Consider the following 71240-nt stretch of genomic DNA (forward strand, 5'->3'; position numbering starts at 1 on the left):
GTACTCCAAGGCCAAACTCGCCTGTTACTCCAGGTATCTCTTCACTTCCTATTTTTGCATTCCTATGCAAAAAAAGGACATCTTTTTAGGTGTTTGTTCTAGAAGGTCTGGTAGGTCTTCATAAAACTGTTCAACTTCAGCATTAGTGGTTGGGGCATAGACTTGGATTACTATGCTACATATTACTACATATGTACATAATACTACATATGACTATGACATTGAATGGTTTCCCTTGGAAATGAATCAAGGTCATTCTGTCGTTTTTGAGATTGCACTGCATTTCAGACTCTTTTGTTGACTATGAGGGCTATTCCATTTCTTCTAAGGGATTCTTGCCCACAGTAGTAGATATAATGGTCATCTGAGTTAAATTTGCCCATTCCGGTCCATTTTAGTTCACTGATTCCTAAAATGTTGATGTTCACTCTTGCCATCTGTTTGACTGCTTCCAATTAACCTTGATTCATGGACCTTAATTCCAGGTTCCTATGTAGTATTGTTCTTTACGGCATCAGACTTAACTTTCACCACAAGACACGTCTACAACTGGGCATCATTTCCACTTTGGCTCAGCCTCTTCATTCCTTCTGGAGCTTTCTCTGCTCTTCTCCAGTAGCATATTGGACACCTACCAACCTAGGGGGTTGGGTTCATCTTTCAGTGTCCTATCTTTTTGCCTCTTCATACTGTTCATGGGGTTCTCAAGGCAAGAATGCTGAAGTGGTTTGCCATTCCCTTCTCCAGTGGACCATGCTTTGTCAGAACTCTCCACCATGATCCATCTGTCTTGGATGGCCCCACATGGCATGGCTTATAGTTTCATTGAGTTACAGAAATCTGTGATCCATGTGATCATTTTGGTTAGTTTTCTGTGATTGTGGTTTTCATTCTGTCTGCTCTCTGATGAAGGGTAAACTTATAAGAGGCTTGTGGAAGCTTCCTGACGGGAGGGACTGGCTGTGAGGAAAACTGGGTCTTGCTCTGGTGGGCAGGGCTGTGCTCATTAAATTTTTAGTCCAATTTTCTACTGATGGGGGGGTGTGGGTGGTGGAGGGGGTGGCCTGAGGCCAAACTGTGGTAGGGGTATGGTGGTAATTTTGACCTTGAACAAAAGGACTTATGCCAGCATGCTGCACCCCCAGGACTGCTGCCATCAGTGCCCTGACCCTGTGGCAGGCCACTTTTGACTCATGCCTCCACCAGACTCCAAAACACTCACAGGCAAGTCTGGCTCCGTCTCTTGCAGGGTCACTGCTCCTTTCTCCTGGGCCCTGATGTGTACAAGGCTTTATTGTGCCCCAGAAGAGTCTCTTTGTCCCCAGTCTTGTGGAAGTTCTGTAATCAAATCCTGCTAACTTTCAAAGTCAGATTCCCTTGGGATTTTTAGTCCCTTCACCAGATTCCCAGGTTAAACCAGAAGTCTGTTGTGGGGCCTAGAAGTTTTGCAACAGTGGGAGAACTTCTTTGGTATAATCGTTCCCCAGTTTGTAGATCACCCACCTGGTAGCTCTAGAGTGGGGCTAATGCAGTCCCCTTTAAGAGGGCTTGCACCACACACCGTGCTCCCAGGCTGCTGCTGCCCCGTCCCCATCGCAGGCCACTGCTGGCGCACGCCTCCCCAGGACATCATCAAACACTCACAGGCGGGTCTGGCTCAGTCTCCTATGGGGTCACTGCTCCTTTCACTGGGTCCTGGTGCCCGCAAGGTTTTACTTGTGCCCTCCAAAAATCTCTGGTAGGTATGAGGTTTGATTTTAAATGTGGTTGTGCCCCTCCTATGGTCTTGTTGCAGCTTCTCCTTTGTTCCTGGACATGGGTTTTTTTTTTTGGAACTTATCACAAAATTCAGACTTAAAAAAGTAGGGAAAAGCCACTAGGCCATTCAGGTATGACCTACATAAAATCCCTTATGATTATACAGTGGAAGTGACAAATAGATTCAAGGAATTAGGCCTGGTAGACAGAGCACTTGAAGAACAATGGCCAGAAGTTCGTAAAATGGTGCAGGAGGTGGTGATCAAAACTATCCCCAAGAAGTAGAAATGCAAAAAGTCAAAATGGTTGTCTGAGAAGGCCTTACAAATAGCTGAGAAAAGAAGTGCAAAGCAAATGAGAAAAGGAAAGATATATTCATCTGAATGCAGAGTTCCAAAGAATAGCAAGGAAAGATAAGAAAGCCTTAAGTAAACAATGCAAATAAACAGAGAAAAACATTAGAATGGGAAAGACTAGAGATCACTTCAAGAAAATTAGAGATACCAAGGGAACATTTAATGCAAAGATGGGCACAACAAAAGAAAGAAATGGTATGGACCTAATAGAAACAGAAGGGATTAAGAAGAGGTGGCAAGACTATACAGAAGAACTATACACAAAAGGTCTTAATGACCAGGACAACCACAATGGTTTAGGCACTCACCTAGAGCCAGACATCCTGAGTGTGAAGTCAGGTGGGCCTTAGGAAGCATTACTACAAACAAAGCTAGTGGAGGTGATGGAATCCCAGCTGAGCTATTTCAAATCCTAAAATTTGATTCTATTAAAGTGCTGCACTCAATATACCAGCAAATATGGAAAACTCAGCAGTAGTCACAGGACTGGAAAAGGTCAGTTTTTATTCCAATCCCAAAGAATGGCAGTGACAAAGAATGTTCAACTTACTGCACAATTGCATTCATTTTACATGCTAACAAGGTAATGTTCAAAATCCTTCAAGTTAGACTTCAACAGTACGTGAGCCGATAAATTCCAGATGTACAAGTTTGATTTAGAAAAGGCAGAGGAGCCAGAGATCAGATTAGCAACATCTGTTGGATCATAGAAAAAGCAAGGGAATTTCAGAAAAACATCTACTTCTGCTTCATTGATGATGCTAAAGCCTTTGACTGTCTGGATGACAACAAACTGTGGAAAATTCTTACAGAGATGGGAATACCAGACCACCTTACCTGCCTCCTGAGAAACCTGTATGCAGGTCAAGAAGCAACAGTTAGAACTGGACATGGAACAACAAACTGGTTTCAAATTGGGAAAGGAGTACATCAAGACTGTATATTGTCACACTGCTTATTTAACTTCTATGCAGAGTACATCATGCAAAATGCCAGGCTGAATGAAGCACAAGCTGGAATCAAAATAGCCAGGAGAAATATCAATAACCTCAAACATACAGATGACACCAACTTAATGGCAGAAAGCAAAGAGGAACTAAAGAGCCTCTTGAAAATGAAAGAGGAGAGTGAAAAAACTAACTTAAAATTCAACATTCAGAAAACTAAGGTCATGGTATCTGGTCCTACCACTTCAGGGCAAATAGGTGGGGAAAAATGGAAATAATGACAGATTTTACTTTCTTGGGCTCCAAAATCACTGTGAATGGTGATTGCAGCCACAAAATTAAAATACACTTACTCTTTGGAAGAAAAGCTATGACTAACCTAGACAGCATACTAAAAAGCAGAATCATCACTTTGCCAATAAAATCTGTCTAGTCCAATCTATGGTTTTTCCAGTAGTCTTGTATGGAGGTAATAGTTGGACCATAAAGAAGGCTGAGCACTTTAGAATTGATGTTTTCTAACTGTTGTGCTAAAGACTCTTGAGAGTCCCTTGGACAGCAAGGAGATCAAACCAGTCAATCGTAAAGGAAATCAACACTGAATATTCATTGGAAAGACTGATGCTGAAGCTGAAGCTTCAATCCTTTGGCCAGCTGATACAAAGAGCTGACTCACTGGAAAAGACCCAGATGCTGGGAAAGATTGAGGGCAGGAGGAGAAGGGGAAGATAGAGGATGAGATGGTCGGATGCATCATCGACTCAATGGACATGAGTTTGAGATAGTGAAAGATAGGGAAGCCTGGCGTGCTGCAGTCCATGGGGTGGCAAAAAAGAGTTGGACATTACTGAACAACAACAACATACGGAAGTGGGTTGCCATTTCCTCTTCCAGAGAATCTTCCTGACCCAGGGTTCAAACCTGCGTCTCCTGCATTGGGAGGCAGATTCTTTATCTACTGAGCCATGGGGGATGCCATTCTTACACTAACAATGAAAGACCAGAAGGAAAAATTAAGGAAAAAAATTCCAATTACCATTGCAACCAAATGAATCAAATGCCTGGGAATAAACCTACCTAAAGAGGCAAAAGGCCTGTACTCAGAAAACTATAAAATACTGATGAAATACATCAGAGATGACACAAACACATGGAGATACGTTCCATGTTCTTGGAATGAAAGAATCAATGTTGTGAAAATGACTATACTGCCCAAGGCAATCTACACATTCAGTGCAATCTCTATCAAACTATCAGTGGCATTTTCCAGATAATTAGAACAACAACAACAACAAATCTGTACAACTTATATGGAAACAGAAAAGACCCTGAATAGGAAAAGCGATTTTGAGAAAGAAAAACTGAGCTAGAGGAAATCAGGCTCCCGGACTTCAGACTATAAAACAAAGCTACAGTAATCAAGACAGTAGGACATGGGCACAAAAATAGAAATATAAATCAATGGAACGGGATAGAAAGCCTGGAGATAAATCCAGACACCTGTGTCACCTGGTCTGTGCATCTATGCACTGTTATCACCTAGGCTATGATCATTAGATGAGAATATACAATGGAGAGAAGACAGCCTCTTCAATAAGTGGTGCTGGGAAAACTAGACAGCTACATGTAAATGAAATTAGAACACTTCCTTCTACCATACATGAAAATAAACTCAAAATGGATTAAAGACATAAATATAAGGCCAGACACTCTAAAACTTTTAAAGGAAAACATAGAACATTCTTTGACATAAATTACAGCAATATCTTTTTTGACCCACTTCCTAGAGTAATGAAAATAAGCAATTGTGATATAATTAAACATAAGCTTTTACATAGCAAAGGAAACCATGAAGAAGATGAAAACACAACTCTCAAATGGGAGAAAAAATTGCAGATGAAGCAACTGACAAAGCATTAATCTCCAAAACATACAAGCAGCTCATGCATTTCAGTATCGGGGGGAAAAAAAAAAGAATTTAAAAATGAGGAGGAAGAACTAAACAAACATTTCTCCAAAGAAGGCATAGATGGATAACAGACACAGGAAAAGATGTTCAACATCTCTCATTATTAGAGAAATGCAAATTAAAACTCCATGAGGGGCTTCCTTGGTGGCTTTAGTGGCAAAGAATCTGCCTGCCAATGCATGAGGCATGAGTTCAATCCCTGTTCCGGGAGGATCCCACATGCAGCTAAGCCTCTGCACCACACTACTGAGCCTGTGCTCTACATCCTGGGAGCTGCAACAACTGAAGCCCACATGCCCTTAAGCCTGTGCTCTGCCGCAAGAGAAAAGTGAAATGAGAAGCAACTAGAGAGTACCCCCCTCTGGCCACAAATTCGAGAAAAGCCTGTGCAGCCATGAAGAACCAATGCAGCCAAAATAAATAAATTTATTAAAAAATTGCTTGAGGTATCGATACCGAAATCAGGCTGATTATATTCTTTGCAGCCAGTGATGGAGAAGCTCTATGCAGTTAGCAAAAACAAGGCCTGGACATTACTGTGGCTCACACCATGAGCTCCTTATTGCAAAGATGAGGCTTAAATTGAAGAAAGCAGGGGAACTACTAGGCCATTCAGGTATGACCTGAATAAAATCCCTTACAATTATGCAGTGCAAGTGACAAATAGATTCATAGGATTATGCCTGGTAGACAGAGTGCCTGAAGATATATGGATGGAGGTTCGTAACACTGTGCAGTAGGCATTGACCAAAACCTTCCCAAAGAAAAAGAACTGCAAGAACGCAAAACGCTTGTCTCAGGAGGCTTTACAGATAACTGAGAAAAGAAGTGAAAGGCAAAGGAGAAAGGGAAGGATACACCCCACTGAATACAGAATTCCAGAGAACAGCAAGGAAAGATAAGAAAGCCTTCTTAAGTAAACAATGCAAAGAAATAGAGAAAAACAATAGAATGGGAAGACTAGAAATCTCTTCAAGAAAATTGGAGATATCAAGGGGATATTTCAAGCAAGGATGAACACAATAAAGGACAGAAATTTTAAGTACCTAACAGAAGCAGAAAATATTAAGAGGTGGTGAGAATACACAGATCTATATATAAAAATTCTTAATAACCATGATGGTGGGGTCACTCACATAGAGCCAGACATTCTAGACTGTGAAGTCAAGTGGGCCTTAGGAAGAATTACTATGAACAAAGCTAGTGAAGGTGATGGAATTCCAGCTCAGCTATTTAAAATCCTAAAAGATAGATGCTTTTAAACTGCTACAAACCATATGTCAGCAAATTTGGAAAACTCAGCAGTTGCCACAGGACTGGAAAAGGTTAGTTTTCATTCCAATCCCAAAGATGGGCAATGCCAAAGAATGTTCAAACTACCATGAAATTGTGCTCATTTCACATGCTAGCAAGGTTATGCTCAAAATCCTTCAAGCTAAGGTTCAGCAGTACTTGAACCAAGAAGTTCCAGATGTACAAGCTGGGTTTTGAAGAGGGAGAGGAATCAGAGATAAAACTGCCAATATTTATTGGATCATACAGAAAGCAATGGAGTTCCAGAAAATCATCTACTTCTCCTTCATTGACTATGCTAAATCCTCTCACTGTGTAGATCACACACACACACACACACACACACAGGAAAATTCTTAATGAGATGGGAATACCAGACCATCTTACTTGTCTCCTGAGAAGCCTGTATGTAGGCAAAGAAGTAACAGTTAGAACTGGACATGGAACAACTAACTGGTTCAAAATTGGGAAAAGAGTATAATAAGGCTGTATATTGTCACCCTGCTTATTTAACTTATATGCAGAGTACATTATGCTGTCCTAGATGAATCACAAGCTGGAATCAGAATTGCTGGGAGAAATATCAACAACCTCAGATATGCAAATGAAACCACTCTGATGGCAGAAAGTGAAGAGGAACTAAAGAGCCTCTTGATGAAAGTGAAAGAAGAGAGTGAAAAGCCAAACCTCAGCATTCAAAAACAAAGATCATAGCATCTTGTCCCATCACTTTGTGGAAAATAGAAGGGGAAAAATTGCAAACAGTGACAGACTTTCCTTTCTTGGGCTCCAAAATCACCACAAATGGTGACTGTAGCCATGAAATTAAAAAAACCCTTGCTCCTTGGAAGGAAAGCCATGACAAACCTAGGCAGTGTATCAGAAAGCAGAGACATCACTTTGCCAACAAAGGTCTGTATAGTCAAAGCTATGGTTTTTCTAGTAGTCATGTACAGATTTGAGAGTTGGACCACAAGGCAGGCTAAGGGCTGAAGAATTGATGCTTTCGAATTATGGTCCTGGAGAAGACTCTTGAGAGTCCCTTAGACAGCAAGAAAATGAAACTAGTCAATCCTAAAGGAAATCAATCCTGAATATTCATTGGAAGGCCTGATGCTGAAGCTCCAATACTTTGGCCACCTGACTGAAGAGTTGACTCATTAGAAAAGACCCCGATGCTGTGAAAGATTGAAGGCAAAAGGAGAAGAGGGTGGCAGAGGATGAGATGGTTGGATAGCATCACTGATTCAATTGACATGAATTTAAGTAAACGCCAGGAGATAGTGAAGGACAGGGAAGACTGGCATGCTGCCATCCATACCCTTATAAAGGGACAGATACAACTTAGTGATTGAATAACAACACATGTCAGAATCGCATAATAAAAACAAATCTATAAACAATAAATGCTGGAGAGAGTGTAGAGAGAAGGGAACCCTCTTACACTGTTGGGATACAGCTACTATGGAGAATAATCTGGAGGTTCCTTTAAAAACTAAAATAAAACTACCACATTTATGCAGAGAAAATCAGAATTCAAAAAAATGCATGCAATTCGAATGTTCATTGCAGCACTATTTACAGTAGCCAGCACATGGCAGTAACATAAATATCCATCAAAAAAGGGATGGATAAAGAAGATGTAATACGTACATACAGTGCAATAGTACTCAGCTATACGCCAACAGGTTCAGGTGTGCCTGTAGTCAGAGTGGACTCTTAGCACCATCACTGTCCTCTTTTTTAATGAGGTCCTCTAGGCAATGGCCACCAAGGCTTGCTGTACTAAAGCAAAGATGCAATTACGTCCTTTATTTTCTCTTCAGTTCAGTTCCATCTCTCAGTCATGTCCGACTCTTTGTGACCCCATGGACTGCAGCACGCCAGGCTTTCCTGTTCATCACCAACTCCCGGAGCTTGCTCAAACTCATGTGCATCAAATCGGTGATGCCATACAACTATCTCATCTTCTGTCAACCCTTTCTCCTCTCGCCTTCAATCTTTTCCAGCATCAGGGTCTTCTCTAATGAGTCAGTTCGTTGCATCAGGTAGCCAAAGTATTTGAGTTTCAGCTTCAGCATCAGTCCTTTCAATGAATATTCAGGACTGATTTCCTTTAGGATGGACTGGTTGGATCTCCTTGCAGCCCAAGGGACTCAAGAGTCTTCTCCAGCCCCACAGTTCAAAAGCATCAATTCTTCAGTGCTCAGCTTTCTTTATGGTACAACTCTCACATCCATACATGACTACTGGAAAAACCATAGCTTTGACTAGATGGACCTTTGTTGGCAAAATAATGTCTCTGCTTTTTAATATGCTGTTTAGGTTGGTCATAGCTTTCTTTCCAAGAAGGAAGCATCTTAATTTCATGGCTGCAATCACCATCTGCAGCCATGGGAACCCCCCAAAATAAAGTCTCTCACTGTTTCCATTGTTTCCCCATCTTTTGCCATGAAGTGATGGGACTGGATGCCATGATCTTAGTGTTCTGAATACTGAGTTTTAAGCCAAGTTTTTCACTCTTCTCATTCACTTTCATCGAGAGGCTCTTTAGTTCTTTTCTTCTTTCTGCCATAAGGGTGGTGTCATATGTGTATATGAGATTATAATATGCCAGGAGATATTTCTCCTGGCAATCTTGATTCCAGCTTGTGTTTCATCCAGCCCTGCATTTTGCATGATGTACTCTGCATAGAAGTTAAATAAGCAAGTGACAAAATACAGCCTTGATATAATCCTTTCCCTACTTGGAACCAGTCTGTTGTTCCATATCCAGTTGTAACTGTTGCTTCTTGACCTGCATACAGATTTCTCAGGAGGCAGGTAAGGTAGTCTTGTAGTCCCTTCTGTTTAAGAATTTCCCACAGTTTGTTGTGATCTATACAGTCAAAGACTTTGGCATAGTCAATAAAGCAGAAACAGATGTTTTTCTGTAACTCTCTTGCTTTTTCGATCATCCAGCAGATGTTGGCAATTTAATCTCTGTTTCCTCTGCCTTTTCTAAACCCAGCTTGAACATCCGGAAGTCCATGATTCATGTACTGTTAAAGCCTGGCTTGGAGAATTTTGAGCATTACTTTGCTAGCATTGAGATGAGTGCAATTGTGTGGTAGTTTGAACATTCTTTGGCATTGCCTTTCTTTGGGATTGCAATGAAAACGGACCTTTTCCAGTCCTGTGGCCACTGCTGAGTTTTCCAAATTTGCTGGCATATTGAGTGCAGCACTTGCACAGCATCGTCTTTTAGGATTTGAAATAGCTCATCATCTCCACTAGTTTTGTTTGTAGTGATGTTTCCTAAGGCCCACTTGACTTTGCTTTTCAGGGTGTCTGGGTCTAGGTTAGTGATCACATCATCGTGGTTATCTGGGTCGTGAAGATCTTTTTTGTACAGTTCTTCTGTGTATTCTTGCCACCTCTTCTTAATATCTTCTCCTTCAGTTAGGTTCATACCATTTCTGTCCTTTATTGTGCTCATCTTTGCATGAAATGAAATGTTCCCTTGGTATCTCTAATTTTCTTGAAGCGATCTCTAGTCTTTCCCATTCTGTTGTTTTCCTCTATCTTTGCATTGATCACTGAGGAAGACTTTATCTCTCCCTGCTATTCTTTGGAACTCTGCATTCAGATGGAGATAGCTTTCCTTTTCTCCTTTGTCTTTAGCTTCTCTTCTTTTGTCTGCTATTTGTAAGGCCTCCTCAGACAAACATGTTACCTTGTTGCATTTCTTTTTCTTGGGGATGGTCTTGATCACTGCCTTTTGTACAATGTCATGAATCTCCATCCATAGTTCTTCAGGCACACTATCAGATCAAATTCTTGTATCTATTTGTCACTTTCACTGTATAATTGTAAGGGATTTGATTTAGGTTATACCTGAATGGTCTAGTGGTTTCTCCTACTTACTTCAATGTAAGTCTGAATTTTGCAATAAGGAGTTCATGATCTGAGCCACAGTCAGCTCCTGGTCTTGTTTTTGCTGACTGTATAGAGCTTTTCCATCTTTGGCTGCAAAGAATACAATCAATCTGAGTTCAGTATTGACCATCTGGTGATGTCCATGTAGAGTTGTCTCTTGTGTTGTTGGAAGAAGGTGTTTGGTATGACCAGGGCATTCTCTTGGCAAAACTCTGTTAGCCTTTGCTCTGCTTCATTTTGTACTCCAAGGCCAAATTTGCCTGTTACTCCAGGTAACTCTTGACTTCCTACTTTTGCATTCCAGTCCCCTATAATGAAAAGGACATCTTTTTTGGGTGTTAGTTCTAGAAGGTCTTTTAGGTCTTCATAGAACCGTTCAACTTTAGCTTCTTCAGCATTAGTGGTTGGAGCATAGAATTGGATTACTGTGAACTGGTTTGCCTTGGAAGTGAACTGAGATCATTGTCTCATTTTTGAGATTGCACCCAAGAACTGCATTTCGAACTCTTTTGTTGACTATAAGGGCTACTCCATTTCTTCTAAGGAATTCTTGCCCACAGTAGTAGATATAATGGTCATTGGAGTTAAATTCACCCATTCCAGTCCATTTTATTTTTTGGATTCCTAAAATGTTGATATTCACTCTTGCCATCTCTTTTTGACCACTTTCAATTTACCTTGATTTGTGGACCTAATATTCCAGGCTCCTATGAAGTATTGTTCTTCACAGCATTGGACTTTACTTCCATCACCAGTCACATCCACAACTGGGCTCTGTTTTCACTTTGGCTCTGTCTCTTCATTCTTTCTGGAGTTATTTCTCTACTCTTCTCCAGTAGCATATTGGGCACCTACCAACCTGGGGAGTTCATCTTTCAGTGTCCTATCTTTTTGCCTTTTCGTACTGTTCAAGGGGTTCTCAAGGTAAGAATGCTGAAGTGGTTTGCCATTCCCTTCTCCCATGGACCACATTTTGTTAGAACTCTCCACCATGACCCGTCCATCTTGGGTGGCCCTACATAGCTTGGCTCATAATTTCATTGAGTTAGACAAGGCTGTAGTCCATGTAATCAGTTTGAATAGTTTCCTGTGATTGTGGTTTTCATGCAGTCTGCCCTCTGACAGATAAAGATAAAAAGTTTATGGAAGCTTCCTAATGGCCGAAATGGACTCTGGAGGAAACTGGATCTTATTCTGATGGGCAGGGCCATGTTCAGTAAGTCTAATCCAACTTTGTTGATGGGTGAGGCTGTCTTCCCTCCCTCTTGTTTGACCTGAGACCAAACTTGGTAGGGGTAATGAAGATAACGTTGATCTCCTTCAAATATCTTGGGCACACACTGCTGTCCTCAGTGCCCCTGACCCTGTAGCAGGCCACTGTCGACCCACACCTCCACCAGACTCCTGGACACTGACAGCAAGTCTGGGTCAGTCTCTTGTGGGGTATATTTTCTGCAGTTGTGAATTATTAGAGTAAACCGATTTAGTCATGATATGTCACCCTAAGGGCAGGGTCCCATTTCTTGGAATTCTTGGTTGCAAACCCCAACTTAAACTGGTTTAAAATCATGGCACATTTACATCCTTATCAGGACCCTGATCAGGCAGGTCCTTATGAACAATGACATCATAATATTATAGTATCACCAAATGCGGGGTCTGGCTGCTCTTTACTAAAAAGCCAATAAGCAGGCCTGGCTAGTGGAAAGGAAAATTTGCTTTATTTCAGATGCCAGCAACTAGGGTTGGGGGAGACAGATGTCCTGGAAACTAGTGAGGCAGGAGCTTTTTTTAGACAAAAGTGGGGGACAGCTACATATAGAAATAGCAGTCAGTTTTGACAGTTATCTTTAAATTGGTCACTGGTGACCTACCTAGCATCATCTTAGTAATTTTAGGTACAGTTAATCTTCAGATCCAGGGTCCATTTGTTCCCATTTCTTTGAGGCCAGTTCTTGGAATTGTGGCAGCTTATGTCATGGGTACAGTCTGGTCATGTAATTGATTTTTCACCCTAGTGTTTTAGTCTCTATGACAGCTCACAGGATATGGCTCAGAATATTACCTAAGCTATGCTACGCTAAGTCACTTCAGTCGTGTCCGACTCTGTGTGACCCCATAGACAGCAGCCCACCAGGCTCCCCCGTCCCTGGGATTCTCCAGGCAAGAACACTGGAGTGGGCTGCCATTTCCTTCTCCAAAGCATGAAAGTGAAAATTGAAAATGAAGTCGCTCAGTCGTGTCCGACTCTTAGCAACCCCATGGATTGCAGCCTAACAGGCTCCTCCATCCATGGGATTTTGCTTGGGACCCAAGCAAGATACTGGAATGTAGCTCTTGAGAAAGAACTCAAGTTTCTTGACTATACTCACTATATTGTCATTATTCGGTCTCCTTGGATTGTTTTCCTGTTTCCACATTTCCTACTTCTCAAATTAAACTTATTTGACTACAGTTTTCCACAGACAAAAGGCAAGTAAACGAAATGAGGTTGGGCGGGGGGTGGCAGGCAAGTACCATAGGGTCCTGCTGTTTCAGTAATCCCTAGCACCAGCCTAGAATTATTGGTCACAGCTTTTATTGCCATGGGATAAAAAAAAAAAAAAAATCAGAATAAAACAACAGGCACCAAAGTAAGAGTTGGGAGATGAAAGACAAAGCTGGTGCTAACTTGAAATACTTATCTCCTTTTAAATAACCCTAAGTCTGCAACCTGCCTTTTCTGTGCTTTGTGAAGTATTTATCTTGCAAGGAATAGATTGAATTCATAGAAAGCAGCAAACCCAGACTGGATCTGCATGTCACCTGGTGACCTGAAATTAGAGTTCCTGGAATGAAGCAAACAACATCTGGAATTGAAGCTTTTCCGAGATACACAGACCAGGCCTGTTCGAAGTTTATCACCAAGACTTTGGTGGTGACATACTGCAGATTATGTCCACAAGGAATGACCGTTGTGATTAGAGGTTTGAAACCTTCAAGCCCACCTCCAGGAAGGGGACAGCAGCTGGAGGTTGCGTTCAATCACCGACAACCAATGACTCAAATCAACCGTGCCTGTGTAATGAGGCTTCCATGACAATCCCTGTAGGACTGGAGTTTCCAGGTTGGTTAGCAAGAACTCATACACATGCCTGGAGGGTGGTGCAACCACAACTCCACGGGAGCAGAAGATCCTGCATTTGGGACCCAGGTACATTATCTCGTATCTATTTATAGCCTTTAATTTTGTATAATTAAACCAGAAATCTAGTAAGTAAAAAAATCAACATTGGTTATTTCTCTCTGCCACCCAAGGGTGGACTTTGACTTTGAGGATCAATTGTTACTCTTGCTCTAGTAGATAGCTACATATACGCTTCATCATTTCAATCATACACATTGTAAAAGTGTAGCCCAAACAAGTATAGTAGGGAATGGATTTTATGCCTTACCCCCTTAATGCAGAGGAGTTTGCACGACCAGCAAATCTAGCAGGCTTTTAATCAACTTCATAAAGCCTCAGTGGAGAAACTTCGAAGCATCACCAATGAAAAATTCTTTTCCCCCTAAAATCCATGCTCCCATCATCTCCACAGAGCTCCACTACTAAAAGTATGGTTAACCACCCTGTGTTTCCTCAGCAAGTTCACTCAGTGGGGATGGAAAACTCATTACCACGTGCTGCCAAGTTACCAGCTGTTCCTCAGTCGTGTCCGACTCTTTGCAACCCCATGGTCTGCAGAACGCTACGCTTCCCAGTCCAACTCCCCAAGCTTGCTCAAACTCATGACTCCGTGACGCCATGCCACCATCTCATTTGCTGTTGTCCCCTTCTCCTGCCCTCGATCTTTCCCTGTTACCAAGGTCTTTGCTAGAGTCAGTTCTTTGCATCAGGTGGTGAAAGTACTTGTTAACTTCCATAACAAAGCTCTCTCCTTAAAGAGTAATACTTGGTACTAACCCATGATTTCACTGAGGCTTCCCTGATAGCTCAGATGGTCAGGAAGCTGCCTGCACTGCAGGAAACCTGGGTTCAATCCGAGTGTCACTAAAGATCCTCTGGAGAGAAAAATAGCAACCCACTCCAGTACCCTTGCCTGGAGAATTCCACGGACAGAGGAGCCTGGCATCGCAGAGTACGACACGACTGAGCGACGAACACGACTGAGCGACGAACACACACACACACACACACACACACACACACACACACACACACACCGTAAGAAGCCGTATAGATGCTTAATAATCAGGCCTTAAACTCAAAAGGAGCTAACTCGCCTGTGTACAGCACTTTTTTTGAGCAGCTAGTGGCTCTGAAAAGAGCCTTTGGGGTCAAAGATCAGCAGTCACGTACGCAAAAGAATCTAGGCACGTTCTCCACGAATTCGCCGTGCCAGCTGAATATCCTTAGGCATGATGGTGACACGCTTAGCATGGATGGCACACAGATTGGTGTCTTCAAAAAGGCCGACTAGATACGCCTCACATGCCTCCTGGAGTGCCATCACGGCGGAACTCTGAAAGCGCAGATCGGATTTGAAATCCTGCGCAATTTCCCGCACCAGGCGCTGAAACGGCAGCTTCCGAATCAGAAGTTCAGTAGACTTCTGGAAGCGGCGGATCTCGCGCAGTGCTACAGTTCCAGGCCGATAGCGATGTGGCTTCTTCATGCCACCGGTGGCTGGAGCGCTCTTTCGAGCAACTTTGGTAGCTAGCTGCTTACGAGGCGCTTTGCCGCCGGTGGACTTGCGGGCAGTCTGCTTCGTTCGGGCCATGCCGCTGCTGCGTCTGTCGCCTAGATGACAGTTGCTATTATAATCTCCGTCCCTCGCCAACGTGCGTAAGTGCGAAGTCTGCCCTCTTTTATAGAGGGTGTAGCCTTCCCATTGGCCAATTGCTGGGTGGCGTAAGGACAGGCTAAGCTCTGATTGGTCCATGGAGGCATACTGCATGGGCGCCTGCCCCTTATTTTCGCGATGTGAGGACTTGGCCTCACAGGCTGGCGTTTTGGAGCTCGCAGGGTTGCTCGAAAACCAAGTGGGTCTGGGTTGGATGGGGGTGGGCATCATGTCTGGGTTCAGGTGGACGTCATTGTGTGTGTTACATTTCCCTGTACAGCTTTCTTGTTTTTCCTCAGCATTCTCTTCCTCCTCTATGGGCTGAGGGAAGAAAGTTCTAGAAGCTTACACTCTATTTGGCCTGTAGGTGGTGTAGGATTCCCTCAATCGTTGTGCCCTGCAGTGAACCATCTTCGCCAAATGACTCTGATGACACTCAAGATGCGGGTGGGGAGGTGGGGGTGGGGGTGGGGTGCGAAGTGGGAGAAGCAAAAATAAGAAATATGAAGTAGAGGACCGAAGGGAGGACCTCTGGCAGGAAACTGCCCCCCAAGACATACCCTATTCCCTGATTGGCCTTGGGCACATGCTATTTGCATTCCTTTCCCTGATTGGTGGCAGGTAGAAGCCCTATTTTGCATAAAGCTGAACCAAAGGAGGAGTCAGCACGTATATAAAGGAAAAATCAAGTGCGCTCTAGACTTTTCTAGGGTTGTGGTTCTCTCTCCTGTCATGACAGTTTGTTATGTTACATTTTTAATAGTTGTGCTTGCTTGAGTTCTTACTGGACCATAACTAGTTTGGTGTTTCAAACTCTTGCTATACCAGAGGAAAGCTGAGATAATCCTGCGTGCTTGAGCTGTAGTTAATTTGGTGTTTCAAATCTCTTATGTTGAGAACCTGCTGAGAGAAATAAACCAGCCTGACAGTTCTGAACAAGGTGCTTATCTGCTCAGCTTTGGTTCAGTATCCTATTTCCGGGCCGTAACCTGGGAACTGGCTGGGCTCAGGGTGAAGCTTTCCCTGACCTACTGTCCTATTGACTGCCCTGACATTCCACTTCCCCATTCCCAGTTCTTCCTAGTCTTGCTCACTTCTCATTACAAAAGATCTTTCAGTATCTAAATCTGTGAGAGGCTTATAGACCTTAAGGACATATCTGAAGGGGACCAGAATGTGCCATCCCCAAATACTATGCTACTTGAGCGAAAAGATTGTCTTAAACTAGACACTTGAAAAACAGCTGATGCGAGAGCATTCTGAGGTCTCCTTTTTCTTAATGAAAACGGGAGTTAAAACTCCCTCGTGAAAGATGCCTGCCCTATGCAAGAAGAAACAGTTTTGTCATCAAGGATGAAATATTAAGACCAAAGAGGATTCTGCACAAACTGACCTTATTAAGGTAATTCCTGTCGTCTTGTAGCCTCCCAGGTATATTTTAGTCATTTTTCCATAATTGCCTTTGTTCCATCTAACACAAAAGCATTTAGGTTTTGTCTCTGGGTATTCATTTCCTTATGAGGGCTCCTGAGTCATGCTGGAACTTTCATGCTTTGCTTTTATTAATTCATCTTCTGTTAACAGAGCCCTAGCTAAGAACTAAGATGGGTATAAGAAATAATTTTCCTTTCCTATTGCAATAGCCCTTTCCCCTCCCTTGCAAACATCTTTTCAAATGAAAATCTCTGCTTACTATATCTGGATTTTTCATTTGACAGATTGTTGCACAAAGTCCTGCCACCCTCAAGTCAGGTGTGATTGGCCAGGAGAGAGGCAGAAGGACCAGAGGGACCATCCTAAGCAAGCCCTGTTGTGCATGATGTGGGTCTGACTAGGGACAGACTCTTCATCTGACTGGAACACATTGGTTAATCTCCTCAAAGCCACCACTCATTCAGAATAGGCAGTGTCAGAATCTCTGCATGTTCCCAAGGTTAAAGGGTATGATGATGGATGGATAGATGATGGTAGTTTGGTAAAGCTCAAGACTATTTAAAAATATTTTTAATGCATAAAGTGGAATGCCTCAGAATGTTTTTAAATATGTAAAAAATTTTTTAAATACAAAGAATCAATTATGTTGAAGTTACCAAAATATATACAAGCTATCAAAATATAAATTTGTCACATCATTATAAATGTGTATTTTTATCAATGATTAAACAACTTCTAGTTGGAGAAGACTTACAACTACTGTCATTTCAAAGTAGTTATGAACATTAAAGATATTTAGAGATCTCTGTCATGACTGTACTGTGACATGATTCCATACCCTATCCTCTATCTAGCATACCAATTTTAAGGTGATTTTCCTAGAGTTTGAAATATAGGTTCATAGCCAATCTCAGTCCACTTTCAAATGACACTTTCATTTCACGGGTTAGCGCAGGTAACATAAATACGAATAACAGAATATTACCATTTCCTCCCTTCCATCCCTAACATTGCTGTCATTATCATCCAATCTATTGTTGCCATTACTATTTGAACAGTTATCAGTTATTAAGAATAGATAAATAATTTTTTTGAGCTGGGTCAAAAAGAATCTTGCTGTGACATATGTCAGAGTATACTGTCAATGTTTTCTCTGAGAGCTTTATAGTTTCTGGCCTTACATTTTAATCTTTAATCCATTTTGAGTTTATTTTTGTGTATGATGTTAGACAGTATTCTATTTTCATTGTTTTACATGTAGCTGTCCAGTTTTCCCAGCACCACTTCTTGAAGAGGCTATCTTTTCTCCATTGTATATTCTTGCCTCCTTTGTCAAAGATAAGATAGGTGCTTGGGTTTATCTCTGGTCTATTTTGTTCCATTGCTCTTCATTTTTAGTTTTGCAGCAATACCATACTGTCTTAATGACTGTAGCTTTGTTATAAGCTGAAGTCAGGAAGGTTGATTCCTCCAGCTCCATTCTTTTTTTCAAGATGGCTTTGTCTATTTGGGGTCTTTTATTTTCTCCTTCACTTTTTTTTTTAAAAATTTTATTTTATTTTTAAACTTTACAATATTGTATTAGTTTTGCCAAATATCGAAATGAATCCGCCACAGGTATACCCGCGTTCCCCATCCTGAACCCTCCTCCCTCCTCCCTCCCCTACCCTCCCTCTGGGTCGTCCCAGTGCACCAGCCCCAAGCATCCAGTACCGTGCATCGAACCTGGACTGGCGACTCATTTCATACATGATATTGTACATGTTTCAGTGCTATTCTCCCAAATCTCCCCACCCTCTCCCTCTCCCACAGAGTCCATAAGACTGATCTATACATCGGTGTCTCTTTTGCAGCCTCGTACACAGGGTTATTGTTACCATCTTTCTAAATTCCATATATATGCGTTAGTATACTGTATTGGTGTTTTTCTTTCTGGCTGACTTCACTCTGTATAATAGGTTCCAGTTTCATCCACCTCATTAGAACTGATTCAAGTGTATTCTTTTTAATGGCTGAGTAATACTCCATTGTGTATATGTACCACAGCTTTCTTATCCATTCATCTGTTGATGGGCATCTAGGTTGCTTCCATGTCCTGGCTATTATAAACAGTGCTGCAATGAACATTGGGGTACACGTGTCTCTTTCCCTTCTGGTTTCCTCAGTGTGTATGCCCAGCAGTGGGATTGCTGGATCATAAGGCAGTTCTATTTCCAGTTTTTTAAGGAATCTCCACACTGTTCTCCATAGTGGCTGTACTAGTTTGCATTCCCACCAACAGTGTAAGAGAGTTCCCTTTTCTCCACACCCTCTCCAGCATTTATTGCTTGTAGACTTTTGGATTGCAGCCATTCTGACTGGCGTGAAATGGTACCCCATAGTGGTTTTGATTTGCATTTCTCTGATAACAAGTGATGTTGAGCATCTTTTCATGTGTTTGTTGGCCATCTGTATGTCTTCTTTGGAGAAATGTCTATTTAGTTCTTTGGCCCATTTTTTGATTGGGTCATTTATTTTTCTGGAGTTGAGTGTAGGAGTTGCTTGTATATTTTTGAGATTAGTTGTTTGTCCATTGCTTCATTTGCTATTATTTTCTCCCATTCTGAAGGCTGCCTTTTCACCTTGCTAATAGTTTCCTTTGTTGTGCAGAAGCTTTTAAGTTTAATTAGGTCCCATTTGTTTATTTTTGCTTTTATTTCCAATATTCTGGGAGGTGGGTCATAGAAGATCCTGCTGTGATATATGTTGGAGAGTGTTTTGCCTATGTTCTCCTCTAGAAGTTTTATAGTTTCTGGTCTTATGTTTAGATCTTTAATCCATTTTGAGTTTATTTTTGTGTAAGGTGTTAGAAAGTGTTCTAGTTTCATTCTTTTACAAGTGGTTGACCAGTTTTCCCAGCACCACTTGTTAAAGAGATTGTCTTTAATCCATTGTATATTCTTGCCTCCTTTGTCAAATATAAGGTGTCCATAGGTGCGTGGATTTATCTCTGGGCTTTCTATTTTGTTCCATTGATCAATATTTCTGTCTTTGTGCCAGTACCATACTGTCTTGATAACTGTGGCTTTGTAATAGAGCCTGAAGTCAGGTAGGTTGATTCCTCCAGTTCCATTCTTCTTTCTCAAGATAGCTTTGGCTATTCGAGGTTCTTTGTATTTCCATACAAATTGTGAAATTATTTGTTCTCTGTGAAGAATACCGCTGGTAGCTTGATAGGGATTGCATTGAATCTATAAATTGCTTTGGGTAGTATACTCATTTTCACTACATTGATTCTTCCAATCCATGAACATGGTATATTTCTCCATCTATTAGTGTCCTCTTTGATTTCTTTCACCAGTGTTTTATAGTTTTCTATATATAGGTCTTTAGTTTCTTTAGGTAGATATATTCCTAAGTATTTTATTCTTTCCGTTGCAATGGTGAATGGAATTGTTTCCTTAATTTCTCTTTCAGTTTTCTCATTATTAGTGTATAGGAATGCAAGGGATTTTTGTGTGTTGATTTTATATCCTGCAACTTTACTATAATCATTGATTAGTTCTAGTAATTTTCTGGTGGAGTCTTTAGGGTTTTCTATGTAAAGGATCATGTCATCTGCAAACAGTGAGAGTTTTACTTCTTCTTTTCCAATTTGGATTCCTTTTATTTCTTTTTCTGCTCTGATTGCTGTGGCCAAAACTTCCAAAACTATGTTGAATAGTAATGGTGAAAGTGGGCACCCTTGTCTTGTTCCTGACCTTAGAGGAAATGCTTTCAATTTTTCACCATTGAGGATAATGTTTGCTGTGGGTTTGTCATATATAGCTTTTATTATGTTGAGGTATGTTCCTTCTATTCCTGCTTTCTGGAGAGTTCTTATCATAAATGGGTGTTGAATTTTGTCAAAGGCTTTCTCTGCATCTATTGAGAGAATCATATGGTTTTTGTTTTTCAATTTGTTAATGTGGTGTATAACATTGATTGATTTGTGGATATTGAAGAATCCTTGCATCCCTGGGATAAAGCCCACTTGGTCATGGTGTATGATCTTTTTAATGTGTTGTTGGATTCTGATTGCTAGAATTTTGTTAAGGATTTTTGCATCTATGTTCATCAGTGATATTGGCCTGTAGTTTTCTTTTTTTGTGGGATCTTTGTCAGGTTTTGGTATTAGGGTGATGGTGGCCTCATAGAATGAGTTTGGAAGTTTACCTTCCTCTGCAATTTTCTGGAAGAGTTTGAGCAGGATAGGTGTTAGCTCTTCTCTAAAGTTTTGGTAGAATTCAGCTGTGAAGCCGTCTGGACCTGGGCTTTTGTTTGCTGGAAGATTTTTGATTACAGTTTCAATTTCCGTGCTTATGATGGGTCTGTTAAGATTTTCTATTTCTTCATGGTCCAGTTTTGGAAAGTTGTACTTTTCTAAGAATTTGTCCATTGCTTCCACGTTGTCCATTTTATTGGCATATAATTGTTGATAGTAGTCTCTTAGGGTCCTTTGTATTTCTGTGTTGTCTGTTGTGATCTCTCCATTTTCATTTCTAATTTTATTGATTTGATTTTTCTCCCTTTGTTTCTTGATGAGTCTGGCTAATGGTTTGTCAATTTTATTTATCCTTTCAAAGAACCAGCTTTTGGCTTTGCTGATTTTTGCTATGGTCTCTTTTGTTTCTTTTGCATTTATTTCTGCCCTAATTTTTAAGATTTCCTTCCTTCTACTCACCCTGGGGTTCTTCATTTCTTCCTTTTCTAGTTGCTTTAGGTGTAGAGTTAGGTTATTTATTTGACTTTTTTCTTGTTTCTTTAGGAGTGCCTGTATTGCTATGAACTTTCCCCTTAGGACTGCTTTTAAAGTGTCCCACAGGTTTTGAGTTGTTGTGTTTTCATTTTCATTAGTTTCTATGCAAATTTTGATTTCTTTTTTGATTTCTTCTGTGATTTGTTGGTTATTCAGCAGGGTGTTTTTCAGCCTCCATATGTTGGAATTTTTAATAGTTTTTCTCCTGTAACTGAGATCTAATCTTACTGCATTGTGGTCAGAAAAGATGCTTGTAATGATTTCTATTTTTTTGAATTTACCAAGGCTAGATTTATGGCCCAGGATGTGATCTATCCTGGAGAAGGTTCCATGTGCGCTTGAGAAAAAGGTGAAATTCATTGTTTTGGGATGAAATGTCCTATAGATATCAATTAGGTCTAACTGGTCTATTGTATCGTTTAACGTTTGTGTTTCCTTGTTAATTTTCTGTTTAGTTGATCTATCCATAGGTGTGAGTGGGGTATTAAAGTCTCCCACTATTATTGTGTTATTGTTAATTTCTCCTTTCATACTTGTTAGCATTTGTCTTACATATTGCGGCGCTCCCGTGTTGGGTGCATGTATATTTATAATTGTTATATCTTCTTCTTGGATTGATCCTTTGATCATTAGGTAGTGACCATCTTTGTCTCTTTTCACGGCCTTTGTTTTAAAGTCTATTTTATCTGATATAAGTATTGCTACTCCTGCTTTCTTTTGGTCCCTATTTGCATGGAAAATCTTTTTCCAGCCCTTCACTTTCAGTCTGTATGTGTCCCCTGTTTTGAGGTGGGTCTCTTGTAGACAACATATGTAGGGGTCTTGTTTTTGTATCCATTCAGCCAGTCTTTGTCTTTTGGTTGGGGCATTCAACCCATTTACATTTAAGGTAATTACTGATAAGTATGATCCCGTTGCCATTTACTTTATTGTTTTGGGTTTGAGTTTATACACTGTTTTTGTGTTTCCTGTCTAGAGAATATTCTTTAGTATTTGTTGGAGAGCTGGTTTGGTGGTGCTGAATTCTCTCAACTTTTGCTTGTCTGAGAAGCTTTTGATTTCTCCTTCATATTTGAATGAGATCCTTGCTGGGCACAATAATCTGGGCTGTAGGTTATTTTCTTTCATCACTTTAAGTATGTCTTGCCATTCCCTCCTGGCTTGAAGAGTTTCTATTGAAAGATCAGCTGTTATCCTAATGGGAATTCCCTTGTGTGTTATTTGTTGTTTTTCCCTTGCTGCTTTTAATATTTGTTCGTTGTGTTTGATCTTTGTTAATTTGATTAATGTGTCTTGGGGTGTTTCTCCTTGGGTTTATCCTGTTTGGGACTCTCTGGGTTTCTTGGACTTGGGTGATTATTTCCTTCCCCATTTTAGGGAAGTTTTCAACTATTATCTCCTCAAGTATTTTCTCATGGTCTTTCTTTTTGTCTTCTTCTTCTGGGACCCCTATGATTCGAATGTTGTAGCGTTTAATATTGTCCTGGAGGTCTCTGAGATTGTCCTCATTTCTTTTAATTCGTTTTTCTTTTATCCTCTCTGATTCATTTATTTCTACCATTCTATCTTCTAATTCACTAATCCTATCTTCTGCCTCTGTTATTCTACTATTTGTTGCCTCCAGAGTGTTTTTAATTTCATTTATTGCATCATTCATTTTATATTGACTCTCTTTTATTTCTTCTAGGTCCTTGTTAAACCTTTCTTGCATCTTCTCGATCTTAGTCTCCAGGCTATTTATCTGTGATTCCATTTTGATTTCAAGATTTTGGATCAATTTCACTATCATTATTCGGAATTCTTTATCAGGTAGATTCCCTATCTCTTCCTCTTTAGTTTGGTTTGGTGGGCTTTTATCCTGTTCCTTTATCTGCTGGGTATTCCTCTGTCTCTTCATCTTGTTTAAATTGCTGAGTTTGGGGTGTACTTTCTGTATTCTGGCAGTTTGTGGAGTTCTCTTTATTGTGGCGTTTCCTTGCTCTGTTTGGGTTTGTACAGGTGGCTTGTCAAGGTTTCTTGGTTAGGGAAGCTTGTGTCGGTGTTCTGGTGAGTGGAGCTGTATTTCTTCTCTCTGGAGTGCAATGAAATGTCCAGTAATGAGTTATGGGATGTCTATGGTTTTGGGGTGACTTTGGGCTGCCTGTATCTTGGAGCTCAGGGCTGTGTTCCTTGCTGCTGGAGAATTTGCTTGGTATGTCTTGCCCTGAAACTTGTTTCGCCCAGAGAGGTTTACAGCGTTATATGGAGAAGAGAAGAGTGAGGAGGGAGTTAGAGGTGACCCGAATGAGATGAGGTGGAGTCAACAGAGGAGAGAGTGGGCTATTCAGTAATCTCTTCCTAATGTGCACTCCACAACTGGACCGCTCAGAGTTGTTCACAGAGTTATACAGAGAAGAGAAGGGGGAAGGTGACAGAGGTGTCCAGGAGGATAATAGGGGGGAATGAAAAGGAGGGAGACAGATCCAGCCAGTAATCAGTTCCCTAAGTGTTCTCCACCATCTGGAACACACAGAAATTCACAGAGTTGGGTAGAGTAGAGAGGGGTTAGGGAGGAGACACAGGCTACGTAGTGGAGAAAAAGGAGAGTCCAAAGGGAGAGAGAGCAGTTAAGCCAGTAATCTCGCTCCCTAGTGAAAAATGGGTACTGAAGATTGGGTTCTTAAAGGTACAAAATTGGTAACAAATACATAAAAGCAAAAATTTAAAATCTAGAGTAGAGTTTGGAATTTCAAAAATACAATGTTAAAGAAAAGAAGGAAAAGAAAGAGAAAAAACGAACAAACAAAAACAAACAAGGTCGCAAAAATTATAAAGAAAACATAGGTACAAAATTGATAACTAATACCAAAAAGCAAAAGTTAAAAATCTAGAGTAGAGTTTGGAATTTCAAAAATACAATGTTAAAAAAAGAAGAAAAAGAAAGAGAGAGAAAAAAAAACAATCAAGAACAAACAAGGTCGCATAAATTATATATATAAAAAAAATACAGGCACAAAATTGATAACAAATACCAAAAAGCATAAATTAAAAATCTAGAATAGAGTTTGGAATTTCAGATATACAATGTTATTTAAAAGAAGAAGAGAAAGAAACAGAGAAAAAGAAAAAATAAAAAAGGGTCACAGAAATTATATAAAAACAAAAACAAAAACAAAAACTATAGGTACAAAATTGATAACAAATACTAAAAAGCTAAAATTAAAAATCTAGAGTAGAGTTTGGAATTTAAAAAATACAATGTTAAAGAAAAGAAGGAAAAAGAAAAAAAAAGGTCAAAAAAATTATTAAAAATATATATGAAGTTTGCTTTAAAAAAAATAGGGTCTTTTTTTTTTTTTTTTTGCAAAGTAATCGGTTATAAAAGTGGAAATTAAAGGAATGATAGAGGACTTAATTTTTTTTTTTTTTATAGGCTCACTTGTTCAGTCGCACTGAGGGGAGGTAGGGAGGGATGCTGCAAACAAATAACACTGGCGTGTGCTCGCAGTGCCTCAGCCACACTGGGTCTGCCCCCTGTTCACGTCGCGTGTAGCCTCTCTGCCCACGCTGCTCAGGCTCTAGGTTGTTCCCCCGTGAACCATCCGCGGCCCGTCCTGGGCTGCCTGTACTTCCCAGGGCCAAGCCGCTCCGGTTCAGGCACTCAGGTAGTCCTCAGAGGCGCAGACTCTCAGTTGGGCCTGCGTTTTGTGCCCTTCCCAGATCCGAGCAGCTCAGGTGATGAGGTGTTTTGCGTGCGCGATTGCTGCGACTTATCGCCTCCCCGCCGCTCGGTTATCTAGTTGTGCACCGGCACACCTTCTCAGGCAGATGTTGACCGTCCAGACCCCCAAGAAGTTTTAGTTAGCAAAGAAGCCTGCTTACAGTTTTATAGATAATGTCTCTCTGGGGCTGCGATTGTCCCCTTCCGGCTCTGGCTGCCTATCACTGGAGGGGGATGGTCTGCCGCCGGCTATCTCCGTTCAGTCCTTTATTCCGTGCGCAGGCCTGGCGGTGTCATAGGTTAGGGCTGGCTTTTTGCGTGGTAGATATCCCACAGTCTGGTTTGCTAGCCCAAATTATTTCGCTTAGATAGTGCTCGGGGTATTCAGGCCAGATTCTTGCGATGCAGCCCGCGCCGCGCCTCCCTGCCCAGCTCCCGCTTGCTAATGGTGTGTGCAGGCGTCTGCGCTGCTTCTCCGCTGGGGGAGTTACCGTAGGGCTCGCAATGTGCGGGTTTTAATTATTGATTTTTCCTGTTATGTTGCCCTCTGTGCTTCCAAGGCTCGGTGCAGATTCGGCAGTGAGAAGGTTTCCTGGTGTTTGGAAACTTCTCTCTTTTTAAGACTCCCTTCCCGAGACGGAACTCCGTCCCTCCCTCTTTTGTCCCTTTTTTTGTCTTTTATATTTTTCCCTACCTCCTTTCTAAGACTTGGGTTGCTTTTCTGGGTGCCTGATGTCCTCTGCCGGCTTTCAGAAGTTGTTTTGTGGAATTTACTCGGCATTTAAATGTTCTTTTGATGAATTTGTGGGGGAGAAAGTGTTCTCCCTGTCCTACTCCTCCGCCATCTTAGCTCCTCCTCCTCTCCTTCACTTTTGATGAATAATTTTGTTGGATACAAATTTCTAGATTAGTGATTTTTTTTTGATTTTTTAAAATACAATAATTGGTATATATGTCATGCCACACTTTGTTTCATGATTTCTGATGAAAAGTCTTAACTTTGTCTGTAGTTAGTGTTGCCCCACCCCCCACCCTGGTTCTTTCAAGGTGATTTTCATCTTTGATTTTCTGTAACAGAATGTGCCTCAGTGTAGATTTCTTTTTTTTATTTTATTTTATTTTATTTTTAATCTTTACATAATTGTATTAGTTTTGCCAAATATCAAAATGAATCCGCCACAGGTATACATGTGTTCCCCATCCTGAACCCTCCTCCCTCCTCCCTCCCCATACCATCCCTCTGGGTCATCCCAGTGCACTAGCCCCAAGCATCCAGTATCGTGCATCGAACCTGGACTGGCAACTCGTTTCTTACATGATATTTTACATGTTTCAATGTCATTCTCCCAAATCTTCCCACCCTCTCCCTCTCCCACAGAGTCCATAAGACTGTTCTATACATCAGTGTCTCTTTTGCTGTCTCGTACACAGGGTTATTGTTACCATCTTTCTAAATTCCATATATATGCGTTAGTATACTGTATTTATGTTTTTCCTTCTGGCTTACTTCACTCTGTATAATAGGCTCCAGTTTCATCCACCTCATTAGAACTGATTCAAATGTATTCTTTTTAATGGCTGAGTAATACTCCATTGTGTATATGTACCATTTCTTTTTTTACTGGTGGTCTCTGAACCTCCTGGATCTGTGGTTTAGTCTCCATCATTTTGGAAAATTCTCAACCATTATTCAAATATTTCTTCTACTCTCTCCTCTCCTCTTTCTGCTATTCTAATTACACATATGCTACAGCTTTTGTAATTATCCCATCCTAGGATATTCTATTTTCTATTTATTGTTATTATTCCTTTTCCACTTTGGATTTCAGTTTGGGAGATTTCTATTAACATTTCTTCAAGCTCATGGATTCTTTTCTAGACTGTAGAAAGTTGGCTAATGAGCCCATCAAAGGCAGTCTTCATTTGTTAGTGTTTTCAATTTCTCACATACCCTTTTGATACTTTCTTGGCATTTGCCCTCTATCCTTTAGAACCCTTAACATCTTAGTTTTAAAATTCTGGTCTGAAAGATAATTCAACATTTGTGTCATATCTGAGTCTGGTTCTATGCTTATTTAAATCAATTTAGCCTGTTTTTTTTTTTTCCTTCTAATGGGAAAGACTAGCAAGTCTCTTCAAGAAAATGAGAAATACCAAGGGAACATTTCATGCAAAGATGGGTACAATAAAGGAGAGAAATGGTATGAACCTAACAGAAGCATAAGATACTAAGAGGTGGCAAGAATACACAAAAAGTGAAGTCATTCAGTTGTGTCCGACTCTGCAACCCCATGGACTGTAGCCTATCAGGCTCCTCCGTCCATGGAATTTTCCAGGCAAGAGTACTTGAGTGGGTTGCCATTTCCTTCTCCAGGGGATCTTCCCGACCCAGGGATCGAACCTGGGTCTCCCACATTGCAGGCAGACACTTTGTCATCTGAGCCACCAGGGAAGCCCAGAATACAAAGAACTATACAAAAAAGATCTTCATGACCCAGATAACCACGATGGTGTGATCCCTCACCTTTACTCAGACATCGTGGAGTGCAAAGTCAAGTGGGCCTTAGGAAGCATCACTGACAAAGCTAGTAGAGGTGATGCAATTCAGTTCAAACTGCTGACCCACATGCTCTCTAGGACATTTGGGGGCAGATCTGATATCCTGCAGGAGTGACCTGGAAGGACATGACCCAGAGGGCTGCATGTGCCTGGGAGTGAGCTGAGGACACGGCAGCAGGAGGCAGAGGGGTTCTGGAGGCCCATGGGCAGCACTGACAGGAGGAGCTGTTGGGTCCAAAGTTGAGAGAGGCGAGAAGCACCAAGACCGGGTGTCCCTGGAGACCTCTGCAGGAGGCAGTAGAACTCAGCTGACCAGGAACTGGGAGGGAGGGAAGCAGGCAGAGAAAGGGATGCTTTTTAAGCTTTTGCTGGGCATACACTGGAGAAAATCAAAGCTTCATGAGGCTTTGTGAGCAATGCATAGAAATGACCCTGGCTGGAGGTAGGGAAGTTGTGGAGGGGGAGGCATTAGGCAGATTCTGATGACCAGGGCTGGGGCAGCCATGTAACAGGATGATGTAGGAGAACAGCTCAGCTCAGCCCAGATCTGATGGCACTAGGAACTGGGTGACCAGTACACTTCAAGTGCTAACCCCAAATTCCTCTGCTCTCCCTGGTCTAGGGGAGCACAGAAACTTTGTGGGGAGGAGTCCATTTGCTTTTTCACTTGGAAGATTCTTAAATTTGTTGGTGCGTATATGGAAACTGATACTGCAGGGAGGAAAAGTCTAGATGTGCAGCAGAGGCTGGGTACAGGCCACACCTAGAGAGAGGTGAGATCGCCTATTAGACTTGGGCCAGGCTAAACTGAGAATTCCAAAAATTAGGAACACTTTATCTGCAGTGAGCATGGATGCTTCTGAGGCTGCCCAGACTGCATTCTTCTTCTGGGAACTCCCTCCCACTTCATCTTTCTTAATAGTGCCCACACATAGGAATATGGGGAGAATGACCAAAATAATTCCGTTGAAGGGAATGTATGATATGTGTCGGCTGAGAAGAGGGCTTGAAGCTCCACCAAGGCAGGGAGAAGGAAAGGCTGTGGCTACCCAAAAGACTCCATGCCCCTCTCCCCATGTGGTGTCTGAGGCATGCTACTGTGCAGGCAGGCCAGCCCACACTCCACCTACTGGATAAAAGTGATGGAGACACAAACTCCTCTCCTTTTTAGTGCATATCCTTGAATTAGGTTCACCGTATCTCTTTAAATCAAGGTGAAATTCACATAAACCATTCTAAAGTGAGCAATTCAGTGACATATAGGCATTCACAATCACCTCTTTCCATCTCTGAAATATTTTCATTACCCCAAAAGTGAACAATACTCCATATTCCTCTAATACCCAACAACTAACTCGCATCAACTAATCTACTGTCCTTATGAATTTGTTGTGTATGCAATCATATAAATGGGATCATACAATATGTGACTTTTAGTGTCCAGCTTCTTTAACTTACCACAACATTTTTGAAGTTCATCCATGAACATGTCATTCCTTTTTATGACTGAATAGTATTCCACTATATGGATAAACCACATTTTGTTTATCCATTCATCTGTTACAGACATTTGGGCTGTTTCTATCTTTGGGATGCTGCCGTGAATGTGAGATGGGTGTCTGGGTAGCAGAGTCCTTGTATGTATCTGGGGGATGGAATGGCTGGGCCATATGCTGTTTTCTTCTTTAAGCATGAGTCTGATGAGCTTTCTCTATGCAAGGGAGGCAGCTCTGCATATTGCATCACGTTTCTAAACCTGATAATACTTATAGATCAGACCAGAGCTGCCCAAAAGAACTTTCTGTAATGATGGAGACCTTCTGTATCTGTTCTGTCCAGTGTGGTAGCCATTAGCCATGTGTGGCTAGGACGACTGAAAAACTACACCTTTGTATTTAATTTTAATTAATTGAAAATTAATCAGGGCTTGTGGCTATATAAACTCAGCCTTAGAAGTGACAAAAGAAGGGCTTCCTCTTGGAGCACCTCCCATCTCAGGTTTCCCAGTGAACACTCCACTTGAGGAACTGAAAATCTGGAGCTCAGTGATGACACTTGGAAGACCCAAGCTCTCCGTTCCTGAGAAACCTTTCTTTCTTAAATAACACTGAAGGGGGTGAAAACATACAACGACCTACATGATCATCAATACAAAAATAAAAGTTGAAAGTAGAATTCAAGGCTGTCACGGGAAACACAATGTACAGATCTCCAGAAGACTATAATCTCTTGCATAATCCTTGCAGTTTGTTTCATTGAAATGGGTCCCAATTGGCAATGTGAATGCTACTATCTACTTACACTGCAGAGGAGTTGGGTGTTGTTTTCACCCACACTGATGGTTCTTATCAATTTTGGGGGCAAACAGTTTTATATTGCTAGGATATTTTCTAAAGACTAGCAAATATGTGGTTAGCTCTAGATAGTGTCTAGGGAGCCCTGGTTTGAGTACATCTAATTAAAAGTGAAATCACTCAGTCATGTCTGACTCTTTGCGACCCCATAGACTGTACCCTACCAGGCTCCTCTGTCCATGGGATTTTCCAGGCAATACTACTGGAGTGGATTGCCATTTCCTTCTCCAGGGAATCTTCCCAACCCAGGGCTCGAACCCGGGTCTCCCGCATTGTAGACAGATGCTTTACCGCCTGAGCCACCAGGGAACCCCAATTTTGTAAGATAAATACTTACTATATAACGTTCCTAAATTGTTTTAGACTTCCCTGGTGGCTCAGACGGTAAAGCGTCTGTCCACAATGCAGGAGACCTGGGTTCGATCCCTGGGTGGGGAAGTTCCCTGGAGAAGGAAAAGGCAACCCACTCTAGTACTCTTGCCTAGAAAATCCCATGGACAGAGGAGCCTGGTGTCCATGGGTCGCAAAGAGTCGGACACGACTGAGCGACTTCACATTCACATTCAAATTGTTTTAGTGGCCTGTATTTATTATAATAAAAAAATTAATGGAATCAGTAAGGATGACAGCAGGAATAACATTTATTAAACTCATAGTGTGCTGGAGATTTTTAAACATGGAGATTACTATGGATTTACTCATTTAATCCCTTAACCCCATGAAGTAAGTGCTATTAACATTTTCACTTCTCAGTAGACTTTGCAGAAGTATATCTGGGACACTCCACCCCTTATTTGTAACAGCATGTGGAATTCATGAACAATCATCTTTCGAAATATCCACTTGTATATTACTTAATCTGGTCTTAACACTGTTCATTTTAAATTTACTGAATTCACAAAAGTAATTTTATCAGATTTTATACTATTTTTACTTTAGCTATCAGTTTAAGGGGATCTCTTATTAACGTTTAGCCAACCCAAATATAGTAATTTAAACTCCTTTAAATATTCTATATACAATAAAATTTCCTTTAAAAATGTGCACCTATTTTCAAAATGTAAACTGATACATTTCAAATGCTGGAAATGCACCTAGCAAGACATACCCTTCCCAAGACCTTAGAATTCACAATACAATAGACAATTCTGATCTCATGTTCTCTAAAAATCTAACTCATGCATTCATACCTTTTAAAATGGAAATCACGTTTATCTATCAGAACCTCAAATGGCAGATTTCCTTCTAATATTAAATACTTTCAATACCGGTTCAATGTATGGATTTCTCCTGGGATAAGAAAACAGTCCGTACTTGGCGTCTGAATGTCACACTAATGACTTCCCGGAGTCAAAAGTAGCTTGTCACCGGTAATAACAAATTCTTAAAAGATGAGTGGGATTAAAACTCCATGACCTTGGGGGCGAGATTCAAGAGAAAATGTCAGACATTCCCTGCTGCAAACCAACACACAGCCTACTGAGCCCCTATACGCACCCAAATCATGTCTCTGGTATTCGATTTCCCACAAGCCCAGCCTTGCTCAGATTCGCACAGAAACGCGCTGCGAAAGACAGCCCTTGGCCAGTACGGCTCTTTTCTAGACACTGTGGGTGGCTCTGAAAAGAGCCTTTGGTGTCAGGGGGCCCCCGGGGAGCACGACCGTTTCCGGCCCGCCTCCGCCGCCTCACTTGCCCTTGGCCTTGTGGTGACTCTCCGTTTTCTTGGGCAGCAGCACGGCCTGGATATTAGGCAGGACACCGCCCTGCGCGATGGTCACGCGACCCAGCAGCTTGTTGAGCTCTTCGTCGTTACGGATGGCTAACTGCAGATGGCGTGGGATAATACGCGTCTTCTTGTTGTCGCGCGCCGCGTTGCCCGCCAGCTCCAGGATCTCAGCCGTCAGGTACTCCAACACGGCTGCCAGATAGACAGGCGCGCCAGCACCCACACGCTCAGAATAGTTACCTTTACGGAGCAGCCGATGCACTCGGCCCACAGGAAACTGCAAACCCGCGCGCGAAGAGCGCGACTTCGCTTTCGCGCGCGCCTTACCGCCCTGTTTGCCTCGGCCTGACATCTCCCAGTCACGCACAACGACAAAACACAGCCAAAAAGCAGACCACCAACAAACCCGCTGTACTCAGAGAGTCCTTATATATGGTCTTGAGGTAGTACAGCCGGCGCCGCCCGATTGGGTAGTGATGGTGACCAACCAGAAAAGAAAGTCACCATTTCCCCCTAATTTGCATCTGCCTTTTCCAGTGATGACGTTGCACGTTGCTTGATCCTATCATAAATTAGAAACTCTGGATCCCTCATTTGAATACAGGACGTATAAGTTGAGTTGCTCTGCAACTACGCTTCTTTTTTATCCGAAGGATCCGTCGTCATGCCTGATCCGTCCAAATCAGCTCCCGCACCCAAGAAGGGCTCCAAAAAAGCTGTTACTAAAGCGCAGAAGAAGGATGGCAAAAAGCGTAAGCGCAGCCGCAAAGAGAGTTATTCCATCTACGTGTATAAGGTGTTGAAGCAAGTGCACCCGGACACCGGTATCTCTTCCAAGGCTATGGGCATCATGAACTCGTTCGTGAACGACATCTTCGAGCGTATCGCTAGCGAGGCCTCCCGTTTGGCGCACTACAACAAGCGTTCTACCATCACGTCCCGGGAGGTGCAGACGGCTGTGCGCCTGCTATTGCCCGGCGAGTTGGCCAAACACGCTGTCTCGGAAGGTACCAAAGCCGTCACCAAATATACCAGCTCTAAATGAGGTGCACCTCGGTGCCCGGAAACCCAAAGGCTCTTTTCAGAGCCACTCACAAGATCAAGAAAGGGTGTCGAACACGTGAAGGGTTTGTTATGTAAAAGCATCCCTTGTCTACTTCGTAGCGGCTCCTAGGTTATTAGGAGGGCGCCGGGATTCTTCCCCCTACCCCCACCCCACCCCCTGCCCCATAGACGTGTGCGCGTGTGTGTATGTGAGCAGAATGCGAAAGCGTACCTATATTTCATCAGTGGTCGGGGATGGGCTGCCGAGGAAAAATAACAGTGCGGGAAACAACGAAAAGGCTGCGTGTCCACACCTGTTTCCGCTCAAAGCTATCGACGCTTCTCTGAGCAAAATAGGAACCTTGAATTCAAGTATCTTTAGGGTCTGGAGAGTGCCATTTCCGAGGCTTGCGGGCATGGCACAATTTTGTGTGCGCATGATGTTTGCCTGTGGGTGGGTGGCGCGGGTCATCACCACCCCCACCCCCTAGTCCCCCGCTTCCCCAGAGGGACCGTATGCCATTCGAATACTTCCGTGTTCATTAATGAGTGAGCCCGAAGCTGCACTGAAAGACGCGCTGGGTGAGGCCCCCGGGGGTGTTGTACAGCTTTGGCGCTGGCGCCTGGCAATGCATCTCCGCCCAGACCAGATATCTTTATCATAAGGCAATGAACATTTACGGGAGGATATTTGCTTGTCTGGATTCTTCAAAGGCGGGATGTTTGAAACCGAAAGGAAAATGGAAGCGTGGTGGAACACAGCGCTCTGTGCTCTAGAACTGGATATAATAAGCCCACCCCGGCTGCAGGTAGTTGGGGGCGAGGGTGGGGAGAGGAGAGCAATTTACGAGAAAAATAACCTTTTTCTCAGCAAATGTAAACTTCCACTTCAGCCCCATTATTCTCAGTGACGCACTAGTGACGCAGAATTTTCCCTTTGAGTTTATGGCATTCATTTGAAAAGTGTCATCTTAGTTCAAAGAAAGTGCTTTAGCGTGAAGAGTTCACTCTGAGGAAGACATCGCCTACCTTTTTTTGCCTGTTTTTTCTTATTTGTAAGAAGGGGATTTCAAATAATCACTTTCTTGAGCTGTTTTGAGAATTAGATTTGTTGAAAGGTCGTGTCATCATCTCGGGCGAGGAGCTGACGTTCAATTAAAGGCTAACAACCGGGCTTTTGCAAATCATCTCCAAAGGAAGAAGGTTGCATGCTTGATTCGGTTGGTAGGACTTGGGAGAAAACGTGCCAACTGCCACGGTGCCCTCAACCACAGCGGCTGGAAAACGCCCACCTCATTCCTTTTTCTACACGGGTCCACTGTAAAAGAATTTCTAAAACCCCACACATTTTAAAGTTGGCATCCAAAATACTTTATGGTTAGTTAATAGTTGCCAGAATGCAAATCCCAAGATAGGATGTTTTACAAAACAAAATGGTCTCACATCAGTTTTTTATTTTTTAAAATATGAATTTATTTATTTTAATTGGAGGCTAATTACTTTACAATATTGTATTGGTTTTGCCATACATCAACATGAATCCGCCACGGGTGTACACGTGTTCCCCATCCTGAAACCCCCTCCCACCTCCCTCCCCATCCCATCCCTCTGGGTCATCCCAGTGCACCAGCCCTGAGCACCCTGTCTCATGCATGGAACCTGGACTGGTGATTCATTTCACATATGATATTATACATGTTTCAATGCCATTCTCCCAAATCATCCCACCCTCGCCCTCTCCCACAGAGTCCAAAAGACTGTTCTATACATCTGTGTCTCTTTTGCTGTCTCGCATACAGGGTTATCATTACCATCTTTCTAAATTCCATATGTATGCGTTAATATACTATATTGGTGTTTTTCTTTTTGGCTTACTTCACTCTGTATAATAGGCTCCAGTTTCATTCACCTCATTAGAACTGATTCAAATGTATTCTTTTTCATGGCTGAGTAACCAGTCCATTCTAAAGGAGATCAGTCCTTGGTGTTCTTTGGAAGGACTGATGCTAAAGCTTAAACTCCAATACTTTGGCCACCTCATGTGAAGAGTTGACTCACTGGAAAAGACTCTGATGCTGGGAGGGATTGGGGGCAGAAGGAGAAGGGGATGACAGAGGATGAGATGGCTGGATGGCATCACTGATTCGATGGACATGAGTTTGGGTAAACTCCAGGAGCTGGTGATGGACAGGGAGGCCTGGCGTTCTGCAGTTCATGGGGTCTCAAAGAGGCGGATACGACTGAGCAACTGAACTGACTGAATACTCCACTGTGTATATGTACCACAGCTTTCTTATCCATTCATCTGCTGATGGACATCTAGGTTGCTTCCATGTCCTGGCTATTATAAACAGTGCTGCGATGAACATTGGGGTTCACGTGTCTCTTTCAATTCTGGTTTCCTCAGTGTGTATGCCCAGCAGTGGGATTACTGGGTCATAAGGCAGTTCTGTTTCCAGTTTTTTAAGGAATCTCCACACTGTTCTCCATAGTGGCTGTACTAGTTTGCATTCCCACCAACAGTGTAAGAGGGCTCCCTTTTCTCCACACCCTCTCCAGCATTTATTGCTTGCAGACTTTTGGATAGCAGCCATTCTGACTGGCGTGAAATGGTACCTCATTGTGGTTTTGATTTGCATTTCTCTGATAATGAGTGATGTTGAGCATCTTTACATGTGTTTGTTAGCCGTCTATATGTCTTCTTTGGAGAAATGTCTGTTTAGTTCTTTGGCCCATTTTTTGATTGTGTCATTTATTTTTCTGGATCACATCAGTTTTTTAAAGGTTTCTATTGAAATAGCTATTCAATACCACAGTCAGTTTATAGAATACACTATTAAATTATTCGTTAACACTGAGCTAGTTTATGTAATTCTTTTTTCACCTTGAATTCATATTTTCATTCAACTTCAGATTCAGCATTTCATCCTAATGTAAAATATGTATATTTAGCATTGTTTTATCTACCTCCTTTATACACAAAAGTGGAAATTGAAATTTAAAAATTTGTTGGTGAGCAGAAATAAGTTTAAAAATCATCTGGACAACACACTATTGTTTAAATATAACTAAGTTTTGATAGGTATATATAAAACTGATAATAAAACTTTAGTGAAAACTGCATTTAAAGATATGGATAGTGGTCTCTGCTCCCACACCCTCCTTTCCTTTCTGCCTGAGTTAGTTTGTGCACTCATGGGCATATATAGTATTGTTAGTGATAGCAGCGTGCAGGCATTATTTCTTTCCCCTTGTTCTCTTTTATAGATATGAATGTTTGAACGTATCTGTATGTTCTATCTGTATATGTTTGAACATGTCTATATGTTTGAAGATACCTATACGAACATATCTAGTGTTCTAACGTATTTTTTATAGTCTGAAACAATGTTTACAAAAATAAATACTTCGAAATGGAAATTTTTTCCTAGTAGTTTTACTTACTTCTTTGCCTTCCTAGCTGTAATACAAAATGTAAACAGTGATCTGTCATCAAAAGACAACACCTTTCATTTTCTCAGTAGATACTGATTCGTATTAAAAACTACTGGCTTCTGGTAGAGCTCCTGCACCCCAGGTGGCCAAGCCATGGACCGCAACCTGTCGACAGGGCTGCCAAGTTGGGACGGCAGAGGAGGCGGCGGTGGCCAGGGGACTGCATCGCCAGCACGGTCTCCAGCAAGCACTGGCTCTTCGGCATCCTCAGCGGGCTCATCAGATGGTTAGCCCTGAAAATGCCAAATCCAGCTCTGATAATGATGAGCAGCAGACGGAGCTTGATGAAGAAATGGAGAGTGAGATTTGCAGAGTATGGGATATGTCAGTGGATGAGGATGTGGCTTTGTTTCTCCAAGAATTTAATGCTTCTGACATATTTGTGGGAGTATTGGCCTAATCAAAATGTCCTCGATTAAGAGAAATATGTGTGGGAATTTTAGGTAATATGGCCTGTTTCCAGGAGATATGTGTGTCCATCAGCAGTGATAAAAATCTTGGCCAGGTATTCAGACACACCTACTCTGCTGGAAACAAGCAGATTGTTACTTGCCTTTCTCAGACAGGAGTGGCCAGTGTCTGGGTTGAAAGAATCCGAGAAAATCCAGCTATTTATGATAGCATTTGCTTCATCATGTCAAGTTCAACAAATGTTGACTTGCTGGTAAAGGTTGGGGAGGTTGTGGACAAGCTGTTTGATTTGGTTGAGAAGCTAATGTGGGAATAGATTAGAAGTGGGGTTGTTCAGGCTCTGGACCAACCCCAGGAAGATTCTGAACAGCAACCAGTGTTTCGAATTGTGCCCTGTGTACTTGAAGCTGCCAAACAAGTGTACTCTGAAAATCCAGAAGGGCTCGATGTTTACATGCATGTCTTACAGCTGCTCACCACAGTAGATGATGGAATTTAAGCAATTGTACAGTGTCCTGACACTGGGAAAGACACTTGGAATATAGTTTTTGATCTGGTGTGCCATGAATTCTGCCAGTCTGATGATCCGCCCATCATACTGCAAGAAGAGAAAACAGTGCTGGCCTCTGATTTTTCAGTGTTGTCTGCCATCTATGCTTCACAGACTGAACAGGAGTATCTAAAGATAGGAAAAGTGGATCTTCCTCTAGTTGACAGCCTGATTTGTGTCTCACAAAATATGGAACATTGTCAGAAGAACCCAGAGAACTCAACGGAGTCTAACACAGAAGAAACTAAAAGTCTGATTTAACCCAAGATGGTTTCCACTTGAAAATCTTGAACAATATTTCATGTGAATTTCTTTCTAATATTTTCCAAGTATTAACAAAGGAGAAAGGTAACTCAGAGATTAGGGACAGCAAGTTAAGCAAACAGAAGTGTTCCTGTGCATTTGAGACTCTTCTCCCTTTCTGTAGCCCTGTGGTGGAAGACTTTCTTAAAATCCTCCGTGAAGTTGATAAGACCCTTGCTGGTAACCTGGAGGAAAAGTTCCCAAGTTTGAAGTTTCAGACTTAAAAAATATTAGAATCCCTCTGCCCAAGAAATGGACTCGCTGACTATTGAAATTGACAAATAGGAAATACTAGACCATAATTGTTTGGTATTACAGTCAAGCTCTTCTCCAGCCTTATCTCATTTTTGTTTGGCATTGGAATAGTCTCACTACCATCAAACATCATCTCCCTCCCCTCCTCTTTTTTTTTTTTGTATTGGTTGTGCAGTATTTGTCTTCTTCAGGTAAAGAAAACAAAATTATCATTAAGGTCCTTTTAAGAATATTTGAGGGGTTGCTGAGGATTTTTTCATAACTCTTAACTGGATTTTTACTCAGAATTTTATATTCATATCTACTACAAGTGCATTCAGCTGCACTAGTAGAAAACCCTACTATAGTAGCTTAATCTGTTAGCTTGTATGTATTTAATGCAATAAGAAGTCCAGAGGCGGGCAGTCCAACCCTGAGAAGGTTGGCTCAGGGACACTTACTCCTTTCACCTCTGTGTGGTCTGCCGGGTAGACCTTTGTGTTCATTTTTATTGTCTTTTGGTTAAAGGGACTATAATATCTCTGGTGCTTCCACATTCAGGGAAGAAAAAAGAGAAAGAGGCCAAGGGGCTTTCTCTTAGCAAATCTTTCCTTTTTATTTGGAAAGGACAGCCCTCCCTGGCCAGAACCATGTTAATGTCCGTCCCTAACTGCAGGTATTTGACATCAAGTACTTTTTTTCTTTCTGGCCTCTACAGGAGAGAAAGGCAAGAGAGAAAGGAGATACGAGTGGCTTTTGAGTATACTCAGTTCATGGTGTTTGCCACAATATGCAAACCTTTCTATCCATTTAAATTGTATTGATGCCATGCTAGGTTGTTAGTAGCAATCAAAAGTAATTACCAGTTTAGTTTTGTTACAGTTCACATTTTTTCCAATGTTTTGTGTATGAAAATGGAAATGCTAACATTCTGATGAAAGAACATTAGCAAAATTCTCTGGTTTAATTTCAGAAAATGATTTGCTTGAGTGAATTCAGATTTTTAAAATTAACATTGAGGAAGCTTCATAACATCTGGTTGTTCACAAACTGCTATACGTGACTTTCCTCTCACCCTCTATCATTTATTATACTGCTTCCTAATGAAATGTATTCGAGGATCAACCAGGTACACTTATAGGAAGTGCCCAGTTTGTATTATTTCAGTTGCTGAAAGTGGACTTTTAGTAGATTTTCAGAAAACATCAGTTATGAATGAAATAGCCAGCTTTTTAAGCCTCTCTTCTGATATAGCCTCTTCTCAGTATATTGCAGAATCTTTTATGCTTTAAAGCATTGGTCTTGCCTCACACTTTGTATTCTTTCCTTGAGTGACTTTTGCCGATAAAATCCAGGGCTACCCTGTGCTGTTCGTAAGAAATATATAATTTCCAGTTTGGGGTAGTCTTAGTGTGGAAAGTACCCTGCCAAAAAGAATTGAACTATAAAATTACAATCTTATCAGTTAAACTCTTAAAAAAAAAAAAAAACTACAAAATTCAGTTCTTCAAATACATTTGAATCAGTTCTAATTAGGTGGATGAAACTGGAGCCTATTATACAGAGTTAAGTAAGCCAGAAAGAAAAACACCAATATAGTATACTAACACATATATATGGAATTTAGAAAGATGGTAATGATAACCCTGTATGTGAGACAGCAAAAGAGACACAGATGTATAGAACAGTCTTTTGGACTCTGTGGGAGAGGGCGAGGGTGGGATGATTTGAGAGAATAGCATTGAAACATGTATATTATCATATGTGAAACAGATCGCCAGTCCAGGTTCAATGCATGAGACAGGGTGCTCGGGGCTGGTGCACTGGGATGACCCAGAGGGATGGGATGGGGAGGGAGGTGGGAGGGGGGTTCAGGATGGGGAACACATGTACATCCATGGCTGATTGATGTCAATGTATGGCAAAACCAATACAATATTGTAAAGTAATTAGCCTCCAATTAAAATAAATTAATTTTTAAAAATTCAGTTCTTCACTTTGAAATAGGGGCCTGTTGACTGGGTCCAAGCCCTCAGCCTCCTACCAAATTAGATTGGGAGTCAGTCTCTTAATGAAAACTTACAGTCATATGAAACTAGTTTCACAGATCCACATGATTCTTTAATAAGCTTAAACCCTAGGTAGGTCTAACAAATGAAAATTGTCTAAAGCAGAAACTGTGATAGAAAGTGCTAGCAGTGGCAACAGCACTGTTTAGGATCAAAAGTAAAAATAAGAAGTAAAATGAACATTTTACAATAATTTGCATATATAGTTCTAGAAAATACAGCTTTCTGTGAATAATGCAAAACACCAATTAATTTCTTAGTACTTTTTATACTAGCACAGAGAATTAGCTCGAAGTTAAAAGACTGCCCCTATTTGCTGAATCGGAGAAGGCAATGGCACCCCACTCCAGTACTCTTGCCTGGAGAATCCCAGGGATGGGGGAGCCTGGTGGGCTGCCGTCTATGGGGTCACACAGAGTCGGACACAACTGAAGTGACTTAGCATAGCATAGCATTTGCTGAATAGTCCAGTGGAGGCGGCACACACAGCCCCAGGTGCAGAATGGACCTGATTTGGCCCTCTCCTAGGAGGAGAATCTGTTAAGGAAGAGGCAAGGCATATGGAATCTCTGCTACAGAGATTCTATGATTAAGAAAATTGACAAAAAATGTATATAGAAACTATGTTTATCATATTGTTACAACAGAGAAATACATGGTCTCTTACACTGAGTGGAAAGTTAAACTAGAGCAGTTAACCAAATCCTTGAGAATACACAGAGGTGAGGAAACGTGGGACTCAGCACAATGGAGTCATTCTCCAGAGAATAATGACAATTTCAAATTCTCTGAAATAACAAAGGTAAATGCTTAAAATTAAGGATCTGAAAGGAACTGGAGGATTCTGCATGTACACAATCTATGCATCTAGGTGCCTCCCTTTTTCATGTCAGAAATTTGAAGTCAAATTTGTTAATTATTATGACGTAAATATTTTGGAGGAGGAAAAACTCTCTTTAATAAGAAATTACAAATGCAAAATAGAATTTACTGTGCAAGAGGTTAAATATTGATTAAAGGGCAGCAGTCACTGGAAATGATGTGTGTGAAGTTTCTGAGGGAGGGGAGGGATCAGATGGCCATTGTCTACCTGAGGGAACACAGCTGTGAATCCAAATCTCACATAGCATTTTGGCTCTTGGAGATTGGGCTGTTTTGTGAAGGTGTTTTTCATGGTTTGGGAATCACCAGCACTATGAGATATTTTTTAGATTGAGAACAGCATGGGCCCGTAAGGCTTTGCATGCCTTAATTGCTATTAAATGTGTCATACAGGCAACATTTATTTTGCATACACTTTACTGAAGTTTTTAAAAAGGCACTACATTTGTTTTATTGAAAAGCCTCTTCAAAGGAGCATAAAGAAGTTACAATAGACATCACAGAATTATAAACGGTCATGAGATTACTATGAGTAATTATACACCAATAAATTTAAAAACCTAGAAGAAATGGACAAATTTCTAGAAATGTACAATCTTCCAAGACTGAGCCAGGTAGAAATAGAAAATATAAACTGACACCAGGATTGAAACTGGGTAATAATAATAATCCTCGACTGAACAGGTTCACAGGTGAATTCCACCAAACATTTAAAGAAGAGTTAACACCTATCCATCTCAAATGATTTCAAAAATTTGCAGAGCAAGAAATGCTTCTGAACTCATTCTGAGACCAGCATCACCCTGACACTAAAACTAGACAAAGATATCACAACAACAGAAAATTACAGGCCAATATCACTGATGGCTTGGAATAAAAACTAGTTAACATTGTCAAAATAACAGGGAATGAGGCTGTAACTAGGGGGCCATGTGAATCGGTGGTGGTGGTGGGGGGGTGGCTTGAAAGCACATCACAGTTGTCCCTAATCTTATTAGCTATGAAAAGAATATGGTGGCTCAGTGGTGAAGAACAGCCTGCCAATGCGGGGTTCTTCTCCCAAAGGATATGTCTCCTCAGGCAAGGATGACAAAAGAAAAAATAAATGAGACTATCTGAAACTAAAAAACTTTTGAATAGTGAAGGAAACTATCAACAACCAAATGTAAAGACTGTTTACTGAATGGGAGAAGATGTTTGTAAATGAGATGTCTGCAAGGAATTAATATCTAAAGTATACAAAACTCATATGACTCAACATAAAACCCCCAAACAATATAGAACAACCCAATTGTTGTAAAAAATGGGCAGAGGATCTGAATAGATATTTTCCAAAGAAGACATACAGATGGCCAATAGGCACCTGAAAGGATGAGTCATAGATAAATGAGTCACAGATATGAAAGGTACAGCGTGGGAAATATAGTCAGTCAACAATTACATGGGCTTCCCTATATAATGGCTCAAACAGTAAAGAATCTGCCTGCAATGTGGGAGACCTGGGTTCAGTCCCTGGTTTGAGAAGATCCCTTGGAGGAAGGCATGGGGCCCACTCCAGGGTACTTGCCTGGAGAATCCTCATGGACAAAGGAACCCGGCGGGCTACAGTCCATGGGGTTGCAAAGAATCGAACTCAATTGAGCCACTAAGCACACACAATAATTATATAATATTTTTGCATGCTGACAAATGACAACTAGATTATCATGGTGATAATTTTCAAATCTTTAGAAATATGGAATCACTATGTTGTGTATCAGGAATTAACGTAGTGTTGTAGGTATTTTACACTTCAAAAACAAGCAGACTCATAGAAAAAGAGATCAGATTTGTGGTTACCAGAGGCAGGGGTGGGGAGGGAATGGGGGGAATTGGATGAAGGCAGTCAAAAGGTACAACTTCCAGCTCCTTTTAACTTATACAATGCTATATGTTAATTATACCTCAATAACACCGGGGAGGGGGAAAAAAAAAAAAACACCCCAACTCAAACCGTTTATGAAGCGTATGTCAAAAAGGTATACATGTTTTTCAGATAAAAAACCGACCTAGTTCGAGGGATTTTAGCTGAGTCTTGAGGGTCTAGACCAGTACCTGTGCTCCTGCACTTTTGATATTTTAAACAGGAACAGCCTTAGTACTTACAAGAAGCTGCTCAAACTCAGTGCTGATTAAATGCTTGAGGAAAGAAACTGATGCGCTTTGCCGTGGCAAAGACCGGAAGGACGCCCCAAAAGTCACAGCCTGGTCTGTGCTTCAACACTCAGAGCCTCACCAAGTGTCATGTCCAGCACACCCCGGAGTGACCCACGAGGGAGTGTGGTTAGAGAGGGAGGTTGGCACTAAGCCTTGTCGGAGGTGACCCCCTCACCTGCAAGGCACTTGCCACTTGCAGACAGAAGGACCTGGACCGGGTTCAAGAACTCAAGCGTCAAGGCTGCGCCCTCTCAGGCTTCTGACTGGGGCTGAGGCTAACATAGCAGGTCTTTTTGGTGAATATGCCATTTTAAAACTTAGCTTTATTTCAGGAGCGCACTCCCATCTCCCCCATGATCCTGACTCAACAGCATTTCACAACCACACCAGGAGGCAGGCTCTTTTTTGGGGGCACTGAGGTGGCTGTGAAAGGAGCCTTTGAATTTCAGAACACTGCGGCCCACCTATTTGGAGCTCGCGTCCTTGACAGTCTCGGTATTTTCGGGCGTGGCACACTGCGCATGGGGTAGCCGTGCAGATGTGCACTTTCTGTGCCTCACCTTACATGTTCGTAAGAACAACTGTAGTGCACCGAAGCCTCGCTGAAGCGTGAGCTCAAAGGTGCCCTTGACCAACGAGTTCAAAGTTATCCATGGCCATGGGAGAGATACCTGTGCTGGAGAGCACCTCCTTTCAGCACCTTATACACGTAGATATATTAGCTCTGCTTGTGGCTGCGCTTATTCTTTCGCTTATCCTAAGCCTACCCGACAACGGTCTCGTAGCGGTTCTTGGGCGGCGCCTCCGGAATGGAAGGCAGGCGGAGCCAGCCCTGAACGGGCGGCGGGAATGACTATTTATTATCTCCATATTCAAATGAGGCCTCCAACTTCCTAGAATCGGATTGGACGGTCCGGCCCGCTCTGCCTGGTTATGTAAATAGTAGATGCCAGTTCTTCTTTCCTATTGGACAATAGGTCAACCAATCCGAAGGCTATGAGTGGAGTCAGGTTCGGTTTAGTTCAGTTCAGTTCAGTCGCTCAGTTGTGTCCGACTGTTTGCGACCCAATGTGCTGGAGCTAGCCAGGCCTCCCGAGTCAGGTTGCGGGTTTCTATTCAAACCCTTTTTTCTAACTGGAGCTGGGTCTTTGTTTAGTTACCGTGTCTGTACCAGACAAGAAAATGAAGAAGGTAATAAAAACCCGCTTTAATCCCGCGTCTCCGATTTTCCTGTATAGGAGACAAACACAAGGGGAGATATCTTGAGACCGTGAATGAATGAATGAATGTGAAGTCGCCCAGTCGTGTCCGACTCTTAGTGACCCCATGGACACCAGGCTTCTCCGTCCATGGGATTTTCTAGGCAAGAGTACTGGAATGGGTTCCCTTTTCCTTCTCCAGGGAACTTCCCCACCCAGGGATCGAACCCAGGTCTCCCGCATTGCAGACAGACAGTAAACCTTCTGTAAGGTTTACCAGTAAACCGGTAAGCCACCAGGGAAGTCTGAGATGGCGAGTTTGTGTTTATTTAGTAGAGGGAAATAGCAGCTTCCAACCACCATTCCAATCATTTGTTTCCTATCATTTTTTTTTACCCCCGAGGGCCGAAGAGATAATTCCTTTCAGAATTCAAGAGTAAATGCGAACGGTTCTTTCAGAAGTACAGAAAATAGTACTGAAAACAAACTAAGGTACTTACATAGGATGCAACAAGGCAGATTTTTAACTGGAGGGAGGAAATGAATGGGTTCCAAAGGAAACATTAGTCCTTTATATTGTTATTAATACTGACTAAACAACCCCATTTGAAGTGACAGCTATATGATAAGTGTATATGTATCAGCTCGTGTAGCCTCCTAATAACCCCCAGGGTTAGATACTTTTATTGTCCTGTAATTACCCATCAGAATGGAGGTTTTGGAACCATTAAAGGGTAAATTTTAAAGAGTTTATATGAGCAGAAATGGTTCAAATTGGGTAGCATCCAATCTAGCTGTTAGAAAGGGGCTGTACAAAATGAAAGACTTCTACGGCCAGAAGGAAGCAGAACAAGGAAGATATACTAGGCAAAAAAGCAGCTTGCTTACTCTAAAGTTACTTCTTTTCAGGAGATGGCAGGGCTCTAATTAGGCAGATGACCTAACTGGTGTTGATCAGGCAATTTCTGATCGGCTGGTTTAAGATTCTATTTTTAGGAAAGCCGAAACTGTAATTAAGTCAAGTCTTGGTTTGGTGATATGGGGCTTAGCATAAGAGACTCCATTTGGGGCCTGTCTTATTTTTAACTGAGTTTCCTCGTCTGTTTGGATAATGCACTGTATGGCTAAAGTTGCCAGGTAAATGACCTCCACACCAGCGCTGGAAAACTGTGATGTGTGTAGGAATCTGCTTAAAATGCAGATTCAGACTCAATACATTTCAGGTGGGGCCTAAGCATATGCGTATCTAACGGGGTTCCCCAGGCATTATGTAACACAACTGAGAAATGTGAATTCATAGGCCCTTCTGTTTCTATCTTGGGAGTCAATATAATAGGGGAGTTTAATCTTCTGTATATAGGAATTAATTTAATAGAGAGTCAACTTAGAGTTACAGTTATATACAGAAGATTAAACTCCATTATATTTACCTGGCAACTTCAGCCATCCAGTGCATTATCCAAACAGACGAGGAAACTTAACAGCACCCACAAAAGACAGAGTGGCTCACTGAGTTCAGGGCAGTTAGCAAGGTGCTTTCAAGATATAAGTTTGAAGAAACCCAAATGGGATATTATTTGTCTTAGAAAGTTTGGGTATGAAGAAAGTGGAGGAGAGATGCCAGGGGGCCACTCTTCAGATAGCCTGTGCTTAGCTCCCTATCTGGGGCTAATAATTTACCATCTCTGCCCCTCTACTTCCTCATCTGTGAAGTGAGGCTATGGATGCCTACTTAATGGGATTGCTATGAGTGAATGTGTCAGGCAGATGGCGGATGTGGTCATATATTTAGTGCTCAAGTCCTGTTGGTTCCATTTCATCCAGCCACAGCCAGGGATGCATGCCTCAGCTGAGCTCCCTCTGTGCCAGGGGAAATACATCACATAAATACGGAGCATAAGCCTTTCTCTTGTCTGCTAGAACATGGACTAAGCTGTAAACTCCAGGGCAAGAGATGTGTCCTTAACTTCTGAATCTCTAAGGTGGAACATAGAGCTTGGCACATAGTGGAGATGCAACAAATGTTTGTTGAATGAATAAGTCTGTGAGCTGAGGCAGTGTCCCCTACCTGCAAGTCTGTGAGCTGAGCTGCTTTGAATGTGCTGAGTATTAACTATTTTATCTGTTTATTTTAAAAATCTGTAGTTTACTTAAACATTTCTAGAGAGCTCATTGTTATCAAGTGGTAGTGAAATGAAAGTGTTGCTCAGTCCTGTCTGACTCTTTGCAACCCCATGGACTATAGCCCACCAGGCTCCTCGGTCCATGGATTTCTCAGGCAAGAGTACTGGAGTGGGTAGCCAGTCCTTTCTCCGGGGGGTCTTCCAACCCAGGGATGGAACCTGCATCTCCTGTGTCTCCCACATTGCAGGCAGATTCTTTACTGTCTGAGCCACCAGGGAATCCACTTAATGAATACTTAATTCAATTTAGTGCTCATAACATCCTTTCCACATATGCACTATTATGAACTCCATTTTGCAGATGAGACAGCAAAAGGCAGTCCTTTCACTTCTCCAGTGAAACAGCTGATGAGATAACTAGCCCTGGAAATTAGGTCAGCGGTACCAAGCTTTGTGCTAACCACACCTAGGTTGTTTGGCTTTGGATGTGGAATTTCATTTTGAAGAGGAAATAATACACAAGATATATATATATATATATATATATACACATATGTATCATATTGAAGAGGAAATAATATATGTAGGAAAAAATGCATTGCCCTGTGTTTAAATTTCCAGGGAAAAACATCAGTCAGATATCTTAAAATTTCTACTGCAGTAGAAAGCTAAAAGAACTGCAGATGAAATTTCACTCAATTCCACATTCCCAATCCAATTCAAATTTTTAAAAATAGTTTTTGAATACAAGACACATTTATAAAATAGACAAATGCTTGCTTCTGGATCACTTGTTCAAACTGTTTTTGTAATCATTATTTTTTTTATACCAGAGACTTAATGACCAATGTATACAAATGATTGGTCTCACCCTTGGAAAAGGTCTGAAGCTTGATCTTGCACCGGCGGTACACTCAAACAAAAATCTTTTTTGTTTCGCCTGTAGATCTAGTTGGTATAGTTTTCTCAGAATGAAAGCTATCTTTTATTCTTAAAACTCACTGTTCTGAGCAGGTCTTTCTGTCTCAGTTAAGACTCATTGGTGGTAGTTGTTGAAGCTGTTAATAACGTTTGTAATGTTACAGAGAAAGAACTTTCCTTCCACCCTCTTGGGTTCGGTAGGTAGGTTTATGAATACACTGACAACAGGCAGAATAACAGGAGAAAAGTTATGCAAATTTATTCATTTAAAAATACTATGTGCATGGAAAAAGTGAATTATTATTGCAGGGGAAAAAATGAATAACCCCAAAAGCAATGAGATTTGAGAGCTTAGATACCATCTTAGTAGGAGAAGGGGAGAAGTAGTCCTCATAGAGGAGAGTAAATGATATTAGGAAAGATGACAGGCCCTTAGGAGACTACACAGGAGGTATGATAGTTTGTGACAGTCTGGGTGTGGCATTGACATCTAGTCTCCTTTCTTGTGACGAATCAGTCTTCCTTTGCTGATGAAACTCTCAGGAGGGAACAGATGACAGTTAAATTCATTTTGAAGGAACTGTTTTTAGGCAGTTAGGGGGAGTTCAGAGAAAGCTTCTCACAGTGTTTGCTGTTTCTCAAGTGATTTCAGTCCCAAATAATCAATATGACAAGTGCGGCATATTCGGGGATGATATGTCCGGAACACTTTCAGTAGCAAAATTTATCCCAGGCACCTGGCATAGAAAATCAGCTCTTCTTCTTTCTCTGTTCTAGGTTAGTACACAGAAAGAGGGCAGCCATCTGCAATCTAGAAGAGGTCCTCACCAGAACCCACCCACACTGGCACCCTGATCTCTCTCTTCCCAGCTTCCAGAATTATAAGTGCTATACTCCATTGTTTAAGCTCCCCAGTTCGTGGTATTCTGTCATAGCAGCCCAAATGGACAAGGGACAGGCCTCAGGATCAAGAGCAATATTTTGTATTGACTGATGGAACCCTATAGTGCAGGCGTGAGGTTTTCCAGAAATAAGGAAGGAAGGAAAGAAAGAAAGGGTTTCCGTAGAGACTCAGTGGTCAAGAGCCTGCTTGCCAATGCAGGAGACATGGTTTGACCCCTGATCTGGAAGGATCCCACATGCCAGGAGTAACAAAGCCCATGTCCCACAACTGTTGAGCCTGTGCTCTAGAGCCAGGGAACCACAACTATTGAACTCACAAGCCTCAGCTGTTAAGCCCACGCACCATACTACTGAAGTCCCTGTGCCTTAGAGCCTGTGCTCTGCAACAAAGGAAGCCGGCTGCAGTGGGAAGCCCACCCATTGCAACTGAAGGGTGGCTCCCCCGACCGTGGCAACCCGTGCGAAGCCGTGGTACAAGGACGTTCTTCTGATTGTTCTTCCAGGGAAACGCCACCCCCTCCCGCATGTATATACCGTGTTTTTCTCCTATCTCCTAACTACATTAATTTCAAGATCGTAAGGTGTGTTGAAACTGAATCCAGCAGCTCCCAGCAGTAATGAGGCAATACAGAAAACACAAGACTTGAGATTTTATGGCAATCATTTTCTATATGTTATTGATATATTTTATATTTTTGGTATTTTCAGGAGACGTAGTCTGGACCTGGGAAGGGAGAGCTGGGGGTGGGCGAGGAAGGCTGTAGAGCAGGGTGTTGGGGGCTGCGAAGGGAGAGGTGTTGGGAGGAGGTCAGGAGCCTGGTGGGAGAAGGGATGGGAGTGATGGGTTTTTCACGAAGGAAGTTGGGGACTGAAGGGTTTAGGAAGGGTTCTGGGAGATGGGCGGAGTGGAGGTTAACGAAAGGTGACTGGGGGATGGGTGGGCAGACGGCCTCACCCTTGGCATACCCCAGTGGACACCCAGCCTCACCTTGGTGGTTTTGTCCAAAGCCCTCCTCACCCAACCCCCTCCCTCCCCAAAGCAGCAGCATTCCTGTGTTACCAGCGCGTCAGGAAATCGGGATAATATCCAAAGATACTGGTGAAAACATTAAGACACAAATGTGCGTAAAATACAAGAAATTCCAAACTCAGACACTAAATTGAAGGACGCGGCAAAGTGGTGGAATAAGGGAAAGCATTGGAAAGCTCAGAGAGGCGCTTTAGCCAATAGGTTTGTGGTGAGTGAAAGTCGCTCAGTCCAGTCTCTTTGTAACCCCGTGGATTATACAGTCCATGGAATTCTCTAGGCCAGAATACTGCAGTGAGTAGCCTTTCCCTTCTCCAGGGGATCTTCCCAACCGAGGGATCGAACCCAGGTCTCCTGCATTGCGGGCGGATTCTTCACCAGCTGAGCCACCAGGGAAGCCTTTGTCGTGAGGGGAGAACGAGATTGAGTTTGAACCAAACCACATGGGCCCTTTTAGGGGAAATACCGGAGGCGGCTGCTCACTTGGTTCCTGCCCTGGCAGTCGCCCGACTGTAGTGTGGAGCAGACACTGCAGGGAAAGTCCACCGACCCGGCCCCAACCCTCCACCCCACCTGCGCCTTTACGCAACCTGTGCCGCTTGCCATCCGCTTGCGTCCTGGCACTGCGGCACTCCTGCGCCATTGAGCTCCACTCTGCAGCTCGCTTGCAATCCTTTGTCCACGGGCCCCTCTGTCCCGCCTCGTTGCCCTGCTGCAGACTCTGAGCACGGCCGCCCTTCTGCGCGGTACTCTGTGTGTCCAGAAAGCCCCTTCGCGCTGGATCCCAGCGCCAGGCCAGCCTGGAGCGGGTCACCCACCCTCACCGCTCGAGGCGCCTCCGCGGGGAGCCGTCCTGAGAGGCTGGCAACGCCACAGCTGTTCTCAGGCCACCCGCGTTGTCAAGTGACTTGGGCTTTTCTGCGTGCCCTTGGTTTTTCTTCCGTTGTCTTGGCAAGGGGGTGGGGTCCAGAATTTTGGGAGCGAATGAGTTCCCCCCACACCTTTAGGAAGAGAAGAGTTGGCGGGGCCGGGGCGGGGGGGGGGGCGGGGGGGGGGCGGGGGGGGGCGGGGGGGAGGCAGGCGGGGGGGGGCGGGGGGGAGGCAGGCGGGGGGCGAGGGCGGAGGGAGCGGGGAGCGGAGTGCGATGATGGGTTGGGTTTGGAAATCGTCACTCATGGGTCTGGACGGGGCAAAGAGCTCACCACCTGGTCTCCCCCGGAGACTCCTCCGAAGTGAGCCAAGACCCCAGGCTCGCCTTCCTTTGGTACTAACAGCCTTAGGCTCTGGTCCAGCGTTCTTCCCAGAGTCCTATGCTGGAACACCAAGTAAGTCCTACCAGCCTCCAGAATTATGAAAAATAAATATCTGCTGCTTTTAACCTACCCAGTCTATGGTGGTATAACAATCCAAGTGGGCTGAGATGGGGAGCCAAGGAATGTGCCGCCTCCATTTTCAGTCCTATGGTTCAAATCACTTTGTCACTTTTGGTACTGACAAATAAAGATGAAATGGATTTCATTTCCTAGAAGATGTACTGTGCCGCTTTATTAAAGTATTATACGAGTATTTACTTGAGCTGATGCAGACTGGCCCATTTATTTTTTATTCTAGATTTAAGAGCTCTGTGGGATAAGACAGTAGTCATTCATTTGACTTATTTTAGTTAAGGAAGAACAGGTTTGGGTAATTTTAAAAATCCAGCAAGAAATTTGAAATTTTATTTATTTTGGTAAAAAACACATGAAAAAATCTCTTAATAGAGTTTAAGTGTATAGTACAATATTCAGTTGTTATTTATATTCGGCTGTTCATACAATGACTGACTTGCTAATGACACTTCACAGCTCAGGGCTCATTACTATCGATTTGAATGAGCACCACCTCTTGTTTATTTACACATATATATATGTGTGTGTAAATATGTATATTCCCAAATATCTTCCCTCTGCCCATTTTTCTTGCTTGCCTGCTTTCCAGTGCACTTTTAAAGAAAGTCTAATGAAGTACTGGAAATATTTTGAAGATGTGATATTGTGATATATAATAAATATATATTTAGTCTTCCTCCCTATTCCTGGCACAGAGCTCAAAAAACCCTTGGAATTTCCTAAGTGATGAGAATCATAAAAGAGTTTTGATATTCAAAACAAACCTCTGTTGATGACACCAGACTGTGTTAGTAAGGTGACTTTTGGAAAGTCTTTGAGGATGGGAGCAGTCCCCAGGGGAACCAACTTAGAGAGACAGGGTTAGAAATTTTAATGCCACCCTGACCTCCTGGGAGGGGAGAGGGGCTAGAGGTTGAATCCATTATCAGTGGCCAATGATTTAATCAATCATGGATATGTAATGAAGCTTCCATAAAAGCTCAAAAGGATAGGGTTTGGAGAGATTTCAGGTCAGTGAACATCTAGAGATTTGAAGAGTGTTATGCCCAGAGAGCGGAGAAGGCAATGGCACCGCACTCCAGTACTCTTGCTTGGAAAATCCCATGGACTGAGGAGCCTGTTAGGCTGCAGTCCATGGGGTTGATAAGAGTCGGACATGACTGAGCGACTTCACTTTCACTTTTCACTTTCATGCTTTGGAGCAGGAAATGGCAGCCCACTCCAGTGTTCTTGCCTGGAGAATCCCAGGGACGGGGGAGCCTGGTGGGCTGCCGTCTATGGGGTTGCACAGAGTCGGACACGACTGAAGTGACTTAGCATAGCATAGCATAGCATGCCCAGAGAGAGCATGAAAGCTCTGCACCTTTCCCCATATCTTGCCCTATGCAACTCTTTCACTTGGTTGTTTCCAGGTTACATGCTTTTATAATAAACTGGTGATGTGTTCTGTGAGCCACTCTGGCAAATTGATGGAACTGAGGATGGGGGTATGGAAACCTCTGATCTGTAGTCAGTGGCTCAGAAGCATAGACAACCTGGTCTTGGGAAGGAACTAAAGGTTCTTGACTTTGTTTTATGGCTATTTTGTCTTGTTTGACTGTTTTCCTTTGTTTCTGCATTTTCTCATTTCTCTGATTAAGTTTGTTATTTGGAACTAGCTGGAAGCGAGTCTCTCTGCAGGGAAGGCCTTGCGGAGTCCTGGGGGGTTTCCTAAGTAGAGTTTGGAGACCACAAGGGGGAGCTATCCTGTGCTGCAATGATAACAGAGCCCAACAGGAAGAAGAATGCTCCTCTTTTTTGGCAAGGACTCAGAGCGACTTCACTTTCACTTTTCACTTCCATGCATTGGAGAAGGAAATGGCAACCCACTCCAGTATTCTAGCCTGGAGAACCCCAGGGACGGAGGAGCCTAATGGGCTGCCGTCTATGGGGTCGCACAGAGTCGGACACGACTGAAGTGACTTAGCAGCAGCAGCCAATGAAGATATGGACTCTTTGTTTACTGAAGCCTCCCAGTTTTCTTTTCCTATTCATAAAAGTGTTCTTCCTTTGCCGTGTGGAAATATGAATGTGGCTCGCCATGGTTGCAGACCCCAAGTTGCAGTTCTCTACTAATCCCAAATAAATTCACGCTTGTTTCAGGTTAGCAAACTTCAACACTTCTTTTATCTTTTTTACTGGACTCAATTCAACTCATAACAAATGGTTAGTTCCTCTCTGGTTAGTTCTTCCCCCCCATCCCCACACCCATAAATAAGTTTAAAGAAACATTTCCTTTAAGTATGGCTTATTGGGTCCCACACATTTTGACATGTAGTTATTTCTGTGTGGATCACAACAAACTGTGGAAAATTCTTAAAGAGATGGGAATACCAGATCTCCTGAGAAATCTGTATGCAGGTCAAGAAGCAACAGCTAGACTAGAACATGAAACGATGGACTGGTTCCAAATTGGGAAAGGAGTACGTCAAGGATGTATATTCTCACCCTGCTTATTTAACTTATATGCAGAGTACATCATGCGAAGTGCCGGGCTAGATGAAGCACAACCTGGAATCAAGATTGCCAGGAGAAATATCCATAACCTCAGATATGCAGATGACACCGCCCTCATGGCAGAAAGGGAAGAGGAACTAAAGAGCCTCTTGATGAAAGTGAAAGAGGAGAGTGAAAAAGCTGGCTTAAAACTCAACATTCAAAAAACTAAGATTCATGGCAATTAGATGGGGAAACAATGGAAACAGTGACAGACTTTATTTTCTTGTGCTCCAAAATCACTGCAGATGGTGACTGCAGCCATGAAATCAAAAGACGCTTGCTCCTTGGAAGAAAAGCTATGACAAACCTGCTGCTAAGTCGCTTCAGTCGTGTCCGACTCTGTGCGACCCCACGGACGGCAGCCCACCAGGCTCCCCGGTCCCTGGGATTCTCCAGGCAAGAACACTGGAGTGGGTTGCCATCTCCTCCTCCAATGCATGAAAGTGACAAACCTAGACAGCCTATTTAAAAAGCAGACATCACTTTGCTGACAAAGGTCCATATAGTCAAAAGATTCGAGAGATGGACCAATAAACAAGGCTGAGGACCAAAGAATTGATGCTTTTGAACTGTGGTGCTGCAGAAGACTCTTGACAGTCCCTTGGATGGCAAGGAGATCAAACCAGTCAATCCTAAAGGAAATCAACCCTGAATTGGAAGGACTGATGCTGAAGCTGAAACTCCAGTACTTTGGACCCTGATGTGAAGAGCCGACTCCTTGGAAAAGACCTTGATGGTGGGAAAGATTGAGGGCAGGAGGAGAAAGTGGTAGCAGAGGATGAGATGGTTGGACGGCATCATCGACTCAGCGGACGTGAGTCTGAGCAAACTCTGGGGGATAGTGAAGGACAGGGAGGCCTGGTATGCTGCAGCCCACGGGGTCTCAAAGAGTTGGACACGACTGAATGACTGAATTGAACTGATCTGGTGACGCTATCTCCAGATACTGTCAAAATTATGTTAAATTGTAAACACAGAGAATTGCCTGCTGTGGGAAAAAATCCACACATTGGAACTGGGAGCAGATCATCGATGGATTATAATATTGTTTGCCATTCCTCATTCCCAAAACTCTTTCATACACACCTTTTCAAATTGATGGCTAGTACAATTTGCTGAGTCATTCCCCATTATTCCACTTCAAGATTCCACCCCTCCCAAATATTGATATGACAATCATTTCTCCAAATCAAGCCAAATGATAAGAGGATTTATTTCCATTTGAGGTTATTTTATAGAATATATTTTGAGAAAAGGTATTCCAAAGGTTATAAAAAAAATTGAAGATTTTTAAAACATATTGCTACATTGTCTCCCAGAAGCAGTATCTGCAAAATCAGAGTTTTCTTTTGATTGAAACCCAGTGGGAGGGCCCTCCTAGGTACAAAAGCCCCTCCATGTTCCCCGTTTCTTGTTTGTAGAAAAAGGCTTCAGTATCCTAGGTCTTCTCTGAGTTCTGAAGAGCAGACTCAGGCTCTCATTAGGGAAGTGATATGTTGAGAAAGTCCAAGCTCAGGTTGGAAAAGAATTCCCAAACAGAGTATTTCAGAAGGGATTTCATTTATTTTATTAAGTTTATTTCATTTAGTTTATTAAGAACAAAGAGCAGAGATAATGTGGGTACTGCAAGCAGAGTGGGCCAACCTTGACAGACCAGGGAGAGCTCACAGTTTTCCTGTGTGAGTAGCCAATTTTTATAGCCTCAAAACAAAGAAAATTCCTGCTGGAAGGCTGGCATTAAGTGATTGGTTAGGGTGCTATACGATGACTACCAGGCTGGGCATTTTTGCCTAATTTGGGGTCAGAAAGCCTGATAGTGATGATCAGGGAGGCTTTTGACAATGGTTGCAAAGGGGCTCAGTCAGCTTCTGAGGTGAACTTGGTTCTGGGCTCCACTTCTGTGGCCTTGGGGCAGGATTTAACATGATGGAATGCAGACATGAAGAAAAAGCATGGACTTCCCTGGTGGTCCAGAGGTTATGAATCCACCTGCCAACGCAGGGATCATGGATTTGATCCCTGGTCCTAGAAGATTCCTCATGCCTTGGGGCAACTAAGCCCATGTGCCACAGCTACTGAAGCCCTCATGCCCTAAAGCCTCTGCTCTGCCACAAGAGAAGCCAACTCGCCACAACTAGAGAAAGCCCATGCATAACAATAAAGACTCAGCACAGCCAATAAATATTTTTAAAAAGGAAAAGCAAGATAGCTTGAAAAATAGTTCAGCAATAGAACAGTCTTAGTTCCTTCTCAAGGGATATAATAATCTGATGTGTATCTTTGAGTTGTCCTGCAGAAATTACTCCCAGGTGGAGGGTGGTGACTATATGATGACCACAGGTAGGTAGACCCAAGACCGGTTGGAACCAGGTTGATGGTAAGGATTCTTGAAACATAACCTTGATGTTATCTCACCACCAGCCAATCAGAAGAAAGTTCACCAGAATTTACTGCTTACTTATTACCCCAAATGCTATCTTTAAAAATCTTTCCCTAGGGGAGTGGGAGGGAGGCTAACAAGGCAGGGGATATATGTACACTTAGAGTTGATTCACGTTGTTGTATAGCAGAAAGCAACACAACATTGTAAAGTAATTATCCTCCAATTAAAAATAAAAATTAAATCAACAACAAACAAAACCCCCAAAAAAACCTTTCCCTAAAACCACTGGGGAGTTTGGATTTTTTGAACATGTGCTGCCCATTCTCCTTGCTTGTGAAGTGAAAGTTGCTCAGTCATGTCTGACTCTTTGCAATGCCATGGACTACACAGTCCAGGCCAGAATACTGGAGTGGGTAGCCTTTCCCTTCTCCAGGGGACCTTCCCAACCCACGGATTCAACCCAGATCTTCCTCATTGCAGGCGGATTCTTTACCAGCTGAGCCACCAGGGAAGCCTAAGAATCCTGGAGTGAGTAGCCTATCCCTTCTCCATCAGATCTTCTTGGCCCAAGAACTGAACCGGGGTCTCCTGCATCACAGGTGGATTCTTTACCAGTTGAGCTACTAGCAGGGCTCCCCCCTTGCTTGGAGCCCTGCTAATAAACAATGTACTTTCTTTCACTACACAAAAGCTTGGCTTTGTTTTGAGACAGATGAGTGGAGCCAAGTTTGGTTCACTAACAAGGTCTCCCAACTTAATAGTGAAAAAAAAAAATCTCAATTTATAGTTTTATTTCTTAGTAACTGGGTAGAGTGTACAATTTTTCTATTCAGCATTTGCTTTTATTTGTATTTTTGTGAACTAACTGACAAATTCTAGTGGTATTTTTCCACTGAAATTTTCTGTTCGAATTTTATGAACTCTGTATATTTTGGCTGGTAGTTTCCTAGTTTGGCTGTTTGCCTGATTATTTTTCACACTCACAGGATTATTATGGACTTTGCTCATTGATTTCTTTTCTTTCCACTTTTCTCTCCATTATGTTCCTAGTTTACCCAACAAATCAGCTAGGCTCTTCTTCAAGTGCTTTTCTCCTTCTGCCCATCACTCGACAGAACCAACCTCAGTTTACTAGCCACACCTCTGACTGCCCATTTAGTGCATTTTCAAGTCTATGCCAATGCACACAAAGAGAATAAAGAGGGTCACTCACTATCCTGATATGGGAAGGGGTAAGTTGCAACCCACCGCAGTTGCCCATTGACAGTGTGTCCTGAGGGGAATTCAAGACAGGAAAACTGATGAAACATTCTGCACTTTGGATTTACCAAGCCCCTAGATAGTTAAAATGTGTAACTAAGGAATAGTTTCAGTGACTCCATATTCTTGCATCTTCCCATAGACAGAAGAGCACTAAAGTCAGCAACTTGAGATATCTGTTGTAATTAGCAGTACTCTTTTATCAAGATGTATGTCTGACTACAAGTATTTACTGATCAAAACAATTCTTCTATATACTGGCTCATTCCCTATCTCTTTGGAGCAGCCCCTCAGGCTTTCCTGGTGGCTCAGATGGTAAAGAATCTGCCTGCAATGCAGGCAACCCAGGTTTGATCTCTGGGTTGGGAAGATCCCCTGGAGAAGGAAATGGCAACCGACTCCAGTATTCTTCCTTGGAAAATCCCATGGACAGAGGAGTCTGGCAGGCTATAGTCCATTGGGTCACAAAGAGTCTGACACAACTGAGCGACTAACACACACACACACACATTCCTCCTTTCCTCCTCCTTCGGAGGTAAGGAGAGGCTGTGTGGATGAAGACATGCTTGCCTTATCAGTAAACAAAGGGTGTTGTGGCACAGCAACTGGGCAATGGTACATCCTGAGGCGATTTAGGAAGGAGAACAGGATACTAGCCCTTTAGATAGCGAAAGTGAAAGTGAAGTCGCTCAGTCGTGTAGCCTACCAGGCTTCTCTGTCCATGGGATTCTCCAGGCAAGAATACTGGAGTGGGTTACCATTTCCTTCTCCAGGGGATCTTCCTGACCCAGGGATCAAACCCAGGTCTCCTGCATTGGAGGCAGATGCTTTAACCTCTGAGCCACCTCTATCAAAGGAATGATTCCAATAACCCCAGATGATTACATCTTCCCATATATTAAAAAAAAAAGCACTAAATTCATTAATGTAAGATGCCTGGTTTTCTTTAATCAACAGCAAATTTTGATAGTCCAACTATTTGGTTTTTGTTGCAAAAACTCCTATATACCTGGGTTTTGAGAGGCTCTCTTCCCGGAGCAAGTCTGCCGAATAGAACATCAACTCTCAACTTTTAGGTTGAGCATTTTCTTCGGTAAACAGCTATTTCCTGGCTACGTATGTGTGCGTGCTTGCATGCTTAGTTGCTTCAGTCATGTCCAACTCTGCGACCCTATGGGCCTTAGCCCCCCCAGGCTTCTCCTTCCATGGGAGTCTTCAGGAAAGAAAACTGGAGTGGGTTGCTGTGTCCTCCTCCAGGAGATCTCTCCCGCCCAGGGATCAAAGCAGCATCTCTTAAGTCTCCTGCATTGGCAGGCGGGTTCTTTACCACTAGAGCCACATGGGAAGCCCCATTTCCTGGCTATAGGCATAAAAACTTAACTTTTACATTATGCGTTTTTCATTAAGTGAACATCAGGTTAAAAACACGCACACAAAACCAAAATGCAATACCTAGGAAGACTGCACGTATATGGACTGAAAGACTCACTTTTTAAAAATTGAAGATTATGTTTTTTACACCACGTGCTTGCTTAAAAACCAAAAACCAAAAATCCAAAAAAACCTCGCCCTAGTAGACTGCTCCTCCCCAAACCATTTTTTGTCTTTTCTAAAGAAATGCTAACAAACTTCCTGGTATGGACCGGGATACTGGTAGCTTTGGGTTTTATCAGATGTCTTCAGTCTGCATTAATGAGTTTTCTCAACGCTGAATTCTCCGTTCCTGTGGCTCAGGGACAATGAGTGGACCGAAGGCCTGGGTTTCAAGCTGCTAAGGTGGGGCTGAGGTAGAAAAATATGAGGCAGTCAGTGTAGCCTAGGGTCAAAAGAAAAAAAAAAGGACTCGATTTCTTCTTTTAAAATCGAATTCCAACCTCCTCTTATTTTTCACCTAAGTGTTTGCTGTTCCAGTTTGTTGACATTTAAAGGGAGTGCCTCTAAGTTCCCTTGACCTGAAGGCCATAAAACACCAGAACCTGTGACAAAACAATCAGCAACTGATCAAGGAGAAAAACACCAGGTGGCCCATTAACTTTAGAACACGGTCCTTAGACAATGGCTTGAGGTCACCAGAAAAGGGGAGGGGAGAGGGCACGAGAAAAGATGAGAGGATGGAGACTCAATACCATAAGAAAATAAAAGAACTGGGAGATCAGGAAAAAAGGGTCATAAAAATTGACAAACTGACATGATGATTTTTAGACCAGGGATTATGTACACTGGGATCCTAAACCAACCAAAAACAAATAGGTGGGTCAACAGTAGTAAAGATATAAACTGTTGCGATTCCCGCGATTTGGGGGAACCCAAACCCTCTCAGTGACTATGCTGGGAGCTCTGTACTTCTACTCTTTGAAACAAACTTGGCCTTTGTGAGTATCTTGCGTGTCCCTGGAAGATCATTCCTTCGCGGGCTGTTCCTGGATTCTCCTTTCAGGATGGCCCTCACAGGACGTGTTCCTCTGAGAGTCCACATCTCACCTGCGCACACGGGAAAAGCCCACGCAGCTCGGTGCGTACAGAACGATTTGACGCGAGGGGTTGCACGCAAGAGGTCCCACGCTGCGGTTTTCCAGCCCAGTCCCCACCCCGCGTTAGCACAGCGCTGCAAGGAGGCGCTTGCAGATTAGGTCCTAGCAGCTTACAAAAAACGTTTTATAACGGAGTTTTCAAATGAAACTGCTTCCTTTTCGCACACGAGTCATTCACGGGAGAAGTGACAATCCCTGTAAGATTTCAGCGTGCGAGGACGTGGGTCGGAGCGAAGCGCATCTCTGCTAGCTGAGGCGGAATGAGTGTACACCGCTGCCAGGACCTAGGCAGAGTGGCGCGGCCTCTGCCAGGACCCGGGAGGGTGGAGTACACCGCTGCCGGGACCTTGCGTGGAGAACACCCCTGCCAGGACCCTGCGCCGGGCGCCCAGCCATTCCAGTCGCCATTTCTTGTCTTGTGTCCCTGCGCTCCATCTCTATCAACGCATTCCTGTTCCTGGCTCTCCAGTAGCGCTTTTAGTGCGTCCGGGTCCCCGGTTCTCCCAGCCACCAGTGCGCCCCTGTTCGCATCCCTGTCTGCGCCCTCTGGGGCCCCGCCGCTGCCGCCCTGGCGCTTCCCGCGGGCCCCGGCGAGGCCGCCTGCGCCCTGTGCCAGAGCGCGCCCCGCGACCCGGTGCGCGCCGACTGCGGCCATCGCTTTTGCCGGGCGTGCGTGGTGCGATTCTGGGCGGAGGAAGACGGGCCCTTCCCGTGTCCCGAGTGCGCCGACGACTGCTGGCAGCGCGCCGTGGAGCCCAGCCGCCCGCCGCTCAGCCGCCGCCTGCTGGCGCTCGAGGAAGCAGCTGCGGCGCCCACGCGCGACGGCCCGGCCTCTGAAGCGGCGCTGCAGCTGCTGTGCCGCGCCGACGGGGGCCCGCTGTGCGCAGCTTGCCGCATGGCCGCGGGGCCCGAGCCACCCGAGTGGGAGCCCCGCTGGAGGAAGGCGCTGCGCGGCAAGGTGCCGTTTCCCGGAGGGTGCCCTGTCCCTCTTCTCATCACCAGACTGCGCCCTGTTCCCCCTCCGTATTCTCTGGATGGCGCTCTGGCCCCCAATCTCCATCTTCCAGACGGTGTCCTAGCTGCCCTCCCCATACCCCAGTTAGTGCCCTGTCCCCTTTCCTTCCTCTGGGGCCTAGTACCCGTTCTCCCATCCCAGGACGGGACCTTGTTTCCCCCGTTCCCTAACCCCAGAGATTGCGCTCTCCGCACTCCCCTGTCTGGAAGGTATCCTGTCCCCCTTTCCCACGCCTGGACGGGGCACTTTCTCCTCTTCTCCCTCCACCTCCCTGCCCCGCCATACCCGCGAGACTTTCCCAGGGTTGAACTGTCCTGCCCCGCCCCCCTTGGCAAAGAGTCCTGCCGAAGCCCGCCCCCCCCACGCCCAGCCCCCTTTGTGTCACTGCCCTGCCCCCTGGAATGACGTCATACTATGGTAGCCCCACCCCCACGGGCATCCCTCAGTGGGTGTGGTAGTCGCTCAGTCGTGTCCACTCTTTGCGACCCCAGGAACTGTTGCCTGCCAGGCTCCTTTGTCCATGGGATTTCCCAGGCAAGAGTACTGGAGTCGGGGTGTGGCCTGAGGGTATTGGCCCCTCTCTGGTCCTGTGCACCCCTCCCATTCGGTCTTCTCACCTGCTCTGAGCCCTCTTGAGTCCCTTCATCCACTCTGTTCTGGAACCTTCTCCACTGTGCTCTCAACTGTTTACATGTGGCACTTGGCTCTGGGTCAGAACCTGCCATTGGAATCTGGTCACAGCTGAGGTCTGGTAATCCCAGGGACCCGCTGGTGTGTATGTTTGTGGGGGGGGGGGGGGGCGGGGGAGCGCAACGTTATTTCTGAGAGAATAAAGACAGCCAGGCCCCTGGAGTGGAAAGAGTCAGTGTGATCCCTGCCCACCTGAGGGGAGAGAGTAGCCTGTTTGAGGGTTCGTGCGCCAGGGACTGGGTCCTGCAGTCTTCTTAAGCAGTAGGATGTTGCATCCAGGAGCTTCCTTGGAGTTACAGCTTGTGGCCAGGGGACTGGAGTTGGACTTCCTGGTGAAGGACCCCCACCCACCCAGTCAGTGCACGGAAATGGGCAGGCCCTGTGTGTGCCCATGGTCACCCTAAAGGGGCCACCCTCCGTCCCTCTGCTGGAGACAGTAACACTAGAGTCCTCAGTGAATAGTCTTGTGTAGTTACCCTGTTGGATTCTTAGCACAAATGTTTCTCTCAGACAATAGCATAGTGGGTCACTAAGACCCCCTCTGCAGCCTGCAGAGTTTTGAGGTGTCTGATGGGCTAAGATCATGAACTGGGGCTTCGGGACTGCCTGATGGGATTCTAGTGGTGTGATGTCCCTCTGGACGGGTTAGGTGGGCCCCAGACTTTCAGAAGTGGCCACACACCCCTTAACCAGCGTTTTTCTCCAGGAGAACAAGGGGTCTGTGGAGATCATGAAGAAAGATCTGAATGATGCTCGGGATCTGCATGGCCAGGCTGAGTCTGCTGCTGCTGTGTGGAAGGCAAGTGGGGTGGGGTTTGAGTCCACATGAGCAAGGAAACATGGATGTGTACCCTGACCCTGTCTGGCAGGGCCTTGGACCACAGCTGAGCGCTGTACAGTCTGACGGTCAGGGAACTCTCCTCCCTTGAGGCGCTCAGTGGTGGATGGGTGGGGTCTCAGGGTAGCCTGAGGACACAGGTATTCCTGCTGCCCACCCATCCTGTAGGGACATGTAATGGACCGGAGGAAGAAGGCTCTGACTGACTACAAGAAGCTTCGGGCCTTCTTTGCCGAGGAGGAGGGGCGATTTCTACAGGAAGCGGAGAAAGAAGAAGGGTCCCTGGAGGACGAGGACGAGGACCCAGCAGAGAGGTTCAGGTCTCTGCTGCAGGCTGTGTCGGAGCTGGAGAGGAGGCACCGCAACCTGGGTCTCAGTATGCTGCTCCAGGTAGGCACTCAGCCCTGCTGGTCAAGGGAGGGCAGCAGGATGCAGAGTCAAGAATTAGCAAGAGGGTAGCTTATCCAGAGAGAACCCTTCAGACCAGCACTGCCTGGCTTCCATTTGGGGCTGAATTTCAGGAATGAGTAATCCAGGAGACTGGCTTCCCCTCACATTTGCAGAGAGGGGGTGCTTGCATTGCAGTATTGAAATACTGGGCCCCTACCCTGTCCTTGGGCTCGACAGGTAGGAGCTGGCCACGAGGTCAGAAGAGGCAGGGATCTTGGGGACGGTGATGGTTGCCATGCCCTCATCCTGAATGTCCTCCTTACTCTCTGCCCTGAAGCCTTGCCTAAACCTGGGGATTCTGGGCTCTTTGCAACCCTTGAGTCTGATCCTGGAACTGGCAACGTCTGCCCTTCCCTCCTGTGAGCTGAGAGGTGCCGTTTTACCTCTGAGTAGTGGTTACTCAGCTCCAAGTGGGTGCTGATTGTGGGTGAAGAGACACGAGGGTCTGGTGGGGCCGGATTCTGCAGTCATCTGGCTTGCAGGATAGAAATTCGCTCACTCATTCCCTCTCTCCCTGTGCAGTGAAGTGCTGCCTGCCCAGGCAGCGGGCAGAGGAAGCTGTTAACCATCCCAGGCCTGAAACAGCTCCTCCATCTGCCTCCTTCTGGACCCCTTGTCGTCCTTCAAGACACCCCCAGCCCTGCGTGTCTTCTCCTAGGTGAATATGTGGACTGCGAACTCTAGGTGCCCACCTGGGCTTGCTGACGACAGTACTCTGCAGAAGAGTGTTTGTGTTCCCTTTTCCTCTGGGTGTTCATGTTTTCAGGCTGTAAACCTTTCACTGTAGAGATCTGTATTGGGGGTAAGTTAACCCAAGTGTATCCTGACTCCATAAAGTTCTTTTCGTTGCCCCAAGTTTCATCAGATTTTCTGAGGTCTCCGTGAGCCGTGGTTGTCATCTTCAGGAGGCTTGGGCTGTGCAGACCTGCTCCATGATGGGGCTGCTCCACCAGTCATGCACGCGCAGGCCCACACCCAGCAGTTAAGGTGAAATTTGAGGCGACTGTCAAGGGAAAGGAATGCTCAGTGTGCCTGGGTGGGGATGGTGGGCCGGTCAGACTTGGCACCTCTGCTTGAGGTCCTTGAACATCGTATGTTGCACAGACCTACACCTACTACGGCTCCGGGTCTGTGCACAGAAACACGAGAGCCTTGGGGTGTTCAGGGACAGTGCAGCCCCTTGCTGGCACGTCTTTCAGGCTATATCTTTTCTCTGCCTCTTAGTATATCTCCTCAACCTGTTCTCATTTCTCTTCTCCATCTTCCATCCCTTGGATGCCAGTGGTTTCCCAGGAGACTGTCTTAGCATCACCCTCTATCTGCCCTGTCTGCCCCTCACTGACCCAGGAACTTTTCCTGGGGCAGCAGGAGCAACGTCAGGGACAGGCCACCCCCAGACCTCACCTTGGTGTGTCATTTTCCCTGTACCTCTGACTTCCCTTCATATTTCCTCTGCTGGATGAATTTAGCAAAACTCCTTATTCAGTGTCATTGTGTAGATTCCTCCAAGTGACAGAGCATGAAGTGCTTGTAGCATGAAGTGACAAGATCAAGGGGTGTGAGAATTGACACAGACAGGCATTTAGGGTGGTGGTTGAGGCTATGAGTTGTTCACGCAAGTGCAGGTTTGTGATGAGTAGCCCATTTCTGGATGAACCTCTCAGATCTGGGAGTCACTCCAGCTCCTGGTTCTGCTGAGTGAAATTGGGGTGCTGCCCCAGTTTCCCATGACTGGAGATCCAGTTGCCCGTTTTTCTCCTCTGCAGGGATCTGCTGGAAGGCCTGCCTGTTTTTCTTGAAGTTGACTACTTCAAGACTGATGTGCTATACATGGCTGGTGTGCAGTCCAGAAAAGTGGTAGCCCCTGGGTTCCCAGTGCTGGGGAGAGATAGGAGGTCCCGATACCAGCATGGATCCAGTTTCTTTGTAACCGTGTGTAGATAAAATTCTCAGCCCGTTGGCCACCTCTCCTTTTCTCTCACATAATGTCTACATAAGAATGACAAACAGAGGGTGGGAAAAGCTGCCTGGTTTTGAATAGGAAACACGTTCATCTTCTTGGCAAGCTATAGGACCTTGGCCAAATAACCCTGCAGCATAGATGGCCGTTGATTCTGGTGAGATTTGACTCCTTTCTTAGCAGTTCCTCTGAATGTCTAAAGCTCTGCGTTGGTTGCTGGACTATACAGCCAACCCCTGCCATTTCCTCACTGAAGTCAGCCCTCACCCTCTGCTCCGTGCTCACTGGTCACAGTGGCCTCTGCTGTGGGTCCTGTGTTCTCTGTGGAATAATGTTCCTTTTCCAGACATCTCCATGGCTGGTCCCCTCATCTTCAAGTCCTTGCTGAAATGGTGTTTCTAGAAACCTCTGGCAGTGGAGGATCTTTGCATGCTCCTTCTCTTGAGGACATAGTTGAGTAGGGTCCCAGTGAATGTATGGCTTTTCCTCAACCCAGGTTCATTTGACTGGTTCAGGACCATGTCAGGCTCTGCATGTCTGAGGTCAGTGCAGAGGCATGAGTGAAGGGAAACCCAGGCTAGATGGACAAGAAGAGTTGTGTCTGCCAAATGGTAGGGAGCACATTTCAGAGAAATTCGTTTATTCATTCAATACCTAGATCCCTTTCCTTTTAATTCTTAAAGCTTAATAGGAAAGTCTTGGATAGTTAGGACCTGTGGCCTGTTTTTAGTGTCAGGATCCTTTGTCCAGGGGGAGCAGAGGGAAGTGCTGAGGGTAGTTATTTCACACTCCTAGTTGAATTATTTCATCAGATTGATGACGACAAAATAGGAGAGGATACTTGTACTCTGATACAGAGAGACTTGCATGTGGAAAGGCCAGTGGGGTACTGCCCCAGCTGTTAGGATGACCTCAAGCTTGAGTCGGGAATTCCCCAAGAGGTGCTGCAGCTCTTTGGGAGGGCAGCCTGAGAGGGTTAAACTGAATGACTAAACCAAAGAGAATCAGGCCAGCCAAGAACTTGGAACTAGTGCCTCTTCAGGCTGGGTAATTTGCTAGAAAAGCTCCTAGAGCTCACTGAAGGCCCTCATGCTCATGGTGAAGGTTTATACTGGAAGAGGAGACAGGTTAACATCAAGCCAAGGGGAAAGACACATCAGGGAAAGTGCCAGTTGCATTGTCTTGTGGAGTCAGGACAGTGTCACTTCCAGCATCTGTGTGTGACTAGCCGGATGAAGCATGGCTTGTGGGAGGTGGGTAGGCTACCTGACTCGGTGTCCGTAGCCTTCATCGGGTCCATTGCACCTGCATGCTGACACTCAGCCTGGCTGGTGTATCCACAGGACCTAAAACTCCTGCTATACATCAAAAGGTCAGACCACCAATGTGGCCCAGGCCCACAGGTATATCTGTCAGGGCTCAGAAGTAACTTCCAGGTTGACTACACTGCTTCCATGTGACTTGGCAATTCCAGCCTTGGGTTGGCGTGCCAAAGAGATGCCAGCATGGTTCTATGAGGGAACATGCACAGGATGGATACTGAATCATTTGCATCATCAGGAGGTTGGAGGTGACCCAGGTCTGTGTTACTGAGGTACCAGAAAGGTGGACGTGGGGGTGCCAGCATGCGGGGCAGCGCAGAACGGGTTCTGCCACGTGGCACAGGGGTGTCCCAGCCTGATTTCCATGTCCAAGAGAACTCAAGGGAAGCTAGGCTGCTGACAGTCTTTTGATGCAGATGCAGCTTTTTTCCAGGGTATGACCTGTTATAGAGGGTGGGGCAGGCGTCATGGCTACTTCAGTCCTGCACAGGGGCAGAGCTCTGTGCAGAACTATGGACTGATGCCCATTCTTGCCATTGTTGGTAGGATGTCCCGCTCACTCTGTCCTACCAGGCGGGGAGTGGGTCAAGGAACACAGGAACTGCCCACAGTGGTTTGATGAGAATGCTGCCATTGCTTTTCTGCCACCTGGGGACCATCTGGTGCCGGAAATGGTTTTCTCAGGTGAGCTGGCTGGTCTTATCAATATGCCTCCTCCATTCAACCAAGTGTCCCATGGCCAGAGTCAATACGGACAGGAGGAGTAGATGTTTGCAGCGTCCAGACCAACATGGTTTTTACCAAAAATGCAAGGAGCTCCTGCAAATTCCTGAAGAGCCAAAAGTGCCTGGAGATAAAACAGCAGAGATGTGGACAAGCAAGTGCGTAAGAGGAGCCAGAGAGCTCAGCAACCCAGGAGGAGATGCTCAAACTCCTTAGTTTTTGTAGCAGAGAAATCACATGCCCACAAGCGTAATGACACGCTATTGGGTTGATGGAGATGGGAAAGCTCCCATGTTTTGTTACCTGTACTGCTGCTGAGTTCTTCAGCACTGCTGCCAGCTGTCGTCAGGTTTGGGGCATAGTGACCCTGGACCCAGCGACCCACTCCCAGGTATTCTTTAGTCTTCTCCAGGCCCACAGCGGGATGCACACTTAGGTATCCTCTGCATCATTGTCTTGGGGTAGGCAGGACGAGCGCCAGTGCCCCTCAGTGGGGGAGGTGGAAAATCAAATGGGGTTTGGAGGCTATAAAGTATGCTGAAGCCCTTGAGATAGAGAAATACAGAGCTGCTGGACACACATAGTGGAGCTTATGGCATGTGGCTGTGGCATCATGCTGCAAACAAAGTGAAGAAGAAAACAGCATTTAACGTGTGCACAGAGAACACTTGCAAGAATACTTCAAGCTGGTAAATGGAATCCGTTAGGGTAGTTTCCTATGGAATGGGGAATAGCAACGAACAAAAGGTAAAGAACCAAGGTGACACACAGGAATGGGATGGAAAATGAGAAGGGAAGAGTCTTTGGTCATCCTGAGGCCACTCAACTCCGGACTTCATGTTAGGAAAGGAAGTCGGGTTCCAGAGTATTTCAAGTCATTTTTGGGTTTCTTTGGTGGCAAGCTAGTTCTTTAACTAGCTTCCTATCAAATCTGGGTGTCTAGGTGTGTGAAAGGAGCCTTAGACGTTTTGGAGCATAAAGGTGGTATGCATGCTGGAAAAAGTTGGGGGCCCTTGCAATAAGTGAACAAAGAATACTTTCAGGTGCAAGCACTCCGGTTTGATCTTACAGACTCAGTGGGTGTGTCTGGCCGTCTGCCTCACTCAGATTGCAGGCGACCTTCCCCCATATTCTCATTTTGACTCTTTGGGGAGGCTGTGCCCTCTCACCTTGGAGTGTCTTCATTTCTTTTTACCTGTTTCTCTGTTGAGCCCCAGCGATGGCAGCTTCAAAGCCCTGTGCCCTGGGTGTCTGTGCTTCATTCACCCTCAGGGGTGGGAGGAGTGGAGTTAACTGTTCTTACCTGGGGTTCAAAGATGGCCTTAGCCCTGTGCTGTGGATGTCTGAGCTTCATTCACCCTCAGGGGTGGGAGGAGTGGCGTCAACAGTTCTCACCTGGGGTTCAAAGATGGCCTCAGGGCACACCTAATGTTTTCTCTGGGAAGGCTGGTGCCTGGGAGGAGATGAAGGGCACAAGGTGGCTGACAGTTGAGGCACCCCTACTTTTTGCCAAGTCAGGTGGTACAAACTTGAGGTGTTGGATTTCCTAACAGAATCTTGACCAATTTGAAGATAAAGAGCCTTAAGTCTTTTTTTTTATAGATTTTGACATTTTAATTTCTTTTGAATACAAGTCACTTTTTGCAAGCTAAGAGGCAGATCAAGCTAAGGCAGTCCAGTCCTCAAGAGATCCAGGCCAATTCTTAAAACCTTCATCAGAACGACATTGTTGTAGGAAGGGGTGGGGGGGGGTGGGGAGGGGGAGTGGCCTTCCAGGGCCCCAAGAGCTGGCTCTTGTTTAACACTTGGAAAAGAATTGCCTGAGGAGACATGTGCTGACAAAGCAGAAGACTTAACTGGAAGAAGGCACCCTGGCAGAGGGCAGCAGGGTAAGGGAACCCGGGAGATCTGCTCTGCCACATAGCTTGCAGTCTCGGGTTTTATGGTGATGGGGGTAGTTTCCGGGTTGTCTTTGGCCAATCATTCTGACTCGGAGTCCTTCCTGGTGGTGCACGCATCGCTCAGCCAAGATGGATGCTGGTGAGAGGGATTCTGGGAAGTGGATGGACACGCGGTGTCTCCTTTTGACCTTTCCCAAACTCTCCGGTCAATGGTGGCTTATTAGTTCCCTATTCCTTACCAACACCTCCTGTGGTAAAACAATTTGTGAATGGTTACTAGAAAGCCTGGCCAGGGTGGGTGGTTTCAGTCAGTGTGCTTCCCCTAAAAACATAATACAAGGTGTTAACAACAGGATTATAAACTCTAAATAATAACCATTCGCCTATATTTTTTCCTTCGGAAACAGCCAAAAGTCTAGTCGGTAAGGGCATGATATACAGAACATCTTGATCCACACAGGACAGAATGATCCAAATTATATGCTGGCCAACCTGTCAGTGAGCCAGGTCAGAGCTGGCCAAGGACTGGTGAACAGTATTTTGAAAATTTGCTCTGAGATTTAAAAAATTCCTAGTTGTTGTTAAAAAGAAAGCAAGTAGGAAATATTATAGGTGCACCACACTGATATTTGATTTTGCCAACGTCTTCCACTAGAACACAAAGTATGGGGATAAGACACTTCAAAATAAATTAGTAATAAGAAATCTGCCATAGTGTATTCTTCCCTTTGCCACAAGAACATATTGACCACGAGGACCATTTAAAAGAATGCTCAACTCTAAAAAGGGTGGTGGCAGAACACTTTCCACTACAGAATAACCTCCCACTTTCCCATACAATTAATACTGCTATGATGTACATTCATGTGGAAAAACTTGTCAGGAGCTTTTGCCAGGGCCAGGAAATGAAAAATAGATAATGCACTGATGACAGTTACTTGGGAGCTTAGTTAACATCTTTAGGATAGACCCGTAAAATCTGACCAGTGTTTTGTTAAACATCTGCAAATTGCAGAACGCCTTAGCCCTTAGTCATAGTTTCTGCTCAATGTCTTAAAGCTGGGCTTAGTTCCATCTGTGACTCTTTTCTTCAGGGCTGGGGTGGGTGCTAGTCATCAAAGTCTGGAATGTCATTGTAGGAGTATCCCCAGTAGCCTTTGGATGCATAGTAAGCGATGCACAGGTGGTAAAATCTTGGCAAGAACACCAGGATGCCAAAGATCAGAACAGAAACGGCTGGTCTGCGCCGCTGCCACCTCCCCCCCCGCCCTTTGTGATATGGCCTGCCAGCATGAGGGAGCCTATGATAAGGAGAAAGGCTCCAATCAAAAACAGCACTGTAGCAAGCACAATGGGCTTATATGGGATTTTGGGAGGGCTTTTCTTTAAATGTTTGCCACAAAGGATACCTTTAATAAATTGGATCTCGTTACATCAGGAAAGAAGGAAGATTCCCGCAATCTGCTGACTTTAGTAGTTAAGTTTCTCCCTGAAGGTCAGCGTAGCCATCAACTATATTAGAGAGTCTTGAGTATTTCACTCTGCTACTGGGAATTCCAGTACCCAGGTTGGTAGGAGACGGCATCGTAACAGGCTGACACAGCGGTGACCCGGCCTGCCGCGGGCCGACGGCTAGCTCACGGTTGGCAGCTGGAGCGCCCCAGGCCTCCAAGCCTTTTTGTTTTTAAAAATAACCTTTTGGACTCTTGAGGTTATTAAACCTTCATTCCTGAAGAAGTATGTGCTAGTGAGTCACTTCCACTTGATAAGTCTTTCAAATATTTATAAAACTATTTATTTTAGAAATGAAATGTGCGTTAAACATTGTCATCAATACAACGAATGATCGAGTAATCAATCAGTCAGAATTAAATTGTGGCAGGCGATGGTATCAAGTAAGGAAGAAAGGAGTCTACGGAAAAGGCAGCCAAGAGAAGTTGTTCAAGTTTTGTGAAAAAGAATAGGCAGGTCTGAGAAGTCAAAAGAACACCTAACAAATTGGTTATATACACAAAGCAGTGCGGAGAAGTCTCTTCCTCCGCACAAGGACTCTCTCCTGGTTGGTTTTGCCTCAGACTCCTTGTTAATTTTAAAGATTTTATCCTCACGGTTAGGTTGCTGAACACCAATCCTCTGTCTCCAGAGACCGAGCAGGTCTGCAAGGGCTTCTTCCCCCGCACCTCCACCCAGGGCTACGCTGAGCTCGTGGCTGCCGGCGTTTCTGCGGAGTCCCGCCCCCTTCCTGGGGTCTGGCGCGACATTCTATGGCAAGACTAGTCGGTCTTGGGCTCGGAGTTTCTGAGGCTCCTGGAAGGCCCCTCTTAGGCCGCTCGGGCACGGTCATCTGTCCCCTTGGGGCCAACAGCATCGGAAGAAACCGGAGACCGAATAGGGATCTAAGGAGTGCAGCCGAGCAAAACGCCCACCCCACCTTCCAGCCCGCAGAAACAACTGGGTTGCCCTTTGGGCCCTGAGGAGGCAGATAGGTAAGGAAGGGAGTACACAAACTGACTCTCCGCGACTTATCCCCTAGGCCGTATGCAAATGAGGTGACTTTTAGGGCTCGTCTGATTGGCCAAGCCATAGAGCTTGTAGTGGAGGAGCCAGTGGGGTACGAGGTTGCAGAGCGCTTTTATCCTATTGGCGGTTGCAGCATGCAAGGGCATAGTCTCAGAGTGTGAAACCTATTGGCCACCGGCACTCCTAGAGAAGTCTGGTTGTCAAAGTAAGGAGGGGCGGCGCACGCCACCTGCTGTTGGCCTTCCGCAGAGGCGAGGAGCTCAACAAGCTGCTAAAGACACATGGTCATCGGGCAGCACAGTATCCCTTCCAGTATCCAGGCCGTGCTGCTGCAACGCCAACGGGCCCTCTGACACCAAAGGCTCTTCTCAAAGCCACTCACATGGCTAGGAGAGCTGTGAAATATCACTTCCTTTTTCCTCTGTCCTTACGTTTCCTAGCCTCTCTGCAGCTGAAAGATTGGTGCACCAGCTGGCAATGCCCCTGGCCCTTAAGTAGGAAAATTGTGTATCATCATCGGCCTTAGCAAGCACTTTGGGCCTTGGCCATTGGAGCTCATTTTGTGCCTTCAGTTCAGTTCAGTTCAGTCGCTCAGTCGTGTTCGACTCTTTGCGAGCCCATGAATCGCAGCACACCAGGCCTCCCTGTCCATCACCAACTCCCGGAGTTCACTCAGACTCGACAAGAATGCTGCATGGGATTGGAGGCACGTATAGTTGGGACTCGGGATAAAGAACAGGTTTCCCTG

The 71240-nt window shown here is 44.2% G+C and overlaps 4 protein-coding genes and 1 pseudogene across 4 annotated transcripts; 3 read left to right on the forward strand and 2 right to left on the reverse strand.

The window, feature by feature from the left end:
• Nucleotides 1-14590: 14590 nt before the first annotated feature.
• On the reverse strand, nucleotides 14591-15001 carry LOC113896535 (histone H3.1). Its single transcript, XM_027548784.1, has one exon. It carries the CDS (start codon nucleotides 14999-15001, stop codon nucleotides 14591-14593), a length of 411 nt encoding a protein of 136 aa, XP_027404585.1.
• A 15508-nt stretch (nucleotides 15002-30509) lies between these two features.
• Nucleotides 30510-32057, reverse strand: LOC113896536 (histone H2A type 3). The gene has a single exon (XM_027548785.1). It carries the CDS (start codon nucleotides 31966-31968, stop codon nucleotides 31576-31578), a length of 393 nt encoding a protein of 130 aa, XP_027404586.1. The 5' UTR covers nucleotides 31969-32057; the 3' UTR covers nucleotides 30510-31575.
• A 135-nt stretch (nucleotides 32058-32192) lies between these two features.
• LOC113896537 (histone H2B type 3-B) lies at nucleotides 32193-33535 on the forward strand. Its single transcript, XM_027548786.1, has one exon. It carries the CDS (start codon nucleotides 32281-32283, stop codon nucleotides 32659-32661), a length of 381 nt encoding a protein of 126 aa, XP_027404587.1. The 5' UTR covers nucleotides 32193-32280; the 3' UTR covers nucleotides 32662-33535.
• Nucleotides 33380-39159, forward strand: LOC113896502 (annotated as a pseudogene).
• Nucleotides 39160-59333: 20174 nt separating this feature from the next.
• RNF187 (ring finger protein 187) lies at nucleotides 59334-62922 on the forward strand. The gene is made up of 5 exons (XM_027548669.1): nucleotides 59334-59486; nucleotides 59555-60031; nucleotides 61485-61577; nucleotides 61785-62006; nucleotides 62589-62922. The coding sequence occupies exons 1-5, from the start codon at nucleotides 59334-59336 to the stop codon at nucleotides 62589-62591; spliced, it is 948 nt and encodes a 315-aa protein (XP_027404470.1). The 3' UTR covers nucleotides 62592-62922.
• The last annotated feature ends 8318 nt before the right edge of the window (nucleotides 62923-71240 follow it).

Source organism: Bos indicus x Bos taurus, chromosome 7 (assembly GCF_003369695.1).
Source record: "Bos indicus x Bos taurus breed Angus x Brahman F1 hybrid chromosome 7, Bos_hybrid_MaternalHap_v2.0, whole genome shotgun sequence".
NCBI classification, from domain to species: domain Eukaryota; kingdom Metazoa; phylum Chordata; class Mammalia; order Artiodactyla; family Bovidae; genus Bos; species Bos indicus x Bos taurus.

Coding starts and splice junctions, on each gene's coding strand:
- LOC113896535 (XM_027548784.1), bottom strand. CDS start 15,001: ATGGCCCGAACGAAGCAGACTGCCCGCAAGTCCACCGGCGGCAAAGCG.
- RNF187 (XM_027548669.1), top strand. CDS start 59,334: ATGAGTGTACACCGCTGCCAGGACCTAGGCAGAGTGGCGCGGCCTCTG. Junction 60,032..61,484: donor GGAAGGCGCTGCGCGGCAAG/GTGCCGTTTCCC, acceptor GTTTTTCTCCAG/GAGAACAAGGGGTCTGTGGA. Junction 61,578..61,784: donor CTGCTGCTGCTGTGTGGAAG/GCAAGTGGGGTG, acceptor CCCATCCTGTAG/GGACATGTAATGGACCGGAG.
- LOC113896537 (XM_027548786.1), top strand. CDS start 32,281: ATGCCTGATCCGTCCAAATCAGCTCCCGCACCCAAGAAGGGCTCCAAA.
- LOC113896536 (XM_027548785.1), bottom strand. CDS start 31,968: ATGTCAGGCCGAGGCAAACAGGGCGGTAAGGCGCGCGCGAAAGCGAAG.